The sequence below is a fragment of the Eleutherodactylus coqui genome, chromosome 5, assembly GCF_035609145.1.
Source record: "Eleutherodactylus coqui strain aEleCoq1 chromosome 5, aEleCoq1.hap1, whole genome shotgun sequence".
Taxonomy (NCBI): Eukaryota; Metazoa; Chordata; class Amphibia; order Anura; family Eleutherodactylidae; genus Eleutherodactylus; species Eleutherodactylus coqui.
The window spans coordinates 129,253,370-129,314,317 of NC_089841.1; the positions used below are offsets into that span (position 1 = coordinate 129,253,370).

Below are 60,948 nucleotides of genomic sequence, written 5' to 3' on the forward strand. Positions count from 1 at the left end.
TTTACTGCTGCCCCTGTACTAGTACAGCCTGACGCGCGGCGACTGTTCTTCATTGAGGTCGATGCGTCTGACTGTACTGTCTCAGGAAATCATCGGGAGATCTGGGTATAGCCCATGTGCATTCTCGTGGAAGTTCAGTTCGGTGAAATGTAACTACAATGTGGGTAATCGTGAGTTATTGGTGATTAAGTGGGCTCTAGAAGAGTGGCTTCACCATCTTGAGGGGGCAAGACATCCCATTACCGTATATACTGATCATAAAAACTTGGTATATCTCACCAATGCTAAGAGACTCACGGCTCGTCAAGCCAGGTGAGCGTTGTTTTTGGCCACGTTTAACTTCGTCGTTACATATATTCCAGGAGAGAAGAACGTGAAGGCGGACGCCCTCTCACGGAGTTTCGGTTCGCCGGAATGTGAGACAGTGGCTCCCGAGAATATCTTGTCACCTGGGGTGGTGGTGGCAGCTGTAAAATCTGATCTCATTCCTCGTCTACGGAGTTGTCAGCAGGACGCTCCCTTGGGGGTGACAAGAGGGCAAAAGGTTCGTGCCAGAGACCTTGCGTCTCAGGGTGATTGAAGAGTCTCACTCATCTGTTCTTGCAGGTCATCCGGGGGTTCAGGGGACCCTGGATCTTTGTTCTAGACACTACTGGTGGCCAGGCATGTCTTGGGAGATCCACGACTTTGTTAAGGGATGCTATGTCTGTGTACGCAGTAAAAGTCGCCATCGGCATCCGGAGGGCCCCTGAGACTGTTACCGGTGCTGTCTCTTTCGTGGTTGCAATTATCTGTAGATTTTATCACTGATCTGCCTGAGTTTCAGAAATTCACCACGATCCTGGTTGTTGTGGACCGCTTCTCAAAAATGGCGCATTTCGTGGCGCTAAAGAAGCTTCCTACTGCAATAGAATTTGCCAAGATTTTTGTAAAAGAAATCATTAGTCTACATGGGGTTCCCGAGAACATTGTTTCTGATCGCGAGGTTCAATTTGTTGTGCAATTCTGGTGAGCCTTCTGTAGGAACCTGGGAACGTCGCTTTCCTTCTCGTCAGCATTCCACCCGCAAACTAATGGTCAGACTTAGCGGAAGAACCAGGATTTAGTGCAATATTTATGGTTGTTTGCTAGCGAAAAGGCTCATCAGTGGGCAGAATTCCTGACGCTGGCAGAGTTTGCGCTAAACAACCGTACTGGGGTGTCTCCATTCTGTTGCGTATATGGTCAGTGTCCTTGCTTCCTTACAGCTATTTCTACTCCGTCTGCCTGTCCTGCAGCTGATGCCGCCACAGATGCGCTGCAGGGGGTATGGAAAGTAGTACAGAAGAATCTGGAAGCAACGGGGGCTTGTATGCAGTTGCGTAGTGGGAGGAGTCTGTCAGTATCTGAACCATACAGGGTGGGATAGAAGGTATATTTGTCTTCTAGAAATCTGAAATCAAAGGTTCCGTTGTTGACACTGGCACCACGTTACATGGGTCCCTTTGTCATCACGCGAGTAGTAAATCCGCTTGCTTATAAACTTGATTTGCCAGCTACATGGAGGTTTCATAGGGCCTTTCACAAGTCATTATTGAAACCTTTTGTCCCTTCGGTCTAATCAAAGGAATGGGGTGGAGCCTAAAAGGGAAACAGGAACTGAATAGCAGAGGCAAGGAACACAGAGCCAGGTTTATGCAGGGGAGCTATCCAAAGGGCTGGATAGCTCAACAGAAAGAGCTGCTACCTGGAGTACATGAGCTCCTGGGTTCGAGCCCTGACAGCATTCAATCAGATGAAAGTGGACTAGTTGACATCTAGCACTGCTATCACATGAGCCCAGCTAATGTCATGATGCCAGCCTGGACCTACTTCTGTGTTGTGAATGTTTTGCTTTCTCTTCTTTTGCTCTATCATTGGAACAGAAATCGACAGAATTGAATGATGCCCAGCCCCATTGACTATAATGTGGTTCATTTGGCTTCAGTCAGGCTCTCTGGCATTGTCCTAGACAATAGCACACAGTGCTACTTCATCTAAGATTTTAGGATGCATCAGGACCAGAGGCCCTGAACGAGCTTCTGCCTCAGATGTGAACGAGCCCTCGCTCACACCAAAATGTAGTGAATCTCCTCTTGACTGTCAATATATTGACATGTGGCTAAACATGAATATTAAATGTGTTCCTGTTACTGAGTATGTAGGAATGTCAGCTATTTGTTACTAGCATTCCACTTCACAGGGCACTACTGGGTTCTCCTTCAGCATGGACGCACATCCTGTACTCATGCTGCACATGGTTTTACAATGCTTTATTATTTATTTATTTAATGAATTAACTTTTTTATTTATTCTATTTTCTGGCCACCCATTGTGGAAGTGGCATAAATCTTCAAATTTTTACTAAAAAACAGCACATGTGCCAAAATTGCATCTTTTTGGCACCCAATTCTGATAAACATGACTTAATAAGTATCCCCCAAAACCTTTTTGTGATGATGGGTAATTGTGTTTGTTAGTGTAGTTTAATATCTGTCTATTTCAGACCCAATTGTCAGCCAGATCAGTGTGTCAGAAAAAATACTTAAAGGATAAGGTGCTTTCACAAACGGTGTGCCAAAAATCCGTACGTCTAACATGGATTTTGACACGGATTTACAGCAGAATCCCTGCAGATTTCACCACTGCTAATCTACATAATAGAAATACAAATTCAGGTTGGATTCTCGCTCACAGAATCTTCTGCTGGGTCTGAAAGCCCTCTAACTAAACTTTCAAAAACTTCTTGTGGCACATTCAGATCCACTGAATTGCTGTAATCCTGCCCTCATGAATCTAATGGATTTGAGTTCTTATACTGCATGTTTGTTCTGTAAATGAGCTGCCCATACAGATCAACAATTTACAAGGAATGCTTCTCAGAACTTTCTTTCAGTATTACTACAGAGGAACTGATCTAATTAAACATGTATGAATCACTGCCTACAAGTTATGTTGCGCCATACTTGCTATTGCTTTGAATAATAAGTGTTCTCAGTATCGTGTTTGTTTTAGCACATAGCGAACACTTTACATTGTGAACTAAATGCAAGTGAATCATCATGTGATCAAGCAAATGGCGAAAGTATGGAATCTCATTAGGGACCTTTCACACGGGATGGAATTGTCCGCAGGACACAGTGCAGATGCAGATTTTTTTCAATAAGTGCGACTTTTGTTGCGTTTTTAACTGCAGAATGTTTTACAGAATTTCAGATGTTTTATGCCGCAGACTTATTAGAGCAATTACCATCACCTCTATATTAGAAATCCACAACAACAATTCCGCAAGATGTCTTTAGTTCCACAGCAGAAAGCTTTCCTGCTGTAGAAATTAATCTCGAGGTTTTGAAATAAAGAAACACAGATTTTAACAGGTGTGGAATTCAATTCTGCATTATCCATAGGGATAACATTGTGACACTGAAATGTCCACATGGACTAATTCCATCCCGTGAGAAACGTCCCTTAATCACCATGGTGCAGTCACTGAACTTTTACATAGCTAGGCCCATTATACTAAAGCTAACCATGCATTTCTGATAATAGTTATCCGAAGGGGCGTTCCTACTGACTTACCTCCTATACATCTGCATATGTTCTGAATGTGGAGAGTGCAGTACGCCGCTGCCAGGCAGCTCTGGTAGTGACTTATTTCCACTGAGAACAAATGGATTACATGTTGAAATTCAACATGCCTGACCTTTCTTTCCCCTGACATCTGCCATCATAGGAGAGTCCGGACATCCGCATACACATTAGATGGTTGACCGGTCTTGCCAAAATCAGCAGGTTTGGCCAAGATTCATCCAAAGTGTATGGCAGCCTTAAATTCCAACTCAGTTCCCAAAAACAGATTCCAGGGACCATGTCTCTAAATTAGCTCCTCTAAAAAGAGCTTTAACCCTCTAGTGATAATGAGAGCAATACAACAAAGCTGACAAATGAGTTACAGAAAACAGGAAACCTCAGGATGATACATTCCCTGCAAAACTGACATGCAGCCAGGCTGCCCACATACCCATTAGATCACTGGCACTTCCTGTTACAAGTATCAGGATCCACTGATCTGTATGGTTTAAGCACTTATACTTTCTTTACTCAGCTCTCTTCTGGTAGTAAACATAGTAGCCTAATATATATTTATTTTTCAGCTCATACGGCGTTTCCTTAGCTGCCTCTCCGTAGTGGGACACATTGTGTTATTCTATTGGAATGTACTCTGCAATCTTGCAGAATATTATAATCCCTTTATTGTACACACCCTGTTGGTTGATAGCTGAAAGGTCCACCTACTAGACCATAAAGACTCCCACAGCTCTTCCTATCTTGGCAGGCTTAGGTAGATTCCTTGGCTTGTTTGATATAAAAGGAATATTTTTCTAGGTGCTTGCCAAATTCCTAGTAGTTATTGAGAAAGCTTGCCTAATATTCAAACTCTAAGACTTCTTTCACACTGTACTTTGCTGTGTCTGCTTGCCCTATGCTGGGGAAGGCTCCTGGGGCATTCGTCAAACTTATTCATAGGTTCTCATTCACTAGACCAAGGTTAAAAAGATTGTCTTTTTGGCCTCCTTGGGACCAGTTTACGTCAATATACTTTATTTTTTGCTGTATGGAATAGTTCAGCATAATGTGTTAATCCATACAGAGGCATTCAGTAAAGTAACGTGTACCACGTGGTGTGTATTTTTTACAATGAAGCCAATGGGTGAAAAATGCACTCAAAATATATGACTAGTTTCATTATTTTTCTAATATAAAGGAATCTGTCACCAGTTTTGAGGCTACTAAAGTAGCAGTATATTAGTAAATTGTTATGTGTGCCCATACCTAACATTTTATTTTCTTCTCGAAATGCTGACGTTCCACATCATAAGTAGCGGTAAACAGGTCCTCCAGTATTTGGGGCTATGCTTCTTTAAACCAAAGACCATTTTTAGTGTATTTGTGGGCCTAAAATACAGCTTAAGGCCTTATTTACAAGAGCGTTGTCATGTGACTATTTAGCCATGATAAAACATCGGCCGAAAATTGCAACCAAGTGAAGCTTTGGATTCCAATTCATTCACATGAGCGATTTTCGGTCATGTGAAAAAAATCACAGCTTCAAAAAGAGAACATTGGCAACCTATCTTTTGACGAAAAACACTGGAAGCTCTCATAGACTCATATGGGAGCTGAAAAAAAGGGAGGGGTCCGGCGCCCGGAAAAGAAGATAGCTGCCACTATTTAAGCTATCAGAAGTCATTCCAAGGATTTCTGCCGACCGACAGAATTCCTCACTGCAGTGTATTTTTTCCGGCGATACGCCCATGTGAATGGACAAGAAAACGCTAATTAAGTTGGGGACTCGAATGCGGCTATTCTTCATTAATGCGATTTTACAACGCATGCAGCTGGACGTAAAAACTCATACGCTCATGTGAATTAGGCCTGTAGACAGCAAGCTATAGAAGGCTCATATCATGTAAACTATTGATTTACAGGGAAGAGGTGATAATAGGCGGAAAACATGACCTGTTGGCGGTCCCTGAGGACTGGAGTTGAGGAACCCTGCCCTAACTGAACTGAGCATGAACCTTTAACTGTCTTTTAACTTTGGATAATATTGGTTAACATTGGTCAATGGCGATCAAGTGACCAGAAACCGCTCACCGCGGCCCTAGGTCACTGCTCCAGGCTCTTGGCTACCTTTAGTAGCCAGGAGCAAGGGGATTTTAAATTTTCCGGGCTCTCCCCAGCTTCTGTGCCTGCGTCTGCCATTTTGGCGACAGACGCATGTGCCAAAGCTAGGGAAAGGTCCACGGATCAGGATCCCACCAGGGGACATCGCCGTAGGCTTTAGGTAAGTAATTTCACCTCCCCTCACAGTTTGGATCCATGATGGGAGGTGAAACTTTTTTTAACTTTTACATGACGTCATTATCCATTGGATAACGGTGATCACGTGAACAAGGACCGCGTACTGCAGCCCCCTGTGAGATCTCCAGGCTCTCGGCTACATTTAGTAGCCAGGTGCAGGGAGATTTTAAATTACACTGGCAATCTGCGGCTTTTGCGCATGCGTCCGCCATGTTGGCAACGGCCCCCATGCGCAGAAGACAGGGTGTGGTCTGCAGATAAATCCGGGGGCCTTAGGTACCTAATTTCATCTCCCCTCATGGATATGATCCATGAGGGGAAATTAAACAAACTTTTTTTCTTTTACACTTTTTTTTTAACTTTTACATGATCGCTGTTATTCACAGGATAGTAGCGATCATGTGACCGGGAACCGCATACAGCAGCTCCCAGTGACAAATCCCTGCTCTCGGCTACTCATACTAGCCAGGAGCAGGGAGTTTTTAAATTTCCGAGGCCTCCCGGTGTGAGGGTATATATATATATTGCCATATGTTTTTTTTATGCTTTATACCTGTATGCAAGTTTTATTCAATTCCAAATAAGAAAAAAAACTTATATGTCGCCTTACATCAGATATTCCAAGGCTTTAGAAGGCTGAGAGAGATGTTCTAGAAATTCAGAGAAGATACGGAACCAGACACAAGGACGCATGTACTTGGCTGTTTTCCCAGAAGCGCTGGAACAAGATATCAAGATGTTCAAATGTACATAACTTTCACTGTCTTAGGCCAGAAATCCGGACTTCCCATATATGGAGAATGCATGTTTGGCCGTTTTCTTAGAATTGAGTGGGTGATTCTTTGTACTGGAGTTAATTGAATACGTGATTTTCTGTACATAAGCCAGAGGCGCCGTAGCAAGGCCGGAAATCCGGACTGCCCATATATGATTATAAGCCCATCACCCCTTGTTGGGGAGGGGACAAAGGGTATAAGATCTCATGTAATCTGTAATAAAGCACGTTGGCACAGGCGCAGCCATGCCCCGTGTGAGGTATGATACCAGATCCCTGTGTGGTGTCTCTTCTTACCGCCGGCAACGGGGCAAGTGGGGTGGGCCCGATTGGTGCTGTACTTAGAATTTAATTACCCTGACACCGGCTCTCTCTCTGTGCGTGTGACATAATGACATTTGCGCGCATGCACAGACGCCGGCGTCGGGTCCTGCAGGACCAGAACGCCGGGGGACATCGCGAATGACGGGGGTGAGTATCTTCAGCTCCCTTTACAGATCCGATCCGTAAGGGGGGCTAAAACTTTAACTTTTATTTACCTTGTATTTACTGTAATGCGAACACCGGTATCCGGTGCATACCGGCGATCGCATGACTGGTGGTGGGGGTGGAGAGGGCCGGGATGACACCTCTAGGATGTCAGCTACTTCTGGTAACCGGCGGCATGGAGCTGTCACGTCCAGAGCCTGCAGGCTTTTGATCCCAAGAAGAAGCATATTTTTACGTCCTCGGGAACTAAAGACAAGCAGGCCAGGACGTAAAAACACTAGGGGGTGGTCACTAAGGGGTTAAGTAAGAAGAGAGGATTGCTCACATACTGTATCCTGGTTTCTTACAGAGGTTGCAACACTGACATTTCTGTTTTAGTAAATACTTACATTGCCTATGAAATAACAATTCTGGAGCATCTCTGTAATATATCATTCTAGGCGTTACCAATCCCCTTGTCAATTTGTTGGAACTGGACAAAATGAATGTTAATGCATAGTTGTCAATTTATACATACATTTCCAACTAGAGGTGCGGCACAATATAGAGGACATAGAAAAGATTTTCCAGAATTCTTATATTATGCAGAATATAACAATACTAAAACAGACATATCAGAAGAGCTATATGGAACTAATGCTTCATCTCTGTATGAACAAAAAGTTATATAACTCTGTAATATACTTTGTGGAAAATGTAAAAGTGTATCTGTGCCAAAAATTGCAGACATAGATTTGCTTCCTTTTCATACAGACCAGGGAGTGGAGTTCCAGGAAGATAATTTGCATATTACTGATGCATTCTGGGAAGAGTCAGCTGCTCGGAGGACAATTTTTTACACTTAGTAAAATCTTATAGGTTAAATATCATTACGAGAATTCTTGACTATTAGAAGGTTGGAAGTGAACATCAATTGACAACATTGAGGGGGTGAGTAGCCATATGATGAGCTGCAACATACGCTATAGGTTTACAGACCTACCAGAGGAAAAGCCAAACTTCACCTGCCAGAAAAGCAAGCTTGTGTCTCTGTTGGAGGAAAAGTTCCAAAGTCTTCATGAGAGAATAGCTACACTGAAACTCATTAAGAAAGACAAGGATTTTCTTGACAGAGCAGAGATAACTCTTCAGGATGTTAAAGGAGATGTCCCGAGGCAGCAAGTGGGTCTATACACTTCTGTATGGCCATAATAATGCACTTTGTAATGTACATTGTGCATTAATTATGAGCCATACAGAAGTTATAAAAAGTTTTATACTTACCTGCTCCGTTGCTGGCGTCCTCGTCTCCATGGTGCCGACTAATTTTCGCCCTCCGATGGCCAAATTAGCCGCGCTTGCGCAGTCCGGGTCTTCAGCAGTCTTCTATGGAGCCGCTCGTGCCAGAGAGCGGCTCCGTGTAGCTCCGCCCCGTCACGTGCCGATTCCAGCCAATCAGGAGGCTGGAATCGGCAGTGGACCGCACAGAAGAGCTGCGGTCCACGAAGACAGAGGATCCCGGCGGCCATCTTCAGCAGGTGAGTATGAAGACGCCGGACCGCCGGGATTCAGGTAAGCGCTGTGCTGTTTGTTTTTTTAACCCCTGCATCGGGGTTGTCTCGCGCCGAACGGGGGGGGGGGTTTAAAAAAAAAAAACCCGTTTCGGCGCGGGACATCTCCTTTAAAGGAAAAGAACTGTCCAGTGTATCTGCAGAAGCAGAAGAATGAAAGCATGTGACCCATAGAAGCAGGAGGATCAGGAGTGAGCCAGCACCCATACTGCTCAGGAATCTATACTAAGCTCTCAAGCAGGAGAACAGCGAAGAGGTACAGCAAAAAATGACTTTGCCTTACTAACATTCTAGTAAGCACTCTTGGATTCTCTTGGATTGAGAAAGAGAAGTGTTGTGAAGAAGAAAAGGAGAGTGGTGGTTGTAGGGGATTCCCTGTTGAAAGGAACAGAGGCCGCTGTCTGTAGACCTGACATAACCTCATGAGAAGTGTGCTGTCTTCCAGGTGAACAAATCAAAGATGTGTTTGTGTTATCAAGACTCTTCAGTTCTACAGATGACTGCCCATTCCTCCTATATGTAGGGACTGTCATGTCTTGTCTCCTGAGACCTGTGGTTCTACAGGTGCTCTGGAGTTTTCCTGCTCAGGTATGCTGGCTGGGTGTGTGTGTCTCCAGTCAGCCAATCACTCTAGCTCAGTACACATAAAGCTGTCTTCCCAGATGTGGGTGTGGTCAGCTTTCTGTTACGATCGTGTGGGCAAACTAAGCCCGGGGCCCACACGATCGTGACCGGAAGTGGGACGGAACACACAGGGCTTCAGGCAAACTTGCCCTACTGCTACCAGGACATTGACCTGGCCCTACCTAAGCAGGGACATTGCCCCTATAAGGGCAGCCCAACGGTCTTCGGATCTCGGCCCTAGCTAATCCTAGGAGCCACGCCACAGAACAGGAGACATACACATGCCACATGACAGGGACTGAACAACAGGACACACAGCATACAGCAGCCAAAATACAACCACTAGTAACAGATGATAAGCTGAATATAAATACCAGGTATTAGTTGACGTTTTGTACAAGACGTGGAAGCTAGCAGGCCACTCCATGGCTCCTGGTTATACTGCTAGTTCCTACACTAACCAGGAGTCCAGCAGTTCACACAGCATGCTACAAATAGGACAGGACACAGGTAGCAGGTCACACAGCAAACTGACAGAATATAAATGTACAAACGGACATGAACCAGCAAGACACAGATCACACAGCAAGCTTGCAACAGACAAGGATTCATGACTGCTTACCCTGAACACCAGACCCAGACTGACCAGGAGCTGGGTTTATATGTGAGCACCGACCCAGGAGATTGGCTAGCAGGAAGTACCACACCCAGCTAGCTCAATTAACCCTCAACCACCTGTAGCTGTGGTGGTAGGAAGCCTAGAACTACAGATCCCAGCAGCACACGTAAGACTTTCACTGTTCTCATTCTCTCTGTGTGTTCTGTGAGCAGGTTCTTTGTGTGGTGGCTGCAAGAAAGGTTTGTCTTGTGGTTTTGTTTGGTTATGTTGCTGGACTCCTGGTTAGTGTAGGGACTAGCAGTATAGCCGGGAGCTGTGACGTCGTCCGCTAGCTTCCAGATTTTGATCAAAATGTCAACTATTACCTGGAATTTATAGCTTTTACATCTGCTACTAATGGTTGCATGTTTGCTGCTGTAGCTTATTAATGTCCCTTAGAATACAATATGTAAGGGTATGTAACAAATAAGGCCACTCTCGCAAACATCCGCTCGAACGCGGCACTTTCTAGTGCCACGATTTTCGAATGTTGTCTGATCTATTTTGCTGCATATAGCGCACCCATCAGAACGATGGGGTGCGCTAAAACCCGCTGTCGAAGGCAGTAATGTGCACCCAAAAACGGCTGTAAAATCACAGCAAAACGCCACAATCAAAATCGCGGCGTTTTGCCGACGGCATATGTGAGAGTGGCCTAAGTCAGTTCTTTAAGGGATAAAGTAAAAAAAGGCATTCATTGTTTTTTGATTTATACACTGTGTAATAATAAAGGATAAATCAAGTAATTTTGAAACCATAACAAATCAAAAAGACAAAGACACATTTATCTATTAAAAAAAAGTATATTTTATTCCAACAATTTGCAGTTTGTGCAGCTGCACCATGAAAAGATGATGTATCATTAATTAAAAGCACATACCCAATTCAAGGGTGGGGATAGAAGACAGCACAGGGCCCCTGCGCAAGCACAGTATGAGGGCCACATGTTATGTAACAGTCAGTTGGTTAAGAGTAAAGTGCTTCACATAGTGATCCATTCTAGTAGGTTTTTAAAGGGGTTTTCTGAGCTTTTTTTTAATACAGCTGATTATGCCCTAAAATCATAAATGATCATATAGTCACCCATCCTGGCTTGCTGCTGCTCCAGCGCTGACTTTCCATTCATCCTTCCAGGTCTGTTTACAAGCTGCAGAGTCAGCCTGGGAACGAAACATCACAGGCTGCTTCAGCCAATTAGGGACCTCAGCAGTCAAATACTGAAGTCTGCGAAAGGGGCGGCCCAAGATGCCCTGTTAATAGGCTGACTCTGCAGCCTGTAAGCTCAGAGTGCTGGTGGAGAGAATGTTGGTGCAGTCCTGGAGCTGTGGGGAACCAGGACAGATGAGTATAGGATCTTTTATTGTTTTAGGACATAAGCAGCTCAAAAAACAAATTGCACTGATTTCATCGTATTTACTTGTGCAACCTGTAATACAATATCTTACAAAACATAAGAGATCATTCATAACAAGCATCTTAACATGGTGACGCAAAAATATCCGCATGGGCCAATTCCGTTCCAGGTTAAAAGGTCTCCTACGGACCTTTTACATGTGCAGAATAATTCTGTAAGACGCACCTAAAAACATAGCTTAATCTGCTGCTGCAACTTTCTGCTCTATAACATAATTTTCTGTGTCTTTAGGTGCGTCTTGCAGAAATATTCCGCACGTGTAGAAGGTCCCTTAGCCAACAGGAAAACACCTTTTTTAAATGCGGAACGAACAGCCATCAGTTGACAATAGCAGATCCATCAGTTAAAAACCCTGAAAACAAAAATCAAATTCCTGGACATGCTGTAGGTGACCAAACACTTTTTCCATTATACACTCATCGGCAAGCATGAGCAGCTTGAACTGTTTTGTTGTACATCCTCGTGTTGGTGGCACCATCGTTACAGGCCCCTGCACATTGGAGCAATTTAGAGGCACTTGGCTGAAGGACATTTGGCCTCACAACACCCATTACGTGTACTGCCTTTGATACCCACCGTCGCCTCTGTTTGAAAATGGACTGATACAGATTACTACCGGACTGTCTTCAGCAACTAACCCAGGTCCAGTTGGGACACTGAAGACAGCCGTGTTCATGTATGGAGACCTAAGGGTGAGGGCCTCAGTCCTGCCATTGAGTGCTGCATTGATTGGCTAGCACGCTCGAGAACCAATCAGAGCCATCGCTTCCTGGAGGCGGGATTTATGAATATCGGAACCACGAAACGATCTTCTATCTGCAGCTGAGGACTGCAAGCAAGCACGTCGGAGCTCCGGAGATCAGATGGGAGGACACGGACCGCAGCTGCTAGGTAAGTATAATAAGACATCCCCAAAAAATAAGACCAAGTGCCTCATTTGGGGTAAAAATTAATATAAGAGTCTTATCTTCAGGGAAACAAGGTGTATATATGTGTATGTGTATATATATATATATATATATATATATATATTCACAGAAAGTCTTTTGGAACAAGCTAAGTTTTTTTCTAGCAGCTTCTTTTTCCCTAAGGCTGGTGTCAGATGAGCATATTGTATCACATTTGTAATAATCTTACAGATAACATTACAACTATATGTTATCAGTATTTGATCTATTTTTAACTCCATTTATTTTTATTTTCTACTTGGCAAATAATGATCCATATTAGCCCAATAGAAAATAATACCAGATAGAGGCACTAATGCAAAAAATAGGTCATTTTTAAAATATATATGAAAAATATGGCTATGTGAATAGATTTACATTAACTACGTATTAAGGTCCACAAAGCACAGACCAAATACAGAGCTAAAATAAACTTGTATGAAAGTGACCTAAAAGAGGGGGATTGCTGAGCGGCAACCCTCCCTATGACCTCCATATGCCCCAATAGAGCATTTACTAATGACACCTCGCACCCCTATAAAGATATATTATTGAATTAATCAGTAGAGAGTACTGAACCTATTTAAGATTCAAAAGTCCTAGCTGATATACAGCAGACATTGTCCTAATGCCAGTGCTCAACCCTAAATAACCAGAACTTGGCCTCCGTTATCACCCTTCCCTGACTGCTTTAAGGCAGAACTTTGAAAAATATGTGGTCCATAAGTGCACTTATCCGTTTCCAATGTTCGTTATTACTGACAACAAGCAGAGATCTTGGAAAATGGTAAGGAATTTAAGCACACTATTTTAGAAAGTTGCAAAACATTACACTAAACTGGGAATAATCTCAGCCTTCCTCTGGATCAACAAGGGTGTGAAAACAGGCTGAACTAGATGGACATCCTCTTCTTTCAGCCCATCATACTATGTTACTATGTGTATTCACATCTGTTAAACATGCTTAATATTTCAGAATGACATAAGCATTACATATTTTTTTACATAGACTTAGAGCCTCTTGGATCAATGTCAAATATTCCTTCCATGTGAAGTAGACTTTAATATGAAGATGCTCAGTAGATGGTTCTTTGTGCTTTTATTGTTTTGTGTTTTTATTAACCACATCGCATGCACACACAATGAAACATGCTGATTGCTACACAGCGTAAAGACAAAAGGATTGCAAAGGTTACAGTGTTGAGCGGTGGTTGGGGCCTCCGGTCATTCAAAGGAGACGAGATAATAATGCTTCTATTCGTAACATGCTAGCATTCTAGTTTTCTGGTTAATCATGTAACTCTGGTATCTTGACAAATGAGAGTGCAACGGGAAATCTGTCATCTGATGTAGTGATGGGATTTTCAGCTTTTTCGTGATGATGTGACGTTCTTCTCCGTGACATAGCCTCTCTTTGTTCTGCAAAAACAGGCTGTCCTCCTGCGGGCCTCTGTACAGCCCAGCGAGATCTGCGTGCTAGAGGAAATCGCTTATTCATTTCAGAGAACTAATACAGAGTAGTAGCACCTCTTATAATTTACTGGTTGGCATGGCAACATTACCATATTATGGTCATTGTGTTGGGAATCCCCGGGATCAGATGATAATGCAATTTTAATGAGTCTTGAAAGAATGAAACTGTGAAACGTAATTACTATGCCTGAAAGATTAATAGCCGCTCTGCCACAGGACTTGGTCGATAAATAGCCAATGTGTGTTACACAGGGACCCATTCAATGTTAACCACATTCATTGTCTCCTCAGCACATCAGGAACTGCATAATTATTACAGCATGAATTGTTTCTTTTATTATTATACAGACATGTAATCAACCCATTGAAAAAAACTACAAATGCAAATTAGATAAAATAACCAGTCTGGCATTTTCTTCCAAAAGGATTCAGTAGGTGGCTGAATTGAAGGGGTATTCCCATCTCAAACATTATGGCATATGCACAGGATATGTCATAAATATCTGATAGATGCAAGTCCCACATCTAGAAAAACTGCATCCCCCACCTTATCTCTGTGGTCTGAGGTGGCTGAGACTACAGAAACAGTCCATCTGGCTGCCTATGCCATTTCTGTAACTCCCATTCACTACTATAGGCATTACAGTTATGGTGGCGGATGCATTCAGATGGCTATTCCTTCGCCATTTTATAAATACTATATATATATATATATATATATATATATATATATATATATATATATACACACACACTCATTGTCAAAAAGAGTCAAGCCCCTAGAAGAAGTTGTCGTTTCGCTGCAAAACTTGGCATGCAGTTACATCTCAGGCAGATATACAAATGATTAGAGTTGTGGTGTAATTAGATGAACAGTCTTGCCACCTGACAACCTAAAAGTGGCTCTCAGAGGCTACTTCTATGTAGTGGACCTCTTTTTCCGCTTGTGTAGAGCTTATTGATCAATAGACATACCTCTACAGCACAATTGTGGGATTTCACCCAGTTAGCAAAATTTGAGAGGAGGCGCATTATTGGAATGCAAGAAGCTGGATGGACGTATCGATGAACTGCCCACCACCTGGGCCGTTCTGACCAGACTGTTAGGAGGTGTTGGGTCCAGTGGATGTGTGAGAGCATGCATACAAGGCTACCAGGCTTGTATGCCCTCGATAGACCACCAATGGAGAGCAATGAACAATGAAACTTGACTGCTACAAAGTGGAACTGGGTTGCTTCATTGACGAATCCAGGTTTAGTTTGGGCACTGATGATAGCCGTGTTTGTGTCTGGAGACCTAGGAGTGAACCCCTCAATCCCGCCTTTGCTGTGGTGCAGCACACTGCCCCCACTGCTGGTGTGATGGTCTGGGGGGCCATCACCTACGACAGTCGGTCACCTGTAGTAGTGGTACGAGGGACAATGACCGCTCAATATCAGGACACCCTGTTCCTCTCATGGCAAGGTTTCCAAAAGGTATTTTCTAACAGAATACTAAGCCTCACACAACAAAGGTGTCACAGGAATGTCTCCACAACATTGTCACACTTCCGTGGCTGCCCGGTCAACAGATTTATCACCAATAGAACATGTATGGGATCATCTGGGACACCAACTTCAACAGCCTATGGGTTTGCACTATCTAGAGGCTCAGTTACAGCAAATGTAGAACGATATGCCACAGGATACCATACGGAACCTGTATGCTTCCATGCCCGTCCGTATCACATCTTACATCCAAGCTAGAGGTGGCCCAACAGCGTTCTAGAACATCCCTTCTAGTGATCAGTTTTCTGCAATAAATGATCCTTTTGCTCTGATATTGTAATCACGTATATCAACATTACAATCACACAGAGAAAGTTTCATTCGATTTTGACAACTTCTTCTTGGTGCTTGATTTTTTTTTACAATGAGTGTATATAATATATACAGTGTTCAGCCATAACATACCACCTGCCTATTATTGTCTAGGACCTCTTGTGCTACCAACACAACTCTAACCCATCGGGATATGAGTATTGTCTGCATGTTTTTCAGAAAAAGTACTTTATTCTTCTATTTAGTAACGTGTCAGCCCTCCCTTTGCTTGTATTACAGCGGTAACACGTCAAGGCATACTTTCCACAAGTTTGTGTACATCCGGGCAGGAATAGCTCGCCATTACTCGTACAAGGCTGTGAGAAGAGATTGTTGTGAGGATGGACGTGGGTGGCGGTGTCGTACCTGTCGTTCCAGTTCATCCCACAAGTGCTCGATCGGATGAACGAATAGTTATTACAAAATCAGCAGGTTTTTGTTATACCCATGCCCTTCCCAGCATACTGTTCGGCAAACTCAGTATTTGCCTATTTGCTGATTTTCTGCAGTGCCCAAATACTTTTGTCCATATAGTGTACAAGGCCTCTGAGGGTGTCCTGTGGCATTTGGCAGTAAAACATTCAGTATTTAGAAGATCCTTTAAGGAGGATGTCTGCAATATTAAATGTGTGTTAGGGCCCATTCAGACGGGTAGACCCGCAACATTTTACACATTGGCATCCATACATGCTGCCAGCAGGAGCTGGCAGAGACCACGTATGGGCTGCAAGTGCACTGTGAATGGACATGCCCAGTGTGACTCTTCTTTTTTTGTTTTAAATTCTCCACTCCGTTCAGAGTGGGGATGTGTATGAAAAGGCGGTTCATAGGCAATGCAATGCGTATGGACAGCGTATCATATGCAACCTCTACAAGGGTATAGGGCTCACACTGCGTACGTATGCAGAGAGATAGAGCATGCTGCGACTTATTTCTCTTGCGTATCGATACGCAGTGTTTTAATGTTATGGCTGATCATTGTGTGAATGTTTTATCGAGAACTTACTTACTCACCCCTGTAATTAGTTTCCTGTTCACCATGTCTTGTTTCCAGGGCATGACATACCGTTTAGGGATAATTGGATGCCTTCGGGAGAACTCTGAAATATGTGATTGAACAAGTCTGTAGAAAAATGCAGTAATATGAATTAAAGACTTGGATTTTATAGCAGGCTTGTACAACTCGGCTCATACAAATCAGCACCAGCCATCTTTACAGCATCATTTCTTTAGGCTGGTTTCACACACAGCATTTTGCAATGTCTGCCTTTCTTGCAACCAGGTATTACTTTAGAGCAGGTGTGTCCAAGCCACGGTCTGTGGTCTAGATGGCGATGAATGCGGCCCACAGGGGTGGATTGGCCGTTTACTGCACAGAGAAAATTCCGTGAGGGCCGACTGCTCTGTAGGCCGGCTGCTGAGCTTCATTATACACAGACTAGCTGCTGTCTGTGACAACTTAACTACATGCAGCTGGTCCTGTGTGTAAGAACCACAGCGGCCTGCCTGCCCAACTACTACTGTGTATGACTGTGGAGTACCGAGACACTGGCGAGCGAGGAGAAGGAATCCAGGGGTCGGCACTTACCGTTCAGCCACTGCTCTTGCTACTCCAAGTTGTAGGAGAGTCACTGTGGAAAGGAGAGCCAATAGGGAGCCATGCTGGTCGAGTCTATGCCAAAAAGCCCCCTCGTTGGTCCAGCACCTAGTAGTCCTGCCTCCAGGCCTTGCTGATCACACGACAAGCTGCCGGCCTGGAGGCATTGGGACATACTAAGAGGAGCAAAGGCAAGCAGACCAGTGCCATTGTTAGCTGTGCCTCTTCCTGCACCCTCTCTAGACCAGCTAGACCAGTGCCCGGTAGCAGAACTATGAGTCTGTGTTAGTAAATGAGCGGACGGCCCAGTGCAGACACTGATTAGTAGACTAGCCAGGTCAGCCTCCCCAGCTGCATTAAAGGGGTTGTCTCGCGCCGAAACGTTTTTTTTTTTTTCCATAGGCCCCCCGTTCGGCGCAGGACAACCCCAAAGGATGTGTTAAAAAAAAAAAAAATTATTACTTACCCGAATCCCCGCTCTACGACGTCTTCCTTCTTCTTCCTTCACCAAGATGGCCGCCGGGATATTCACCCACGATGCACCGCGGGTCTTCTCCCATAGTGCACCGTGGGCTCTGTGCGGTCCATTGCCGATTGCAGCCTCCTGATTGGCTGGAATCGGCACACGTGACGGGGCGGAGCTACGAGGACCAGCTCTCCGGCACGAGCGCCCCCCCCCCTTCACCAGGAAGAAGACCGCACAGCGCAAGCGCGTCTAAAAAAGCAAGAAGACATCAGAATTAGACGGATCCATGGCGACGGGGACGCTAGCAACGGAGCAGGTAAGTGAATAACTTCTGTATGGCTCATATTTAATGCACGATGTACATTACAAAGTGCATTAATATGGCCATACAGAAGTGTATAACCCCACTTGCTGCCGCGAGACAACCCCTTTAATTTAGAAGTCATTAGTTCAGTGCTGCCTGCCTCTGTCTCTCAGGTGGGTAATAATTGATTATTTGAACCCTAAGAGTACGTTCACATGGTGGAATTTTCACATGTATAAATTCCACCTCTAAAAACAGTGGCGAAATTCATGGCTTTCTGACGGGGTTTTTGCCATGAATCCGCACGCAGGTTTAGTCCGGTCAGTAGGCAAGATTCACTTGTGGATCGCAATGCATTTTTTTAGCGTTTATGCATTTTTAATGTGTGGCCCATGACAACTCTTGTTCTTCTTCCAGTGTGGCCCAGAGACACCAAAAAGTTGGCCACCCCTGCTTCGAAAATGCAGCATGCTCTAGGTATCGTGTTTTTTTTTTTTAAGTTTTCCCCAAAAGCACTTAAAAAAATGCATATTCTAAGTGATGCAAATAAAAAAAAAACATGTATATTGAGGCCGGCTTTACACTGGCAATAGCCTATCGTGCGTTGCGTGAGTGAGTGAAAACACATAAAAAATTAAACCAATGATTTTCAATGGTTTCATTCTCATTTGTGATGCCTTTACTGCACACTCGCAGCGCTAAGAAAAATCTGCGCTATTGCCCATTGTTTTCAATGGGGCCAGCACCAGCAGCGCTGGGCCCATTGAAAGCATAGGGAGTACATTGCGCTCCCCTGAGACAACTGTGACAGCTATGGCAGAGGTGCACGATGCTATTCCATTGCTTTCAATGGGGCCAGAGCTGCTGCCGCCCCATTGAAAGCAATGAGTTGCAGGCAACCCCCGCAGGGGATAAAGGAATCCCCTACCATAGCTGTCACAGCTGTGTCAGGGGAGCTCGATGTTCTCCCTACGCTTCCAATGGGGCTGGCGTCGATCACATTAAAAAAAAATGGGCAATAGTGCAGATTTTTCTTAGCACTGTGAGTGTGCAGTGAAGGCATCGCAAATGAGAATGAAACCACTGAAAATCATGACGCAATGATGAAGGACTGTATGGAGCCAGCCTGACATGTGTATCTTATTCCTAGATGTGTTTCTGAATGGTTTTTAAATCCTATTTAGATAAAACTTGCAGTTTTAAGGATATTCCAATCCTAGATCATTTCATAGTTTTTTTCCACAAAATACAAAAATGCCATCAAAACTGCTTGCAAAAAAACGTTAAAAAAAACAAACACAAAAGACAACAATGCTAGAAACGCATAGTGATGGAGCCAGTCAGCTATAGATTGGGCAATGTGCCCCGTTCCCATGTTTTTCACCTCAGGGGCAATGCATTACAGTGAATATTACAGCTGTGGGCCAATCATTCCTATTCATCATTACTGTACATGCATTTTCTAGCTGCATTAATTTTAAAGGTTAGCCAGCCTTTAAAAATGGATGGCCTAACCACAGGATAGACCATCAATATCTGATTGCTGGGGGTCCACCGCTCAGGATTGACGATTATCAGCTAATTGAAGGGTCTGCAGCAGTCAATCGGACAAACCTGTAGTACTCAGAACGGATGCTATAAATAATATGTAATTCTGAGTAAGTACAGAATTGTGCTCAGATGTAAACACTGAAGAGGCTATGGCACTTACAGGTGTGCTGCAGGCCCTTCAATCAGCTGATTGGTAGGGATCCTGAGCAGTCAACCCCACCAATCAGATATTGTCGGCCTATACAGAAGATAGGACATCAATATAAACTCTTCAAGTGCTTATCCAATGCCAGAACAATTATTTGCAACAATTTTCTTTTCCAGTTTTTCAACAAATATAATTATTATGAACACATTGACATCATCATCAGTCATCACACTCACTTAACCCCTTCAGTGGCAGGTTTATTATTATCATGTCAGTGCAACAAGCCTCTGAGATTTTCCTGAAGTAATTCGAAGTGGAAAACGTGTACAGTGGCACAATAACTGTGTGTCCTGGCTAGCATTTCAGCACTAGAGCTGTCCACGGAAATCTTCCGGAGTTTAACTGCATAGTCAGTGCAGCAAGCCCCAAAGATTTTCTGGGCGTGCCACTAAAGGGGTTAAATGTCACACAATATTCAGGCTATAATATTTATATAGCACATGCATATTACATATAACTCAAAATTAGGCTCTGTCCTGACTGGGGCTGTATATTTTGGGAGGAAACCAGAGTACTCAAAGGAAACTCAAACATACAAACTCCATACAGATGTTGTCCTATTGGATTTGAACCTAGGACCCCAGCACGGCAAAGTGGCACTCACCAGGCTCCCTCCCAGAGGGACACACGTAGCCTCAGCCAGAGCAGCCAGAGCAGCGCTGGGCCTCTTCCGGACATCCCTAGGAGATAATATTGTCATGTGTGACACCACCATTCCGTTACCCGCTGGAATGACCCTCGACGGTAAATAAAGGAGCCACAGACTGTGTAATGTATCTCAGGTCCCTGGGAACGGTCAGGGCCTGGCAAAATGTTACTTGGAACATTATACACGCAAGAATACACTGCTGCAGGTAAACAGAAGATTAGAGGTCAGGGAGGAAACTCGGGATGACACCGGTCCCTCAGTCACAGTTATCTGCTAAGAACCGCTCCTGGAAGGGGAACTCTCCACAGGAGAATAGGGGTAGGGTCACTCCACAGATACTCTCACAGAACAGTACCTCTACACGGTGGTCTTGGCCGTCTCTTCTCGCTCACTTGCAATCTCACTCTTACTTGTTGAAGGTACCCCCATGTGGCTGGCAACCCAGAAGAATAGAAGACCAGCAGAACTCTCTTCCTGCTCTCAGACACTCATACTTATCATCTCTCATGATGACAGGACATAAATTGATACATTTGCAAGCATCTCCCAGTCTCATGCAAGCATTAACCTCTCATTTGCTGCAGCTGTGCAATACACATAACAAGATGACTAGACAACTTTGCACAGCGCATCTACAAAAGACATGACATGTATGACATTTGTGGAGGGGCCAGGAATATACATTCTGGGCCACTACAATTACGCTTTATGCATCCAGTGTATTGATAATGAAATTATTTCCAACCATTGGTCTACACTGCCAATTTTAGCCATGATGGGCATAACTAATGTGTGATGTTGGATCATAAAGGACTAGGGAGCATCTATGTAGAATTTGCCATGCATTTATTTAGTTCTAGAAAAGAATCTTAAATTGGTTAATTAGCAAACAAAATACAAAGAAAAGGAAAAAAGAAGCAATGTAAAACATGTTATTACCCTCTAATGTCAGTGATGGTTGCTACAGAGACCAGGGTTCCAGGATTCTGTATGACTTCAATTGGTTCCTTTAAATTACTGCTGTTTTCTTCTTTTGGTCGCTTGTTCATTAAACTGTTCTGATTTGGGTTTCTGTGTTCCTGTTGTCTGACTGTGCTACATGTACTGCCAGAATCTGACATCCTGTATCGTAAGTGATGGTGACCCTTCCAGCCTGTTCTCTTGTTACAGTACAATACGTAGCTGGACAATCTGATGCTCGCCTGGATATTGATAGTTTCTACAATTCTCCTCACCTTTGCTCAGAATTGTGGTAACTGCTCCTTCCCTATTAATGTCAATCTATGTGTACTTCATCTAACAATAAAAGTGTTTTCTTCTTCTTGCAGCTTTGGTCTCACTCCCTGAGTTCTCTGATCCTGCCTCTACTTAGCTACTGTTGCTGTGATCAACAAGATTGTTTTCTGTGTACATGCAGTTACCTGCACGGCGGCCTGAGTGTTTCAGAGGTATAACATTTCCATTCTTTCTCCTGCTCATCAGCTCTTTGTCACTTTTCTAGACCGTATGGAGTTACCACACACATAGGGGGTGCAGGCTGTAGATAGACTGTATACTACTGTATGTAGGGTTAAGTGGTAGCATTTGTAAATATTGCTTAAGCTACTACAGCCTAAGGTTTCTGACTTTCTGGAGAAACAAGAGAATTGGAAAATGTTTCTAGATGTCCTGGATGTAATAAACTTACTCTGACAACTTTTGTTTCATTATGCAAATTAAGTAAAACCTTATTCAACAGTTAATGCCCTTTTACACACAACGGTTACCACTCAAAATTTGACCAAAAGCCATCTTTTGAGCGATAATCGTTGTGTGTAAATGTGTGCCCATCGTGCATTTACCATGCACTTTTCGTCCATTGCTGACTTCAGGTCAGCATGAAATCCGTTGTCCCTGATAAGAGGGACCGCACGCTGATAACATTCTTTAACAGCTGCTGTCCCGCTGGAGAACAATAGCAATGTATTTAGAGAACAGACCACCCGCTGCTCTCTAAATGCAGGCAAATGAAGCTGGTTAGCTACTAAAGGCCTGATTAACCCATTAGTACCTAATGCAAAATGATCGATCAAAACTGTCAGTTTCTGATGAATTTTGAGCGATCATCTGTGTGTAAATGCACCTTTACCTAATGAGGTATAATGCTCTCAGCAAACCATATATACTATCAGCAATCCAATATACTTCCTGTATTGATTCCTTATTGTTTTAAAAATCTCTGCTGCCAGTCATTCAGTAAGAAACTTTAAGCCACGTTCAGACATGGTAGATTTATCGCAGATTTCTGATGCAGATTCAGTTGATTTTTACGCTGATGGTTTGTGGGCAATATTTATTTACCAATGGTTATCTACTGCCAACAAAATCTACAGTATCATCCATAGATTGTCCTAACATTTGTCCCTGTCTCCAGTGGGGCTCACAATTGAATTTCCCTGTCTTAGACATACTCACAAAGTTCAGTTTCATGAGCCTATGAAACTGTAGCACCCAGAGCCATGCAAGCACTGGAAGAAAATATAAACTATACCCATATGTTGCCCTTGCTCAGTATTAGAAGCCAGGACATCAGTGTTGCAAAGGCAACAGAGCTGATCACTGAGCCGCCATGATACTGTAGATTTTCAGATCCAATGCATGCCTGTTATGTTGCACATTTCCCTTGGGTTCTCTCCACAAATTTCACTTTTTGTACTTTCTCCTTTTGGTTCATTCTAGTACAGCCATCAAGTAGATGACTTTAAAATGTTTGTCACCTAAAAATAATTCAGAACATATTGGTCCTCTCCTCTTACTATCTAGTACCCTCTGCAACCTTTCAGTTTGTTCTTTCCTGGCTCCCTCTCCACAGCACCGTGAATATCTAATTAACATAGCAAAATTATTATGGTCTATATACAATATGGAGCCTTGTGTGGTGCAGAGTGTTAGGGCAGCAGAAATGCAGTCCTAAGCTCTCACTCACAACCTGAAGGTTTGCGGGTTCAATCCCCGCTTGGTTGAAGGTTTACTTAGCTTTCCATCCTTTTGAGGTTGGTAAAATGAGTACCAAGTAAAGATGACTGGGGAAGGCAATGGCAAACCACCCCGCAAAAACAGTCTGCCAAGAAAACATCACGATGTGACATCACCCTAAGAGTCAGTCATGACTCAGTGCTTGCACCAGGGGACTTTACCTTACATACGATATGAAGACTCCACTATTCCATATACTTCGATGTAAATTTTATGTTTATCAGATGCCCTCAGAGACAGGTATACTATATTGTCATTTTTTGCATATTTGATTTTGTCTTTTCTTGTTGGTTTTCTATTGCTATGCCAGTAATATCACCAAGAAGATTTAATTAAAGGTGTTGTCCAGAACTTTTACTATTCATGACATACCTTCAGCATAGGTCATCAATAGTTGATTGGTGGGCCTATAAACAATGCAGGCCTATAAACAATGCAGACAGTGCTGGAAACAGATACTGCTGTCAATATCACAGTGGACCGGTTTGGTACTGCAGGCAGAGCTCACATTGAACTCAATGGGAGTTGTGCATACACTACCAAACCAGGCCACTGGTTTACAGAAAGCGCTATTTGCTTCCAGTGCTGTCCACACTGAAAGCACGGCTGACGATCTGCTTATCAACAGGGATCCTGACCCCTGCTAATTAGTTATTGATGACTTATCCTGAGGATATGTCGTCAGTAGTAAAAGTTGCAGTCAACACCTTTAAACATAAAAAACAAGCATTTTTAATGGAAGGGGAAAAAAGCCCGTTCCAGGGTTAAAACATATTGCCTGCTTTTACGTATAAAAGTTGATTTTATTTACAGCTGGCCTGGCACTTTACAAATGTCAGCCCTAAGCGAGCAGCATAATGTGACGCTAAAAGTATACAATATAGGTTAATTTTACGCTTTTTCCAGCAGGAGAAAATCCCACTAATACATACCACATGACTACATGCATTATGTAACAACATATCCGTAGGCACAGAAACATTTCCAAAACAAAACTAATAGAAGCAGATGTCCCCACATAAGCATGATGTTTTATATCTAGTGTCTTTGAAGATATATTAACTTTCTTTGATAGCTACAGAAAGTTAGATGCCTCACTAAAGTCTGTTTATATGCAATATAGAAATCAGAGAATTTAATAGAAGAATTCCTTCATTCTAGCAATGGCTACATACATGTTCCTCCTTACGGCTAAAGTAAACATGGACCCCTAAGACCCTTTTACACGTAACGATTATAGGCTCATAATTCGTTCAAATGACTGAAAATGAGCTATAATCGTTGCATGTAAACGTGGGCATTGTGCACTTTTCGCTTGAACGATGATTTTAAGGTGAACTTGAAATCCATAAATCAGCTAGTGAGAGATAAAGTATTTCTCACTAGACTGCATGCTGTTATCTCCACAGGAGGCCTGCCATAATATTGTATTCTGATAGGAGCCGCCAGCAGAACAATGCAGCTGTGTGCACAGCTGGGTGTGTGATTAAACACATGTTGGGCTCTGCAAACAGCTCCTGGAGGCCCTTTTACATGCAAAAGAAGATGATAAAGTGTTAATGGTCATTAACACTTCATGCAAATAGATCGCAAAATCTTTCAGTCGTTTGAAAGATTGTCTTTGCGTGTAAATGGGCCTTTAGATGCACCCTACACAAATATGTCTCTACCTTATCAGCAAATATCACCGTGCCTCCACATTGCTGTCCCATAAAAAGACCCATTAATACGCAATGATTATGAACGATTATCGTTAAAATGGGGAGGGAAAATGAAAATGGAAAAAAACCCGCATTCTTAAAGGCTTAAAGGGGTTGTCCCGCGCCGAAACAGGTTTTTTTTTTTCACCCCCCCCCCCCCCGTTCGGCGCGAGACAACCCCGATGCAGGGACTTAAAAAAAAAAACGCACAGCGCTTACCTGAATCCCCGCGCTCCGGTGACTTCTTACTTACCGGTTGAAGATGGCCGCCGGGATCTTCTCCCTCGGTGGACCGCAGGGCTTCTGTGCGGTCCATTGCCGATTCCAGCCTCCTGATTGGCTGGAATCGGCACGTGACGGGGCGGAGCTACACGGAGCCGGCATCCTGCACGAGTGGATCCATTGAGAAAAGAAGAAGACCCGGACTGCGCAAGCGCGGCTAATTTGGCCATTAGACGCCGAAAATTAGTCGGCTCCATGGAAACGAGGACGCTAGCAACGGAGCAGGTAAGTGAAAAACTTCTTATAACTTCTGTATGGCTCATAATTAATGCACAATGTACATTACAAAGTGCATTAATATGGCCATACAGAAGTGTATAGACCCACTTGCTGCCGCGGGACAACCCCTTTAATAGCCAAATCGCAGGTCTGAAACAGTCACATGATAGCAAGTTGCAGAATAGTCACATTACTTTTTTTGTTGTGCAGTTTTTCTGTAACTTGCTGTTACACAACATGTGCTGTCCTGTAGCCCTAGCCTTATTATATACTTGTCAGATGGTGTCAAATCTTCACCATTTGAAGATAAAGTAATGTAAGTGTTTTGGAGGAGCCAGTATTAACACACAATCTTATGCAGACCTTGGAGATAAACTGCAACGGGTGTCAAAAACTGCAATATAGATTAAAATTACCCTTTCAAATTCTGTTCTATTTCTCTGCTGGATCCACCATTGCCTCTTGTCGATGCAGCAGTGTCTATGGCCACACATTACTGCGGCTGGCAAATGCTATAACAGTGGTGACTAGATTATGGATTATCATTATGGATTAGCAGTAGATCTCTCAAAAATTGGCAGGATCCGAAAACAATATCTGACATTAAGAAGGTAATCATCTATCATTAGCACTTCAGACACTGGAGATCAAAAAGTCCTATGGACAAAACCCCGGCATACTGGTATTCCTTTCCATAATTTTGTGCATACAATAACATAATTCCAAACTGATTGATAGGCAAGAAACTATGTGAACTTTCATCTAATTTTTAGAAATGAAGCCCAACATATCAAATAATATGATACTGTGGGCACTGCTGAGCTAAGTCCTGGTGGCTGCTGCCCAGCACATGTGTCCTATGACCACATGTCCCGGTCAGCAACAACCAGGAAGGACAAAGTGGTTGTGAGATCATTTTAAGTCATGGGAAACCCCTTTAATGTGAGGCATCTACGTGGCTCTTGATCTGATCACAATATAGTCTTGGTAAAATGTGATTTTATTGGGAAGAGCTCAACCCCATTTAAATGGCATCTTAACGAGTCCTTGCTTATTAATTCAGCTATAAAACACCAATTGTCTTAAGACCTGTTTTCCTACTCTAGAGACAATACAATGCCAGTCGGCAATCTAAGTTGCAATTGGGCTACACATAAGGCTTTTATTAGAGGCAAAATAATAGATATTATTTCCCATATGAAGGAGAGGTCAAGAATGCATGCTATGCTTGAAATAAAAGTTACTAGACTATTTGTTGCCACCAACTTATACTTTATTTACATCATTATGAAGCAACATACAAAAAGGCACCAAATTCTAGCTAGACTCAATTTTATCTCCACATACAGAAAGGGCCACATGCTGGACTAAGGCAGCTTACTATTAGTGAGCCAAGAAAGCCATTAAACTTTTAGACTAGCTCCAATGTTATGGGATAAAAAAATCCACCTTGTGAATAATATTCCGATAAAACCAGGTCACATCTCGCACATATTTATGTCATTTTCTATACATTTATTCTGCGCTATACATGGAGTTTACTGCAAAACAACCTCAACATATTGCAGAATGTTTGAGTAACATTTCCCTTCTCACTCTTACTCAAGATGTCCTGTTAGTGACAGAGGTTGAGCATGCTGTAAAAGACCTTAAATCAGGTAAAGCTGCAGGACCCTACGGGTTTACACTGGTATATTAAAAAAATGTATGTCTATCATATCCACACACATTGTGGGATTTTATCATTTTCTTCTCCAGTCAATGCCACCGGATGTTTGCAGGGATCTCCAAGTTGATCCAAGTCCCTTCCCAACCTGGAAATTATAGGTCCATATTCCCCATTAACATAAAGATATTTACATCTATATTAGATAGAAATCTTAAAACGATGCTGCCTAAATTAATACAGAATAATCAAGTTAAATTGATATCCTGGTTCCAAGCAGCTGACAGTATACGGTACGTAAGTCTTTTTAAAAAATTTTTAAGAGAAATCCCACAACTCGGAATGCAAAAGGTTGACACAGTGCCAAAAGCATAACAAAAACGGGAGGTGAGATAAAACGTTGTGTAGTAAACTGCGCTGTGTGATCCTGTCTGTCAGTTACATGTAAGAGCGCCTTCACATGTGCATTACAGGTTCCGTTCAGAACAACCAGCGCAGATCTAGCAGAAAATCTCAGACAAAATAGCGTAGCATGCTGCATTATTAGTTCGGTAAAATGCCAGAAGCCGGGCAGACCGCATCATAGTCAGTGGTACCCGTTTGAGATGGCATTTGCCATATCCAACAGAGCCGAAGAAGTGAAATCAGACAGAGCCCAGGGCACAGATGCCTAAGGCCGTAAACGCTGAAGAATTTCTGCAGTGGAATTTGCTGTGGAAATTCGGCAGCATTTACAGTACAAGTCATGTGGAGGAGATTTCTAAAATCTACTACATATGGAGTGGAAAATTTCTCCACCGAATATGCTGATTTTTGAAAACTGCTGCGAATTCTAAATCCACAGCATGTGGCTTCATGTACGGATTAATGCTGCGAATTTCAACCCTTCAAATACAAGGGTTAAAAGCTGCAGCCTCTCCACTTCTAAAACTGTGGTCAAATCCGTACAATTTAGGCGCGTAATTTGCCACTGTGGCTTCGTGGCATCATTGATGTGGGTTTTCTGCTGTGGAAAGCCAACAGTGAATTCTCCTTGTGTGAAGGTACCCTTAGGCTGTGTTCACATGGGGCGGATTTGACAAGGATTTTCCCTCTGCACGGTGGCGATTACAGTAGCAGCAAAGTGGATGAGATTTTTAAAATTTTGGCCACATGCAGCAGAAAAATTTTGGCAAAAAAGCTGTGTGGAAAATGACATGAGGTGTAGATTTTAAATCCGCAGTACATCAGTTACAGTACTGGGTTTTTGGTGCGGACTGTATCACCTCAGATGAGGGGTTGAGTTCCACACTAAAATCCCTGTTTCCTGCGGATATTCTGCAGCAAATCCATCCTGTGTGAACATGCCCTCGCTGTTTATGATGCATACAGAGTCCTCTCTCCACAGACAGCCAGGATGAAAACTGAGGTTCCGTCAGAAGACACCCACTAATTAATGGAAGCTGTTAGGGTGCATTCACACGGGCGAGCGCAAGTTGGGCCTGACATTCTCAGGCGTGTCTCGCAATGCATGGGATACAGACACTCCGTTCGTGTTCTGTGCAGGAGACCGCTCATCTTCATGTTCTATTCCCATGTGAGACTCGCACAAAAATAGAGCATCCTGTGATTTTTCTGTCTTGCAGCATCACTACGAGAGAAAAATTGCCCATATAAATAGACCCATTGAAATGAACAACGCACAAGACTCGCTCGATTTTATCGCCTGTTTGAATGCAGCCCAAGTAAAGAATGACTACAAATTCAATCAAAGTCTGATAATAATCAGCTCATCATCCTGAGGCCTCCTTCACATGACTGTATGCGTTTATACGTTCACCCGTACGCACCGCATAATCGCATGAATGAAGATTTCACTCGATTGAGTCCCCATCTTTATTCACATATTTCATGCCATTCACAGGCGGCAATGCTGCGTGTATGTTAAATAACACGCAGAAGTGCTGGCAATCAACGATCGCTATAGAATGCTTGGAATGACCAATAATGCTTAAATAGGGTCAGTTGTCTTCTTTTCCCACCATTGTACGCAGGGTGACTCCCTCCCTCACTTTTTTCCCACTGCCATAGAAGTCTATGAGAGCTTGCTGTGTATCACATCAAAAGATAGTGCAAGACCTATCTTTTCACGCGCCGTGTAAAACAGGAGACCGAAAACCTTCACGTTGGTGCTATTTTTCCAGGCGTGATTATTTTATGCAACAAAAAAATCAGTCGTCTGAATGAACCCATTGAAATCCAATGCTTCACATGGGCGCGTTTTATGGGCGATTTTTTTACACGCCAAAATACCTGCTTAAATATAGTCATCTGAATAAGCCCTGAATAGCAGAGAGCTAGATCTTCACCTTCTGATCTGTAACATGCCAATACTAGGGCAGATTTACCAATGAAAATGCACCAAAGAACTGTCTGAGGCTGCATTCACACGAACGTATATCGGCTCGGTTTTCACGCCGAGCCGATATACGTTGTCCTCGTGTGCAGGGGGAGGAGGCTGGAAGAGCCCAGGAGCAGGAACTGAGCTCCCGCCCCCTCTCTGCCTCCTCTCCGCCCCTCTGCACTATTTGCAATGAGAGGAGGCGGAACGGGGCGGGGCTAAGTTCTGGGAATTAGCCCCGCCCCCGTTTCGCCTCTCCCCATTGCAAATAGTGCAGAGGGGTGGAGAGGAGGCAGAGAGGGGGCGGGAGCTGAGTTTCTGCTCCTGGGCTCTTCCAGCCTCCCCCCTCTGCACACGAGGACAACGTATATAGGCTCGGCGTTAAAACCGAGCCGATATACGTTCGTGTGAATGCACCCTCAGGGCGCATTCAGAAGACCGTATATAGGCCGGGTATTCACGCCAGCCGATATACGGCGTCTCTCTCTGCAGGGGGAGGAGGCTGGAAGCGCCGGGAGCAGTGCTCTGAGCTCTCGCCCCCTCTCTGCCTCCTCTCCACCCACTCTCCACCCCTCTGCACTATTTGCAATGAGAGGAGGTGGGACAGGGGCAGGGCTAAGTTCTGGGAATTAGCTCCACCCCCGTCCCGCCTCTCCCCATTGAAAATAGTGCAGGGGGGCGGAGAGGAGGCAGAGAAGGGGCGGGAGCTCAGAGCACTGCTCCAGGTCTTCCAGCCTCCTCCCCCTGCAGAGAGGGACGCCGTATATCGGCCGGTGTGAATACCCGGCCGATATACGGTCGTCTGAATGCGCCCTTAGGGATCTTGCACAGGTGATGGAATTATGCACAAACTGCAGTAAATTCTGCACTAAAATCTGCAGGCTACCTGCAGATTTTGAGGGGGAATTGAAAATGGCTTAAAACCTGCCTGCAATTCTGCTTCAAAATCCACAGAAATACTTACACACAATTTCATCCTGTGAGAAAGCCCCCCCCCCCCCCCCCCACACACACACATTACATGCTTTGTACCTCAAGCTTGCTGGCGTTTTTGTGATCATTGGATTGTAGCAACAATGTGACCACATTCACTTACAGGACTGTCAGCACAAATGAACAAATACTACATTTAAAGACCCTCAGACTGTATTGTATTTTATATTTCAGCATTGGTTTTCAGTTGCAATAACCTCGGGCTGCATTGTTTTTTTTAAGAAAAAAAATCAAATGAATGGAAAAAAAACATCAGAAAATGCCACAAAATAATGCCCAGTTTTCCCTAAAAATGCTACATGTGAAGCCCACCCTAATAGGGCATGAGATGGAGCATAAAATCAGAGGCACATAGTACAGTACAGGCTCATAGCAGTCTCCAGCCACTAATCCGTATTACAGCAGTGTGCACGAGGTCTTAATCAAAGGAATTTACTAATTAGATATCTACTCAGTCTTCCAGTCTGCTGAAATTTTACATTATATTTCAGTTCTGTGCTGGAAACAAGCGCCGGGTTATCTGTGGTTGGCACTGTTGGCAGGCAGAACTGGAGACCATACAGTCTCATCGGATTTAAATGTAGGACTATCCTAGGTTCATGTCTGACCAGGAACAACATCTGCATGGAGTTATTATGTTCTCTCGTTTTTGTGTAAATTTCCTTCTACACTTCAAATCAGTCCTATCACATTGCGCTGATATGAGTGATAGAGAAATCACTGGGGGCTGTGACTGATGTCAGTCATTTATACAGGGCGGTTTGCTTAACTAAGGCGGGATTCACACAGATGAACGCAATATCGCACTTGCCAATGAGCGTTTTACACTCATTCAAAAACGCCTCGTATCACTTCTGTGAAATTGCGATCCTCATGTGCGTTTTCATGTGCACTATTTGCAATGAGAGGAGGCGGAATGGGGCGGGGCAAAGATCCGGGAATTAGCCCCGCCTCCATCCCACCTCTCCTCATTGAAAATAGTGCAGGGGGGTGGAAAGGAGGCAGAGAGGGGGTGGGAGCTCAGAGCACTGCTCCCGGCTCTTCCAGCCTCCTCCCCCTGCAGAGAGAGACGCCATGTATCAGCTGGGCGTGAAAACCCAGCCGATATACGGTCGTCTGAATGCACCCTCAAGCTGTGTTGTGGCTGAATCGGTATAACCACAGGGGGCAGTTGGTTACAGCTAGCAGAGATTGCAGTCGGTAGGACAGGGAGCATGTTATCAGGTAGAGTACAGAGGGGTTTAGTTTAGGAGATGTAGTATGCCTCCCTGAAGAGGTGCGTTTGTAGAGCACGCCTAAAGTTTTCCGAGTCATGGATTCCACTGAATTCTTATTGGTGGTGCGTTCAGGTGCTGCTCTGGAGAAGTCTTGGAGGTGGGAATGAGAGGTTTGAATTAAAGGGATACTCAGTCTGATTTTGTTAGCGGAGCAGAGGGACCGGGCTGGTTGGTGGACTGAAATGAGGGAGGCAATGTAGGCCGAGCAGTGCTGGGGAGAGCTTTATGGATGAAGGTAGTGAGTTTAAAGGAGATGTCCCGAGGCAGCAAGTGGGGTTATACACTTCTGTATGGCCATAATAATGCACTTTGTAATATACATTGTGCATTAATTATGAGCCATACAGAAGTTATAAAAAGTTTTTTACTTACCTGCTCCGTTGCTAGCGTCCTGGTCTCCATGGTGCCGACTAATTTTTGGCCTCCGATGGCCAAATTAGCCGCGCTTGCGCAGTCCGGGTCTTCTGCTGTTCTCTATGGGGCTCCGTGTAGCTCCGTGTAGCTCCGCCCCGTCACGTGCCGATTCCAGCCAATCAGGAGGCTGGAATCGGCAGTGGACCGCACAGAAGAGCTGCGGTCCACGAAGATAGAGGATCCCGGCGGCCATCTTCAGCGGTAAGTATTGAAGTCACCGGACCGCCGGGATTCAGGTAAGCGCTGTGCGGGTGGTTTTTTTAACCCCTGCATCGGGGTTGTCTCGCGCCGAACGGGGGGGGGGGTTTAAAAAAAAAAAAACCCGTTTCGGCGCGGGACATCTCCTTTAAATTGTATTCTGTATTTAAAGGGGTTGTCTCGCAAAATCAAGTGGGGTTATGCACTTCTGTATGGCCATATTAATGCACTTTGTAATATACATTGTGCATTAAATATTGGCCATACAGAAGTTATTCACTTACCTGCTCCATTGCTAGCGTCCTCGTCTCCATGGTTCCGTCTAAATTCGCCGGCGGCTTGCTTTTTTAGACGCGCTTGCGCAGTCCGTTCTTCTGCTCTGAGCACGAGCCGCTTCAGTGTGCTCGCCGCTACAGCTCTTCTGCGCATGCGCAGACGAGCTGTATCTTCTCGGGAGCGCGCTGGAGCGGCCATTCTGCTACCATCCTCTCTTAGAGGAAGGTGCAGAAACTTGAGCCGCCCAGCTGTGCCGCCCAGCCGCCCAGGTAAGTGATGGGTGACGGACTGACGGGGGTGACGAGTGACGGACTGCCGCTGTGGCCCCGGAGTCTGCCGCTGTGGCCCCGGAGCCTACCGCTGTGGCCCCGGGGCCTACCGCCGGCGGCCATCTTGGGGAAACTTTTTATAAGTTGCTGAAACGCTGGAACTGTAAGTAGAAACCGGCTAGAAAAGTCATTTACACGGGTGCTTAGTAATGTATGCTTAATAAGGGGGACTGGGCAAAAAAAAAATGTCACTGCTTCCTCGAGACAACCCCTTTAACGGCTGTTAGGTGATGTATTGTTTTTTTTTGTTTTTTTTTTAATTTTCATGCAGCTAGAGCTTATTTTCAGGGTAGGGCTTATATTTCAAGAACCCTCTTGAAAATCCCGGCAAAAGAGCATAACAAGGTCATGCAACTTTGTAGCGAAATAATCGCAATATTGCCACAAGAAAATGCAATATTGCACAATCGACCGATCTGATATGGCGTCACCTGTGTGAAAGAGGCCATAAGCAGAAAATATTACACCTGCCCAATTAATAAGAGGTTCACTGCGGGCCCTGACCCACACTGCCTGGACTTGCCGTCTTTTATCTACCAGTAACCTGCACCGGACTTACATCTCACCCAGATTCTGTGTGATTTTCATACGCTTACAATGTGCTTTTCCATTTTCACAAGAGATTTGGTACGGCTGTGGGCCAGTTGTTCGTCAGCGGCCAGGTGTCACTCTGCCGGCAGGGCAGTGATGAAGTACTGATGACATATGGTTGTAATGTCATCTGCAACACATCCATCATACAGATCTGTGTTACAATATGCTCGCCTGAAGCCGGCCTAAGGCTGCCGCCTTCACACTAGTCATACAATCGTGGGATTTTTGTGCGATGCCAGAGTGAGTGAAAATGCTGAATTATGACACCCATGCTTTTCACTGGTTTCATTCCCATTTGTGATGTTTTCACTCCTGCAATGTTGTGATAGAAAAAAAAAATCGCAGCATGCTTATCTTTCTGCATGTTGCCATTTTTATCGCCCATGCTTCCCTATGGAGCCCCCTTTTAATCGCATCACACGAACTTGCGATTTTTGTCTGATGCATTTTTAACATTAGAAACTCCTATTGATTTTCGCGCAAAAAAAACAAACTCACACGATTTTATCGCAGGCGGCAGCGATGCACAATGTTTCTCAAGAAAAAGCATCGCTGAAGCTCAAAAGTCACCAAAACACATTGGGATTTTCTCGTGGTAAAGTGTGAAGGAGCCTTTAGAGTGCTTCTCATGCGCATCCATTTTTCACGCAGGTTTTTCACTTCTCCGCACTTCCTGTTTTTCCATGTGGTCCCTGAAGTAACGTGTGAGCCGTGAATCAGCCCGATATCGCCCTCGCCATCCTTCTGAAAACCCCTGGATGCGAGCCGTTTTCACATGGAAACAGCCTCACATGCCAGTGGGGCTGTCACAGCTGCAGCAGGGGAGCGCCATCTTCTCCCATTGCTTCCAATGGGGCGGGCGCGGAAAACAATGGACAAGATCGCAAAGAGAAAAGGCATGCTGTGATTTTTTTCACGCATCGCAGTAAAGAAAACATCGCTAATGAGAATAGAACCATTGAAATCCACCGGTTCATAATCATGCGTTCTCACTCATCCTCACCAGTGAAGGAGCCCATACAACCACATCGCTCCACCCTGTAAACAGCAGTGAGCCTTACCGCCCGCTGCCTTATGGCTCCCGCAGAGAACAATGGGCGTTTCTTGAACAAGACTCACACAGACACGGGGCAGGCAGGGTTTTTTATTTCAAACTCAGACTATGGCCTCCTTCCCACGAGCGTGACGGGGTCCGCCGCGTAATATTACGCAGTGAAGCCCGTCACGGCGCCCCCCAGAGCCCCTATACTTACCTGCGGGAGATAGCGTGAAATCGCTTCCCCGCCCACCACCGCCCGTCACCGCCCACCACCGCCGCGTCACCGAGCGTGTCACGTGACGCGGCCGGCCGCGTCATTTGGCGTCAGATGACGCGCGGCGGTGGGCGGGAAAGCGTTTTTTCACGCTATCTCCCGCTGGTTACAGCGGGAGATAGCGTGAACGGACGGCTTCCATTGACTGCAATGGAAGCCGTCAGTGCGTACAGCCCGTCCTCACCCGCAGAAAATAGAGCATGCTGCGGGTGAGGACGGGAGAAATCGCGGTGCGTAATTCCGCGCTGGAATTACGCATCGTGAGCATTGTGCTATTAGGTTCAATAGAACCTAATAGCTGCGGGCAACGCAGCGGATTTTCGCCGCGAATTACGCGGCGGAAATCCGTTCGTGGGAAGGAGGCCTATCAGTCCTATAAATAAAATGGCCTGTGTGAATTAAACCGCTCAAATTGGTGCTTTTTCCATGGGAGTTTTCCATCTTGGAATCGGAGCGGCGATATGACCGATGTGTGGCGGCGCTCCGGTCAGCGGATATCAGCCCCGTATCTGCAGGCGGTAATACGGCGCTGATGTACATCTACGTATCTGGTCACATGGCTGTACTTTCCACACATATTACAGTACGGCGGTCTGCAGCCGGAGGGGGTCTCACACACAGCAGTGGCAGAAGCCCCTCAGGAGCAGCTCATCCCCTCCTGTATGACCATGGCCACAGTGGGCAAGGCGCCTTCTGTTTGCTCACGAGGTGATAGAGCCGCTGTGTGTGACCGTCCCCCAACCGCCGGGTCCCTCCTCCCGTGAGGTGATAGAACCGCTGTGTGTGACCGCCGGGTCCCTCCTCCCGTGAGGCGATGGAGCCGCTGTGTGACCGTCCCTCTCCCCGGTGACCGCCGGTTCCCCTCCTCCCGTGAGGTGATGGAGCCGCTGTGTGTGCCCGCCGGCTCCCCTCCTCCCGTGAGGTGATGGAGCCGCTGTGTGTGACCGCCGGCTCCCCTCCTCCCGTGAGGTGATGGAGCTGCTGTGTGTGACCGCCGGCTCCCCTCCTCCCGTGAGGTGATGGAGCTGCTGTGTGTGACCGCCGGCTCCCTCCTCCCGTGAGGTGATGGAGCCGCTGTGTGTGACCTCCGGTTCCCCTCCTCCCGTGAGGTGATGGAGCCGCTGTGTGTGACCGCCGGCTCCCTCCTCCCGTGAGGTGATGGAGCCGCTGTGTGTGCCCGCCGGCTCCCCTCCTCCCGTGAGGTGATGGAGCCGCTGTGTGTGACCGCCGGCTCCCCTCCTCCCGTGAGGTGATGGAGCCGCTGTGTGTGACCGCCGGCTCCCCTCCTCCCGTGAGGTGATGGAGCCGCTGTGTGTGACCGCCGGCTCCCCTCCTCCCGTGAGGTGATGGAGCTGCTGTGTGTGACCGCCGGCTCCCCTCCTCCCGTGAGGTGATGGAGCTGCTGTGTGTGACCGCCGGCTCCCCTCCTCCCGTGAGGTGATGGAGCCGCTGTGTGTGACCGCCGGCTCCCCTCCTCCCGTGAGGTGATGGAGCCGCTGTGTGTGACCGCCGGCTCCCCTCCTCCCGTGAGGTGATAGAGCCGCTGTGTGTGCCCGCCGGCTCCCCTCCTCCCCCTCTCATTCTCCCGCCTCCCCCGTCAGTCGCATCTAAAGCTTCAATTTGAATTTAGTCTCCGGCTGGCTGTGTGGGCGCGTCCTCGCTTCCCATTGGCCGCGGGGCAGCACGTGACCATTCTGGCGCCATATTGAGGCCAAGCCTCTCGCTCGGCGCTGTTCCTGGCGGGGAGATTGCGCGCCGCTCATTGTGCTCCGTCCAGGCTGCAGCCGCGGTACCGGAGCCTCCTCGGACTACTTGTTCTCCGCCGCCTCTCCGGCCGACGTGACGCGCTCGCTGCTGCCGCCCATTGTAACGCCGGTGTAAAGTTGGTGTGGAGCCGGGCCCGGTCACGTGTGCGGACAGGTTGAACTACGGCGGCTTTCATTGTATCGTAGCGCATGGCGACCTCCACCCCCAGCGCCCCGCGGCAGTCCAGCCGGCGCAGCAGCATGAGCACCCCACTGAGCCCGACGCGCATCTCCCGCCTGCAGGAGAAGGAGGAACTGCGGCAGCTGAACGACCGGCTGGCCGTCTACATCGACAAGGTGCGGAGCCTGGAGTCGGAGAACAGCGTGCTGCAGCTGCAGGTGACCGAGCGGGAGGAGGTGCGCAGCCGGGAGGTCACCGGCCTCAAGGAGCTCTACGAGACGGAGCTAGCGGACGCCCGGAGGACGCTGGACGACACGGCCCGGGACAGAGCCAAGCTGCAGATAGAGCTGGGGAAGCTGCGCGGGGACTACGACCAGCTGCAGCTCAGGTAAGCGCCCCCTGCCGGTCACCGGGAGCATCCCTAGTGCCGCCCCTCCCCCACAGCCCATTCATAGGAGCGCGGCCGGTGTGATTGGTGCTCGGCGGAGTGTCACTGGCTTTGTGTGCGGGGGACAATGGAGGAGACCCCAAATGTGTGACCATAGCAGCCCTGTGCTGCACATGGATTGGGGTCTGCAAGGAGTCTTCATGCTACTGTAGTAATCCCATTGACTAGTCCTGGCTGCTTCCAGAGAACAATAGATTGTGTTAAACTTTGCAGCAAATGTGTAGAACAGGTTGTGGGGTAGATGTCATGTATTAATAGCCCAGTGTGGTGGCAGCTGTGCCCCTGCTCCATCATATGCCCTGCCAATCACTTGATAGAAAAGGGCTTATTATTTGGGGTCAGGGGCATCCTGTGGGGGCAGTAGGCGTTGTTGGTGTCTCCCCCTCCCCTCCCCCCTTCATTCAGTGTCATACCGCTCACACCCTCCGGACTTCCTCCTGGCCTGCCTAATGTAAGTGCCGCTCTGTCACTACACCGCCCGCCGGTTGTCAGATGTGGCCAGCTGACCGCTCTGTTACACTTCACTCAGGATGGGGCGAGATAATGGGAGCGTGTGCAGGGTGCCAATCACTAGTTATCAGTTACTAGTGTGCAGTTATGGGCTGTCGCCACAAGGGCATGTGGGGTCATCCGCTGGGATCAGTGTAGTAGCAGATGGCGGTCGCTGACCCGAGTCCACCTCATCACTCCACGGCTTACGTAAAACGAAGGAGATGCCTAATATCCCTTTAAATAAAGGGACCTCTAAGCTAAAATTAGAGGTCTGGAGGGGCTCTGCTGGTCTAACACTGGTGCTAGGAATTGGGGGGGGAGAGTCGGCACTGTTAGACTTCAGTTTTGTACTTTGTGACTTCTCTTACTGAGAACAAGTCAAGTAATCTTGCAGATGATACATTGTAACAACTTTGAATCTACTGGGGCTCTTCCTCAGTCATAATCAAAACCAGAGGAAGAACCCTGAGTAGGTTGGATAGAGAGCGCGCTACATCGTAGCTCTTTGTTAGCCGTTACAATGTATCATATCTACAAGGTTAGTTGGCCTCTTACTGAGAACACATTACCGGCTAACACCGGACCAAACTTCATTCAGTTTTGCACTTTATCTATTGAATGAGTACTTCAGGCTCTCCAATATATACCATCTGTAACTGAGTTTTCACATATATCAGTGGCTGATATTGAAGGACTTATTTCCAAAATGTTGCTTCATGAGGCAGTTGTGTCCCCTGTCAGACCTGTCACGGCAGTTGGGAATCAGCACCAGCCTTGTAATGATCCTGTAGAGGAGTGACCAGAGTATTGGCACTGATTATGGGCACCTGGTGGTGACAGTTGGTTTAGGGGTGTTCTTTAATACATATAGAACAACCAGAATGTGGCGTTATGCATGAGATGTAAGTCATGCCTGTATGCCATCAAGTGAAACGCTGTAAGGTGCACTCAAACGACAATTGATTTTGGCACAGATCCGCATCAAAATCTGTACTAGTGACGAGGATTTGGGTGCAGAATTTTCGCTGTAGTCAGCATTAATTTGGCAATGTGTGAGTACACAATACAGCTGCTGCCAACTCATGATTTACTGCTAATTACTGGGTTGTACTTGGACTAAGTCATAAGATTCCATAGAGATGTGGTATATGCTACTGCTGTTCTGTACATACCGGTAGTAGTAAACTGGTGACTTGTGCATAAGGTGCAGTGGGTTACAAGATATTGCTGACAGCCAAGTGAAGTCCTCTCCCACTTCTGAAGGTGTACCTGTGATCTGGACATATAAATGTTGAGGCGTTAGCAGGAATTCCTGCACTAAGTTATGGCTTGGTAAACTTGTGTGTAAATGCAGGAGACTTGGAGGGCTGGGGTCTGGCTCGACCTCACATGGCAGCAAGCGCTGGTTGGGGTATGACATGCGCACATAGAATGGTTTGCTAATTTGTAATGGTTATGTAACCTGTCATCTGCACTTCATATTGTGTTGGTGTGTAATGTACAATGGCAATCTTGTTGGATCCCCCTCCTGTGGTGGGCACAAGACATAACTGGTGCCTGTATTCTGTGCTGTCCTGTGGGATAAAGTGACTAGTACAGACCTCTTAAAACGTGGTTTGCCGGTGTGTTGTGAGATCACTTAGTATGGAGTCTGGTGTCTTACTTTCTGCTGCTTAAGACATTCTTAAGTGGTCTCAGGTGTTCCTGACATCTTGCCCTGCGGCCAGCCTGTGCTGTGGCAGCTGCCTCTGGAATGGGGCCCGCTCTGTAATGTGAGCCGGCACAGCTGACAGGCACTTGCTCTGCTTTAAGACGTATATCACTGAATGCACAAAGGGCTGCTTCACCAACGCTGGCAGCCTATGCATTTGCTTTATATGGCTAGGTTTGCACCAAGCGTCTGCCTGTAAGATGACTATTACATATCTGTTCTTACAAGCGTTATTTGCATGGTGCCAGCCGCCCGTGCTTATAAGTGTGCATGCAGTGTCTGAAGTGGGGGGGGGGGGGGTGTCTTTGCTTATTACTGACGTTTGGTTATGTCACGTGGGAAGGAGTATTTTCTTTCTTTGTTCAATGCTGCCGCTGTGAGGGCAAATGCTGACGTTGCATCCGGAAACCGAATCTCTGGGTGCTCAGATCTGCCGTAAGCCAACGCCAGCAATAGGGTGAGACTTCATGTTATCACAAGTGCCCGGTGTCAGTACTCCACTAATGAAGCACTTGCCGGCTCTTTATAGTCTTCCCAGATACTTTGCAGCTTCTTTAACTTCGGGACGACACAAATATAACCATATCTATTACTTGAACACATTGGAAATGAATTGGGCCATGATTTCCTTCAGCTCGTTTCTCCTGAATGTATCCACCATTGTTGGTCATCATATTTGCCTAAATCCGTATTCATCAGCCTGGCTTAAATTTTTTTTCTGAAAAATGAATTTGTGTGGTGCATTGAAACTAATGAGATGCAGGGGTACCTAATTAGACTGGTCTTGCATGTTTGAGTTCACTGCTTTTATTATCCATGAAGCCTGGCTTAAACCAAAAGGGCTTGTTAAGACCAGAATCTTGTACACCAGTCTTGGGCTGCCTGTCCACGGGCGTCTTTGCATTGCGTTCCCCGCGGCGATAATCTGGCCGCGGGGAACGCTATGCACAGTTTCCATAGCTTTGCTATTGATAGCGCAGCCCTCCTGTCCACGAGTGGAGAATCATAACGATTCTCCGCTTGTGGCCGGCAAATCACAGCATGCTGCGATTTTCTGCGATTCTCCGCTGTGAGCCTTTCTGTCAGATAGGCTCACAGCAGAGATCCGTCCTCTGGCTTCTGCTCCCCGGTGGCGAAGATCCACCGTGAGATACCACAACGCCCGTTGACAGGCAGCCTTAGGCCTCATGCCCATGGCCGGGTCGGATTCCAACTGCAAAATCGGACCTGGTGCCCCCCAGAGACACATACCTGCCTGAATCCGCTGCAAGTGTCTTGGCCAGTGCTCACAGCAGAAGTATCGCGGGACCGACGGCTTCCATTGACTGCAATGGAAGCCGTCCGTACAAATTTTCATCTGTTCTCTGCACTAGAACATGCTGCGATTCTCCCCCCACAAGTATAAAAACGTAGTTTATTTCCACTTGTGGGCATGGGAGAATTGTTTAACACAGCATGTCTATGGACAGATGTTGCTGCAAAATTCGCAGCGGGCGTCTGACTGCAAATTCTGCGATAATCTGTCCGTTGGCCTTAGGCCTCCTTCCCACGAACGGATTTACGCCGCGTAATTCGCGGCGAAAATCCGCTGCGTTGCCCGCAGCTATTAGGTTCTATTGAACCTAATAGCACAATGCTCACGATGCGGAATTCCACCACGGAATTCCGCACCGTGAAATCTCCCGTCCTCACCCGCGGCATGCTCTATTTGCCGCGGGTGTACGCGCTGACGGCTTCCATTGCAGTCAATGGAAGCCGTCCGTTCACGCTATCTCCCGCTGTAACACAGCGGAAGATAGCGTGAAAACGCTTTCCCGCCTGCCTCGTCATGACGCAACCGGCGTGTCACGTGACGCGGTGGGCGTGTCACATGGCGCGGTGTGCGGGGAAGTATGGGGTGTCTGGGGGGCGCCGTGACGGGCTTCGCCGCGGAATATTCCGCGGCGGAGCCCGTCACGCTCGTGTGAAGCCGGCCTTAGTGCTGCAATGCTGGATGAAAAAGCCGCACGTACTAAGAGTTGCACACCCTAATAAATCTGTTACATTTCTGGCTGTCCCTGCACCAGGGTGTTATGGCTGGAGTAGTATTTTTAGTATGTTTTACTCTAGCTTCTGGTGTAAATTGCACACTTATTTGGTGCAGTGGCCAGCTTCTTCAGTTAAGGCTCATCCACATCTTAAAGTTGGGGGAAAAAAGTTGGTTCTTTTCTGCACAAGTGCACCTTGCATATGTTTTGTCTCTTTGCACTAGACTGGCACAAGTACCCTCACAAGCTCCCCACTTGTACAAGTTGTCAGTGTATTTTGTAATGTAAGGACTAGTTAGGCTTCCACTCCTAACCAGTGGCCTGAAGATGTCCAAGCTGCTACTAGAAAAGGCAAATGACCAAATTACTCATTTGGGTAAATAGTGGACTACTTAAGGGAGTGTTTCTGGACAACTACTGCTGATGCCCTATCCCCCATGCTCAGGAAATCCCATCACCAGTCAGCTGGTCCTCCGACCTGCTGGGAGTGCTGCATGGCCAAACATCTGCATTGGTAGTCAAGGCCAAAAGTAGAATGGACCGCTTCACTCCTATTGAAATCGATGGGAGAGATGTCGTCTTACACTTCTGGAACTGCTGCTCTGACAGTAGCTTGGAGGAATAGTGGGGGCTCTGAGTGGCAGACCCCTGCTAGTCAACTATTGACCTATCCATCATTGCTCTATCCTCAATGTCTGCAATACCCCTTAACGCTATATGACATAAGTTTACGGCTGCAGGGTACTTAACGCACCAGGACGTAAACTAGTGTCATGTGGATGGTGCTGGATAGCCTTTTGTTTCAACATCAAAGATCAATGAGAACATCTTTCCACATGTTAACCCCCTACATGCCATGATCTATGTAGTTCACAGCATGTAAAGGGTTCACAGAAGGAGTGCGCTCCCTCTGAGGTCGTCTGCCCTCCGAGATAACCTTGCAGAAGTCCGATGGGTTGCATGGCAAAAATAGCGATGTCCTGCAATTCATCTCAACAGTGATCATGGCTATTATGGTTCAAGTCCCCTACAGGGACTTAAAAAAAAAAAATCCTTGTTCCACACTTTCCCTTATGCCTCACGCACATGGGTGGATTTGCATTGTGAAATCTAGAGTGGATGTCTGCCTATGGATTCTACAGCGATAACCCTCCATAGCATGCTATGGAAAAATGATTCTTCATGCACACGAGTAGAAACAAATTGCTGTTTCCACGTGCAGAGCAGCAAATTGCAGTATGTTCTATTTTTGGCATGAATTCGGCGTGGAAGGCCTCCATTGAAGTCAATGGAAGCAGTCCGATCCACGGCCCTTCCACAGTTGACATTGTGGAAATTACTTGGAAAAAGCAGGTGTTTGAAAAGAGAAGAAAAATCTGTATAAGGCCGCCGGCAGATAGCCGGGTCGGAACCCGCTGCAAGAATTCTCGCAGCAGAACCAGACCCGAGCTCCTGCAGGGACTAGCACGGCTCTCACCTCTCCAGCTGCTCCGGCTCGTTGATCTGCCGGCCAGACGGCGCATGCGCAGAGTGGAGCCGGCGGCCAGGGAGTGACATTTCTGTGCGGGGCTCTGTGACCCCCGCACAGAAATAGAGCATGCTGCAATTTGTTTTCCGTGCATGATTTCACGTGGACAAATCGCAGCCGTCTGCATAGGATTGCATTATGTAACGCAATCCTATGGCAGCTTTCACGGGTGGAAATTCTGCAGGAAATCCCGCTGTGGAATTTCTGGCCATGTGTGAGGGGCCTCAATCATGCAGACCATCTGCAGTACAGATAAAGAAAATCAGGTACACGCGAATGCTGCTAGGGCCAGATTCCGCATGCAGAATCGTGTGTGTGTTCCATAGCGACTTGTGCAATAGATTAAACACTTGCATGGCAGAGTGAGAACACAGCCTTACTGACCTGCAGAAAAAATGCATCGCCATTTATACTCCATGTCAACGCTGTAAAAAAGGAAACTAACATCATTTCTGCCTTTTTTTTTTTAATTTATTTTTCCATTGACATACAAAGTTATTGAAAATTAAGGTAGCTTGTCATCCACTATAGGCACCAAAAACTAAGTTATGATGCTTCTAGTTTAGATGTGGAGCCTCTTCATACTCGCCTGGTTCTCTGTTCCTGCAGTGTCCCACAGTCGGCACACATGCAGCCAGCTCGACACTTCAGAAGGCTGTATGTGCTGACTTTGCTGGGGTACACCATAGAACAGATTCCTTGACGCATAAACTAGAAGTACTAAAATTTAAGGTGCATTTAGACGTAACTACAATCGTTAAAAAAAAAAAAAAAAAAAAAATTCATTAAAATGAGCAAAAGTGAACCATAAGGCCGTCTATAGGCCAGTTGTTGCATTAATTGTGGCGATAATCCGGACATGGGTAATGCAGTAAATGCTTTTCATAGGCTAACTATGGAAAGCACAGCTGGACGTCCATGCATGGAGAATCATAGTAATTCTCCGCTCGTGGGATTCAAATCACGGCATGCTGTGATTTTCCATGGGGAGCCTATCTATTAGATGGGCTCATTGCGGAGACTTGTCTGTGCTCCCCCGCAGTGGAATATCGCTAGCAATATTCTGCCTCCGCCGTGGACAGGCAGCCTAATAGTTTGGCTTAAACTGTAACGACTGAACAAGAATTCAGTCTTCGTTCAACACTGTTCCAGCAGGACTGACAATCATTGCTAATTCCTTCAAAACACTGAAGAACTGAATGGTTCTCAACAATAATCTGCCTGTCTAAACAGACCACACATCAGCAGTGACATCACTCGCTCGTCTAAAGGAGGTGTATATGTTTATGGTGCCAAGTTGAAGATGGTTCTTTAACACCTTCCTGCAGAGTGTGCTAACTCTACAGGAATCTAAACTTTGGCTCTTAATCCCCTAGATGTCTTGGTCAATTGGGACTACAGCATTCAGGAAATATGCTTCCTTTATAAATTCTTGGCACCTTGGGAGGCCCAATAAAAGCCCCCTGGTCTGTCATCTGTATTGGTGTATCTGGATGTTCCAAAGGTAGCACTGCCAGGCAATAATGCTTTGAAATACTAAATATTGAAGAGGATGATGCCAGTGATCAGACCCCTATAGTGGGACAAAGTATGTTAATATTAGAAAATGGCTTAGATGGAATTACAACTGTAACGCCATGTAAGATAAAGAGCTTATTTGTTCTGAACTACACAAGTTGAGCAGCGGAATTGACCCACAGCAAAGAAAGTCAACCAATAAAATCAAAATGATGGCAATTACTAAACTGGCAAAAAACAAGCCCTCATACACTTGCCTCAATGGAGACGTTGTGCCAAGAGACATAACATCTATCCTTTCCAGACCTCGCTGCTCGGCAAAAGGATCATGTGGTTCCCCAAGCAGGATGTGACTTTTTTTATTTTTCTTGGTAACTTCAAAAGCAATACATTGCTTAGAGGGGGTTATCAGAATTAAGGAAACTCCTATCTCTGTGCAGTGAAATCAGTGGTTACTCACCTTTTCACACATTAGTGTCTGTAAACAGTGGAGATTGGAGATGAGTGGAGAGGTTGGTAGCTGCTGATCTTAGTTTAACAAATTGGGGATCTGGTGACTGGTTTCCTTATCTGGGACGACGCCTTTAAGGCATGTAGCCATAACTGTGGATTTTGGCCAACACTCTGCTACAGCCAATAGACCCCTGCCTGATGTAAGGTCATAGTGCATTCATAGACATTGCATGTCCTAATTCTTGTCCATGAAACTGACAGGGATTTTCCACACTGGCCAGGGGTCGGTATGACTAACTCCATGTATAGCCTCAGACTGATGGAGCAGTGGTGTGAAAATGCTGCCATGTGCATCTAGTGTAATTTAGTTTCTCTAACGAACCACTACAATATGAATATTAGACATATTCTACTCTGTACAATATGTAGTTGATGAATCTGGAGATCATCTAATAGTTGATGTCGTCAGTGAAACAAGTATCGCCTGAATTAGTTTAATATCTAATAAGTGTAAATTGTGAAGTGATGCGTGTGTGGTTAATATGTATAAGGTTGCGTGTGTGTGGTTAATATGTATGAAGTTGCTAAATTCAATGTTTCCTTGCAGTTTCTCAAAGAAAGAATCAGACTTTAACGCCCTCCAAGCCAAGTTTCGAGACAATGAGGCTCTTCTCCACACTGCAGATGCTGCGCTGGTCACTGCAAAGAGTGAGAGGAAGGCGCTGGAGCAGGAGGTGGATAACCTCAGAGCTGAGATCGGCCAGGTATTTGTCATGGGAATAAGCAGTTTGCTACGGAGTTAAATCTTAATGTGTTTTTCCTCAAAACACCTTAAGATGGACCGTTAGACTGAAGGAGCTCAAAGGGTCAGCCTGTATTTCAAAGTGAAAAATTTTGCACAAAGATGCTAAAAAGCAGGAGGGAGGAGAATTTAAAGCAACTTCAAACTCATGTGTCTGCCTAGTAATGGCTGTGTGAAGATACCGTAGAGTGCTCATGCATCTTTGGCATCCCATTCAATAAATGCCATATGGCCCTCTGCATGAAGCCTTTGGTTGTAGTAATAAATTTAGTAAAGTTCGATGTGATATATTTTTCTGACTAGTTCTCCAAACATTAAAAGCCTTTTCTAGCTTAACGCAACAAAATCCATTGTAAAGCAACTGAAAGGGTAGACAAACTGGGTCATAAGCCTCAAGTTAAAGGGGGGTTGTCCCACTTCTACCTGTTTTGCTGCAGGAAGCGGAACACTCCATGCTTTGGCCTAGGCTGATACTGCTGTCCTATTAAAATGAATGGGATTCGACTTGCAGCACCAACCTGGGTCCCTGGACAGTAGAAAAGAGCTGCTTGCAATGAAACTGCAAGAATTGGGACAACCCCTTTAAACCCCTTCCAATATCCAGTTTGGGATTGAGGCTTTCCTAGGGAGCTTGCTTTTTCTGGCGTTATACAACAGCGCCATCTGGTAGCTGAAGGTAGTAACTACTTGGTGGGATGTGTCAGGGTGGCCAACAAAATGTTGTAAGTATACCCTGTCTAACGTCTTCTGACATCAGAGCTGTACAGGCTTCAGTGATTGTCGGGAGACATGCGATAGTGGATTGGAAAGGGTTAAACCTTGCTGCATCTGTATGTAGGGATCATTGAGTAAACCCATATTTGTGCACAGACCAAGTTTGGGGGGGAATTGTAATACAGAATTGTTTTTATAGTGAGATTTGTCCACTTTTCTTTCAGTTTGAAGCTGCACTGGCGAAGTTAAAGTCACAGCTTGGTGAAGAAACTCTATTGAAAGTGGATCTTGAGAATAGATTTCAGTCTCTGCATGAAGAGCTTGAATTCAGGAAAAATATATATGAGGAGGTAAGATTTGAGTGCTAAACTGCCTGCTGTTCCCAATGTATAACCGTGGGCTGGAGGCTTACTGTGTGTATGTATTATGCTACGGCTAAACATTGCAGCAAATCTACTGACTGTCTTGGTGTGGAATTGCATCAGTAATGTGTGCAGATTTCGGTGCATATATACCACCGATTACACCGGTCTGATTTTAAAGAGCTGGAACTCCACAGCCCAAATTGACTTTCTGCAGATTTAAAACTCTGCACCATACATGCATTTGTGGTCAATATTTTTTGTGTGATAGGACTACTTTAAAGGGTTATAATACATTTATAGTTGCATCCTGCCCATCATATTTTTTTTATAGAAAAATATGCAAGTGCAATCTCCAGATATTCCAAATCTAATGTTAGTATAGCGCCACCTGCTGTTTCTATTGAACAACTTTTTTGTTTGGTTCCAATGTGGTCACACCGACTTGAGCTTCTATGCAGTGGAATAGAGAACCTTTACTGAAGACGGAATAGACAGCAGGTGGCGCTATTCTAACAGGCACACAAATGTTTAACTGAACAATGTTCTTGGAGGGATTACTTCATTAGGCTCATCACACTGCTTGCACTCTAAAACAGTGTAGAAATTCAGCAGAATCTAGACTACATGTCGAAGCACCCTTAGAAAGTGAACACTATTGCCAAGATCTTAAAAGGTATTAAGCTGAATTCACACAGCCGAGAAAATCGTGTGAGATTTGTGCATTGGGAGATGCGCCTCACACTAATCTTCTCTTGAATGGGGTTATATGAGCGATTTTTCTTCCCCCCCCCCCCCCCCCTTTTTTTTTTTTTTTTTTACAACACACCGCGGTGCAGGAAAAAACTGCAGTATGTCCTAACCCTGGGTGTTCCCTCGGAATGCCTCGCCTATTGTTTTGGGGATGGGAAAAAAATTGCATGACGTGCAAGGTGCACGCGATTGTGAGGATTCCCATTAAGAGTAAAAAACACCTGACAACCAGCCATGCTGGAGGATTGCTATTTACCTGAAGCGATGGGAGGCTTTTTTGACAAACTCCTTGCATCCTCAGGAATATCGCACGTTCCCAAGTGTGATGCTCCTTTTAGTCCAAGACTTCTATATTACAAATTTCTACTGTATTCTATTTAACAAACTCATTTAGATTTTTACAACTTGTGAATGTTCTTGCACAGATCTGTAGTAGCTAAAGCTATTCAGTACAACCTTTTGATGCATGAAACTTTTCTTTATGTTCAACATCTGAAAACAAGATTATATATTTCAGGAGATCAAAGAGACTAGAAAACGTCACGAGACCCGCTTGGTGGAAGTGGATTCTGGACGTTTCATTGATTATGAACACAAACTTGCTCAGGCGCTTGCAGACATGAGAGCACAGCAGGAAGAACAAGTTAAGATCTACAAAGATGAACTGGAGCAGACTTATCAAGCAAAGGTATATCTAGCTGTTGAAGTTGCATGATTTATGATGCCGTGTCCTTGGATTCCCCCCCCCCCCCCCCATAAAGTTATGCATTTTAGAAAGCATATCAAGTCTTAACAGCTACATTCAAATGACTGACCAAGTATTGCTGCTCAGTATCAAATGTGACATGCCTAAGCCCCACATGAGCAAACTACTTGTCTGCATATATCATGGGTGTTAACCTGTTTTTTTTTTTTTTATCGGGGGCCACATCAGCAGTGTGGTTGTCTTCAAAGGGCCATTTGCAATTATAAAACTATTAAGGATGAGAAGACTAGATGAACCAGAGCATGGTTCTAGGCCAGGAAAAATGCTGCACAAGTCGTCCCCCCCCCCCCCCCCAACACAGACACTTGGGTCTAGACTGCCGTGTAGTCAGAGAAAAGAGAAAGTTAGCAGAACCTAGTGAACCAGGCCTTGAGTTTGACACATGGCATATATGGTCATTTAAAGCTTGCTGAGCAGTTTAGGAGGACTGTAGAAAACAAAAATTTCAAGTCACTAAACTCTAAAATTTAGCTAGGGTAGCCTGGATCTTATCCTATGTCTGGATGTAGTAGTGATGGGGGCTGCTTTATGCATTATTGCATGTAAGATTACAAATATCACTTTTTTGTATTTGCCTTTTAAAAGCAGAGTAAAGTGAGGCAGATCTAAAGTGTAGCGTACTGCCGCCCAGCTTAAACCTCTAGATTTTTTTTTGAACAGAAGTGAAATGGTTTCACAATCTGCTACGTATGAAAGTTACCGTAATGACTGCATTTCCTTAAGACCTACTGTCTTCCTGTTTACGGGTGATGCACAGTGATGTCCAAATTAGGTGTGCTTCCCTTTTTTTCTCTTCAGCATATAACTTTTCTTTTTTTGTCCTTTGATTTTCAGCTGGATAATGCAAGGTTGTCTTCTGAGATGAACAGCACTACTGCTCAGAGTACTCGTGAGGAGCTAATGGAAAGCCGCCTGCGTATTGACAGCCTCACTACTCAGCTGTCAGACTTGCAGAAAGAGGTAAGCACTTGAAGAAAATGCTTCATCCTAAGTTAAGGTGCTATATGTTGTAAGCATAAATTTCTCTACGCCACGTATATAAAGCCGCTTTCCTTCAGTCTAGGGCATGGTATGACCGCATGCAAGAGTTGGAAGAATTACTTGCTAAAGAAAGGGATTCTTGTCGTAGAATGCTTGCAGAGAGGGAGCGGGAAATGGCTGACATAAGGGATCAAATGCAGCAACAACTTTCAGACTATGAACAGCTTTTAGATGTCAAACTAGCCTTGGACATGGAAATAAGTGCCTATCGTAAACTGCTGGAAGGTGAAGAGGAGAGGTAAGGCAGGCAATGCATGCTCAATCTGTTGCTACCCGCCTCACCCCGATTCAGTGCTATGTAGTCACTAATGACCTTTCTTCCTTTCACTTCCATCTTTAAGGCTAAAGCTTTCTCCCAGTCCTTCATCCCGTGTGACTGTATCTCGAGCTTCTTCAAGCCGTAGCGTGAGAACTACCAGAGGCAAAAGAAAGAGGGTTGATGTAGAAGAATCGGAGGCAAGCAGTAGTGTTAGCATTGCTCACTCTGCTTCTGCCACCGGCAATGTGACCATTGAAGAATTGGACGTGGATGGCAAATTTATCAGACTAAAGAACACCTCTGACCAGGTACACCTTACAGGTCTACACGGTAGACAAATCCTGTGTGGTGTAAATGTAATGCTGTTAGTAGCTTTATAGGGGTATTAACCCCTTCATGACACATCCCCTTTTCCATTTTTGGTCTGTTAAAAAAAAAAAAAAAAATCATAACTCCTTCATTTATCCATCAACGTCCCTGTATGAGGGCTTGTTTTTTGCGGGACGAGTTGTATTTTTCAATGGTGCTATTTAATGTACCATATAATGTACTGAAAAACGTTTAAAAAAAAAAATCTAACTGGAGTAAAAAGACATTCCGCCATCTTTCAGTGCATCTTGTTTCTACGGCGCACAAACCAACAAAAACGACATAACTTTATTCTATCGGTCAGTGCGACTGCTGCGATACCAAACTTGTATAAGTGTTTTTTTTTTTTTTTTTACTATATTTTTTTCAAAGACATTTAATTTTTTCAATTTTCTGCAATCTTGTTGACCTAATTCAGCAATGGCTCATTTTTTGCGGGATGTCCTGTAGTTTCCGATGGTACTAATTCAGAATACGTACGACTTTTGATCGCTTTCTACTGCGTTTTTTTTCTTTTCTGGGAGACAGGGTGACAAAGTGCATTTCTGGCGTTCTTTTTTTTTTGGACAATGTTCACCGTGCAGGGAAAAATAATGCGCAACTTTGATCGGACTTTTATGGACACGTCGATACCAAATACCGTATATACCGGCGTATAAGACTACTTTTGAACCCCGAAAAATCTGCTCTGAAGTCGGGGGTCGTCTTATACGCCGGTAATACAAAAAAAAGTGTAAAAAAAAAAATCATTGCTCACCTCCCCCGGCGTTCTGTCGCGCTCCGGCAGCATGTCGCTCGCTCCTCGTCCCCGGCGCAGCATTGCTTTCTGAATGCGGGGCTTGAAATCCCCGCCTCCAGAAAGCTAATACACACGCCGTCAGCCAGTTACAGCCATTCAATGACATCATTGAATGGCTGTGATTGGCTGAAGGAGCACGTGTGTTAGCAATCACACCCATTCAATGATGTCATTGAATAGTGTGATTGGCTGAAGCCACGTGTGTTTTAGCCAATCACAGCCATTCAATGATGTCATTGAATGGCTGTAACTGGCTGACGGCGTGTGTATTAGCTTTCTGGAGGCGGGGATTTCAAGCCCCGCATTCAGAAAGCAATGCTGCGCCGGGGACGAGGAGCAAGCGACATCCTGCCGGAGCGCGACAGAACGCTGGGGGAGGTGAGTACTGATTTTTTTTTTTTTTCCTCCACTGTATTACCGACGTATAAGGTGACAGTTGGGGGGTCGTCTTATACACCCCGTCGCCTTATACGCCGGTATATACGGTATGTATTTTTATTTTATTTAGACTTTTAAATTCTAGATATGGCAAAAGGGGGGTGACTTAAACTTTTTTTTTTTACCATTAAAAAGACTATTGCGCTTTTTTTCTTTCACTTTTAAGTCCCCCTGGGGGACTACAATATGCAAAACTTTGATCGCTCCTGCAGTATGACGGAATGCTATACTATTACGTCATACTGCATTCTGACAAGCAGCCTATCAAGCCACCCCACGGGGATGGCTTGATAGGCAGTCTCAAGGCAGCCCTGGGGCCTTTCAGAAGGCCCCCGGCAGCCATGACACCTGCACGGCTCCCCCGACCTCACCGCCGGGGGGCTGTACGGGACCCCTGAACAGCATTCAGGGGGCTTTAAATGCCACTGTCAGAATTGACAGTGGCATCTATAGGGTTAATAGCCGTGATCGGACGAACACTGTAGTAAACAGCTGACGCCCGCGCTGTATGCAGAGGTCTCCCCGCGACCTCTCTGCATACATACCCCAACGCTCCAGGACTTGTACATAAGGGGTTAAATGTGTGAAAATCTTCTGTATGCGCCTTGTTTGGTTCCCCAAAGTCTGTAAATCAAACTTGTCAGTGTCTATTATGGCCAACCTGTTTGGCTTTGTGGAAAGAGTTTTGTGTAGGGGAAGGGGTTGTCTTGTACATTTGTACTTTCAAAGCATAAATAAAACCTTTTTAAAACTGTTAAAATTTGACTTCAGGATCAACCATTAGGAGGCTGGGAGATTACCAGAACAATTGGAGAGACATCTGCAAACTACAAGTTTACCTCAAGATATGTACTTAAAGCAGGCCTGACTGTTACTGTAAGTATTTTTATATGTAACTTGGCTTGCTCTGATCAATTTCCTAGAACACTTACATTCGTAACATAATAAAATGTATCTAATTGGGATGAGAACTGTTTGCTGTTGCCTGGCTTACTTCATCTGCAGTGGAAAACTTGCCATTTTAACACTGCAAAATATGCACTTCAAAACCAGAACCAAAACATGGTAAAGATTCCAGTCCTTCAGTTATCTTTTCAGTTGGCATTCTACTATTGGATTACACACTACTAAACAGTGTTGTGTGAAACTGAGTTACATATTTACAATCTTGTTTTGGCTATGCAATAGAATTGTGAACCTGGCCCTTTAAAAGGGATTCTTACCATGACCTCAAATTGCAGGAAGGCTGTATTTGAGCATTGCTAAATGGGCACTGCTGTAGTAAATTCTCCTTCTGAAGGCTGCATCCATCATACACTTGCAGCATAGCTCTGGTGTGAAACTGTTTGGCCTGTTTGCCAGCTGTCTGTTAATTGTATTATGTCTTGAATCCTTCTAGATTTGGGCTTCTAATGCTGGAGTCCCTGCAAATCCTCCTTCTGACCTTATCTGGAAGAACCAGAGTTCTTGGGGCACTGGTCAAGATGTCAAGGTTTTGCTGAGAAACTCTCAGGGAGAGGTGAGTCTGTGCCTATAGTAAACTCTAAGATGTTAAGCACGGTATTGGGAGGTTGCAGCACTCAGCTACAGTGCACATATAGAGCAGGTCTTGCAACAGATTCCCTGTTCCCCATGTTACTTAATGATGGGTCATTAGGGTATGATAGATTTTTATCACAACATGCTTTAGAGTTTCTTGAAAAATAACAGGCTTGGATACATCTGTGGGGTTAGTGTAGTTTCCAGTGTTGGACCACACTTGTGAATGCATTTGTTTTAGTTTTTAAAATGAAACAATGGTTGCACCCATAATCTGTGTTTTATAGAATGTCTGTCAACTACAAGCGGCTTCTTAAGGGCAGACCCTATCAGTCTTAAATGGTGTGGTGATCATGGGTCATAGTTGTCACTTACCTCACAACATGTATCATTACCTGTTGTGCAATAGCAAAAAGTCTCTGCTACTTGGCAGTGAAGTATGAACATTTGTATACCAGTGACCATTCAGAATGACTAAGATGTATTCCTTTTTTTAAATAGGACGTAGCCCAAAGGATGACTGTATTTACAACCTCTATACCTGAGGAAGAAGTCGACGAGGAGGCAGAAGAGCTAGTAGAAGAGATTGAGACAGAGATCCGGCCACGTCGGCAGGTATGGAGTTAAGAGTGTAACCTTTAGTTCACTTTTTTATATGGGATAATCTGCTGTGGTAGAAAGACTGCTGTTTTTAAGAACTGGAGCTAATTGATCTGGTGTTTAGAAGTTTATAAACTGTTTTTATAATCAACCTTTGCTTTATGTAACGTCTAAGACCACTTTAGACCTTGACATTGCCTACAGCAGAGGCTGGAACACTTCCTGATATACAGCTGATACCAGTGCAGAGCTCTTATAAAAGTTGGGTTGTCTATACTTCTAGCAGTATTGTGCTGCAATGGTGAAAGCCGCAAACCTTTTTATAGGTGAAAAATGTTCTTTTTAAAGTGACTAATTCTTTTCATAAAGTTATGACATATCAGACATTTTGATCAGTGGTGGTCCTGGTGTGGAGATCAGCACCCACCAACTGCTAAAGTGAATGGCCAGAAGCGCTCAGATGAGCACTGTGCCTATTTTGACTTTATCACTGCTCGGAGTGCTGCATGGGGTCCACTGAAAAATCTGTGCACTCCTTGCAATGACAGCCAAATGTGTGGAGTGCTTCTGCCTATTCACTTTAATTTGGGGGTCTCTGCACAAAGACCCCGCTAGTCAATACTTCTGACATGTTAAAAGCTTTTTAAAAGGTGAAATACTTTAAAACTTCACCTGTTAAGTAAACTCTGCAGCCAGAATCATGGTCGCTTGCACTACAACAAAACTGCATTGACAGTATCCATAATCTGTGCACTTTCTAGTTGGACTGGATACATTTTACACCTATGGATGTAGACAGTTTCAATTCATTGACAGCAAGCAACGAGTTTGTACATGGTGAGAAACAAAGTGTAACTTTTTATATAGAATATTGTATGACAAAAACTAAGTGGGATCGTTGTTGGAAACTGAATGCTTTGAACTCTAATTTGAAGAAAATGTACCTGCAAATGAGTGACTCTTATGCTGAAGCTGCTTATTTGATCTATATTTTTTCTCTCCTAGGCTGCTGCCAACAGAAACTGTGCTATAATGTAAAGCTGTCACTAGTCTGACGTCGGCCTACAGATCTGAGCCTCTTGGAGTAGGACACTTCATTGTTGGTATACAGCATAAAATGCCCAAGTTAATGGCCTTACCTTTTTATAATTACAGTGATGGGCACTTGGCCATTTTAGAAATTGAAAGATGTAAAATGTGAATTGACTGGTTGTACACTGTTAGACCCTGGATGATTCAGGAAAAATGTTAACTGTGAAGGCCATGTATTCTCATCACCTGCCAGTCTTAAAAGGGTTGTCAAGGGTTAGAAAACATGGGTGCTTTCTTACACACTGCCACCCTTGTCCATTGGGTTGTGTCTGGTATTGCAGCTCAGCTCGCATTCACATAATCCATGGGCAATGGTGGCACTGTTTGGAAGAAAGCAGCCCTGGTTCTTGAACATGGACAACCCCTTTAAGTGTGGGGGCACACAACACTTCTGCTTCCAACACCTTTTTTTGTACTGAATTTTATTTTCTATCACAATCAGAATTTTAAACCATTTTAACTCCTCAGCTTTATTGCAAATGTGTTATTTGTATCTTGTGGAAAAAAAGCAGCTGTTTTATTGGGATTTTTTTAGACTAGTTTGGTGGGAGGGTAATGTTGTAGCTATTTTAAATTACATCATGGTTTAAAAATAAAAAAGCCTTTCTAATACGGTTGTCTTGTATTTGTTAGTTTGTAGAACAGTTTGTGTTAACTGACCCTGTAAGGTGCTAGAATTGGATCAATGGCCTTGTAAGGGCTCATGCCCACAGACTGAGCGGGATATGCCCACAGGAGTTCAGTGTTTAAAACCACTAGTTGCCCAAGTGATTGTGGATTTCCATGGTCTCCATTAATTAATGGAGAACTCCTGAGATAGATAGATATATACATCTATCTCTCTATATCTATCTTATCTCTATCCCTACCCCCACAGTGGAAATCCATGGCAGAATTCCACATGTGATCACTGATGGGCAGAAAGTTATTCGGTTCAATAGATCCTAATGGTTGCAGATTTCCGCCATAGGAAACAGCAGAAATCAGTCTGTGGGCATAAGCCTTAAACTGTCTTCAGCACTGCTCGATCATCCTGCACATCAATTCTCTCGCAAAGGGATCAGTCTGTAGATTCCACAGAAGGAATATGCTGGACCTCTAGAACTATCTGAGTACCCATAATGCACAAAAGCCAGACAAAACCATGAAATCGGCTTAAAGCCATGCTGAGCTTGTTCATACAACTGCTGCTTTGAAGAACGCTGTAGATACTTTCTCCCATATGGCTCCACAGGCCTAAATTGGGATCACCATGGGATTCTGTTGCAATCTAGCAGGGCTTAGTAAAACAACATGAGTTGTGTGTGGTGTTTTTTTTTTTTTCTCTTTTCTCTCCATCCATTATACAGGTGTAATACACTAGTTGAGTTGCTGTAGCGCTTGTATACAATTAAAACCCAGTTGGTTCACCATGCTACTTGTTTATAGGGAGGAACTTTACTGTGAGGATTCAAAAGAAACCCAGAAATGCCTCTTATCAAAACTTAATTTTCACAGGAAGTGACCATGTTTTTCTACTTGCATACTGAAATACACAATGCCTGTTTTTCTTGCTGCAAGCAGCATAAAAACCCTGGCTGGAGATTATTGAAAATGATCCTTCAGCTTTCTCCCTGATAATAAAGTGGTTTTGCACTTTTCCCTAACTGTGAGGCACTTGCGTGTCTTCAAAGTTTGACAAGGCTGAAGTTCTGTTAGCAGCTGCATTAGTAGGAACAATTGGTGCTCTTGAGCGCTCCCACCTGCTTCTGGAGCAGTTGCTGCTTCCATCATCTGACTTCTGTGATACAGAATACAGTTAGTGCCGCATGCAGAATGACCGCAGACAAACACTTGTTGAATGAACACAGTACTGTGAATGCTGCTTTGTGAACTGAACAACTTGATTGCCTACACGGCAATAAACAATGAATTGTGTCCTGCCTCACATGCTCAACTTGATTACAGTGTGAAGCGTGCTCCCTGGGTGTACATTAATGACTAGGGTTGAGTATTCCTCATGCTTCTGATATCTTTACATTTTGCCAAGTAGTCAGACCTACAATGGACTGAGAAGATAGTTGTGTTTAGTCACCTTTTTAAATGAAATCTTGACAATGCCTTTTAATGATATTGTGGATGTATTGTGCAGCTGGATCTGGCTTCACATGTAAGAAAATACAACTCAGACTGATCTTTTTGCTATCCACTACAGGATGTATTGGAGCCAGAAAAGCTCTTGAGTAATTTTAGTAATGCCCATCCAGTGAATTACTGAATTGCTGTTTAGGGAATGCCAATGGTGCTATTTGTCTGCCCTTTATTAGATGATTAAAAGTTACCAATAAAACAGATTATGTAATTGGTTCCTGTTTCACATTACACACTTGCATCCAGCTGACCACAACGCTGCAAGAACCAGAATATTGTGCGTCATCACAATTTCCAGCAACATAAATTCACAATACAGTGCCTGGCAATGGCTTTGTAGTTTGCCCTGAACAATGCTTGAAGATTTCCCCAGTGGACAATTTTTTTTTCTTTCCTGTATTGGCGCTTTTACTGCATTTTGGTCCCGCAGGGCCTGTTGCACATGGGACACAATTGTTCCCTGATTTTAACTTGCTATTTAGCCTTATGAGTTCATAAGTGCTTTATTTTCCCATAGTCCCGCACAGTGTATTGCACATCTTCTTGCATGTGCATTTGTGCACCCACTGCAGATTTCTACAGGGATTTGCATGTGAACAAACTCATTGAAATAGTGTTCTGTTATCCGTGGAATATTCTCTCAAAATACAAATCTCTTACCATTTGGTTTTACACAAGGGTAAGCAATATCCAGCCAGAGGAAATGCTTAGACCAGTGTTTCCCAACTTCAGTCCTCAGGGCACCCCTAACAGGTCATGGTTTCAAAATATCCTCACTACTACACAGGTAATTATCAGGGTGCCAGATTGCCACAAGTGGTGGTACTATAGGATATCCTGAAAAACATGACCTGTTGGGAGATGCTGCCTAAGGCTAATTTCACATGATATCTCGCTTGCCAATTTGCAAGATGTCCACAGATGCGAGATGTTTGTGTCAACCTCCTATTTGGTACAGTTGTGTTTGGCAAGTGTTCCCATAAGAACCTCTCATTCAATGTGTTTTCCAGCCCCATTGGAAATGGTGGGCAAGGTGTTCAGAGTGAACGCCCAAAGATGACATTCTGCGATTTCTAGTGTAAAAACATGTTCTGTCTTTAGTGAGGTAGCACATATTGGGATAATGCTTTTAAAGGAAAATCTGAAATGGCCCTAATAGTTCCCCAAGTAAACACTCAAGAGCAATTACATGCGACTGTCGTTTTGTGTAAACACCACCGAACCGAAGGAGAGTGCAGGTGAGCAAGAATCACTCACTTTGCAGAGTCACTTGATTCGAAGTTCACCTAAAAACCAAACTACCTGTTTACATGGGCCAATAGTCATTTATCTAATGCCATCTGTTAACTCTGTATGGAGGTGGGTGGCCAGAAAAGATCTCTGGCACCCTCCACCTATGTTTACTATGGCTCCTGTGCTTTCAGAGGATCACTAGTCTTTCAGTAATCACTTGCACAGCTGGCTGGCACTTAACCCCTTAGTGATAGCCCAATAGTGTTTTTGCATCCTGCCATTGCAGAACGCATATGGGGAGATAGCTGTAATAAACAGCTGACAGTGGCGCTGTCTGATTGCAACTATTAACCCTTTAAATGCTGCTGTCAAATTTAACAGCGGTATTTAAATCCCCCGAACTATGTTTGGGGGTCCCGTATGCTCCCCCCCCCCCCCCCCCCGGTAGGCTGCCTGTCAGAATGCAGTATGATGTAATGCTATGGCCTTACATCATACTGCAGGAGCGATCAAAGCATCACATGTTGACTAGAAAGTGTAAATAAAAGTTTTACTAATTGTTTAAAAAAAAGTTCAAAAATCAAAATAAAGCAAAAATATGTATTTGGTATCACTGCATCCGTGAAAGTCCGATCTAGAAAAGTAATGCATTTACACCGCACAGTGAACGTCGACAAAAAAAAGTGCCAGAAATGTGCTTTTTTGGGTCACTCTATTCAATTTTTTCTTGAAGACAATCAAAAAGTCGTTTGTATACAAAGATGGTACCAACGGAAACGTCAGGACATACCGCACTAAATGAGCCTTCACACAACTATGTCGCTGAAAAAATAGTTATTGTGTGCATGCTGCTTGGTGAGTACACAGTTGAGAAGACTTCCTACTTGATCGAGCATCAGCCTTAAACGAGTGTGCTTGCCCATCTCTAGTTAATATGCCTCGCTCACACAGGCATTTGTAGTAAGGCAGTGTTTGTTTGCGGTTTCAGCGCTGGCATGATTTAAAAAAAAATATATATATCAGTACTCACTTAGCAGGTGCTGTCAAGCTCTGCAGGGGTTCTGGGATGGCTACTGGGCACTTGCAAAAAGAACCTGTCAGGATGACTAGTGATGGGGTTTGGAGAGACCCCCCTCCCCCCTCCCAACAAGATTGCTATGAGTGGCAGCTGGCTCAGCCAATTGCAGCCAGCGATGGATGCACCAATGACAGCCATTCAGTGGCTGCGATAGGTGCATCTAGCGCTGGCTGTGATTGCTCTGATTGGCTGAGTGACAGCCAGCACAGACACTTTCACTGGGAGGCGAGGATTGCAGTCTCCGTCACTAGCAATACAGCTTTGACAAGTGCCCGGTGGTTTGCTAGGAGCTCCGGAGAACACCAGTGGGGACCCCGACAGCACCTGCAAAGCCAGTATAGATTTCTCCGGTAGTGTAGCTAAAGTGTTTAGCGCTGCCAAAAACGCAGTACCGAGTTGTGTTGCGTTTCCGACAGCGGTGAAACCGCTGCACACATTTCAATGGGCGAAACAGACGAAAACTGCCAAAGGTAGAGCATGCATCGCAGTCAAAGCGCAGTGTTGGAAGATGCTTGTGCAAGCAGCCTCATTGAAATATATGGGAGCGTTGTTTGGCGCTGTACTGAAAAAGTAGCGCTACCCTCTGTACAAAAACATCTGTGTGAGGTGTTATGCGGTTTTCAATGATTTCCTGGTTTTGACTTACAAGTTCTGCTATTTACCATTGTCCACTGCATAAGACAACTAAGCAGAACATAAGCATCAGAGGGCATTTGCTAGCATTACTGGATTCTACCTCATTTCTGTTATGCTTTTAGTTTGATTGCTAACACAGCTCCCCCTTCAGGAAGTGTCATTATGACGTAGATAGCTAAACTCTCTATGATATCAGCTATATCTGCAGCCTTAGAAACAATGACAAGTTCTCCCACCAGTAACAGTCTGTGGTTTCCTGTAGTCTCATACAGCTTTCATATTACACTGGTAGAAGCAGAAAATACAGTATAAATCAGTCCAATATGAGTCATTTAAAACTGAATGGTTACTTATCACTGGGCCCCAGATTAAACCTTACTGTTAAAGTGGTTTTCCAGGCAAAGGTTATTGATGGCCTATTCTCAACATAGGTCATTAAAAGGCGATCAGCTGGGGTCTGCTACTCGGCACCCCGACTAACCCGCTGTTCTGGCTCCCCCTGTCAGTGCCACAACACAGAGGGTATTGAGCGGAAGCAGATCACTCCGACCCCTGTGCAGGGGCCAGGGCTGGTAATTTATAATGGTAACTGTGCCTGCAATTACCAGCCCTAGCCACTGCACAGGGGTCGGAGTGATCTGCTTCCGCTCAATACCCTCTGTGATGTGGTGCTGACAGCGAGCACCTGAACATATTTGTAACCCAGGGTCCTGAGCAGTGGACCCCAGCTGATCAACTATTGATGACCTATGCCCAGGGTAGGCCATCAATAACATTTGCCTGGAAAACCCCTTTAATTGATGAACAGCTGCTTTCATCAAAGATGGGGTACGAGTGGTGTGCTCTGCTTTACTGTCATTTGTTCCTCATATACTTGAATACAGATATTTTCCTTATTACAGTAGATCAAAGATAATGTACTAGCTGATATACCCTGCTTCGTCCACGTTAACTTGGTACAGGTGTTTAATGTAACCACAACGTCATAAAATTTTCTGTGCGAACAGGTAGAGGAACCGAAGAATAAAATATGTATACACATAGAGGAGCATTAGATTCTCCTCAGGCTGCATGTACTGATGTCCCTGTGATGAGAATGGGAGGGGGTGGCACATTCTGCCCTTTTTACC

General features: G+C 45.0%; 2 protein-coding genes across 2 annotated transcripts; one reads left to right on the plus strand and one right to left on the minus strand.

The window, feature by feature from the left end:
• Window positions 1-10,770: 10,770 nt before the first annotated feature.
• On the minus strand, window positions 10,771-21,826 carry SPMIP10 (sperm microtubule inner protein 10). The gene is made up of 3 exons (XM_066603135.1): window positions 21,388-21,826; window positions 16,688-16,796; window positions 10,771-13,816 (listed from the first exon to the last, which is right to left on the minus strand). Exons 1-3 carry the CDS (start codon window positions 21,567-21,569, stop codon window positions 13,595-13,597), a joined length of 513 nt encoding a protein of 170 aa, XP_066459232.1. The 5' UTR covers window positions 21,570-21,826; the 3' UTR covers window positions 10,771-13,594.
• A 14,977-nt stretch (window positions 21,827-36,803) lies between these two features.
• Window positions 36,804-55,353, plus strand: LMNB1 (lamin B1). The gene is made up of 11 exons (XM_066603136.1): window positions 36,804-37,418; window positions 45,815-45,971; window positions 46,948-47,073; window positions 48,356-48,526; window positions 49,439-49,564; window positions 49,663-49,883; window positions 49,987-50,212; window positions 52,282-52,386; window positions 52,910-53,029; window positions 53,551-53,664; window positions 54,655-55,353. Exons 1-11 carry the CDS (start codon window positions 37,060-37,062, stop codon window positions 54,685-54,687), a joined length of 1,758 nt encoding a protein of 585 aa, XP_066459233.1. The 5' UTR covers window positions 36,804-37,059; the 3' UTR covers window positions 54,688-55,353.
• The last annotated feature ends 5,595 nt before the right edge of the window (window positions 55,354-60,948 follow it).

What these genes read in the sequence shown, in the direction of transcription:
- SPMIP10 (XM_066603135.1), bottom strand. Translation starts at nt 21,569, where the DNA reads ATGTCAGATTCTGGCAGTACATGTAGCACAGTCAGACAACAGGAACAC. An exon ending in ACCATCACTGACATTAGAGG is followed by an intron (nt 16,797 to 21,387) that starts GTAATAACATGT and finishes ATTTTTCTACAG; the next exon opens with ACTTGTTCAATCACATATTT. An exon ending in ACAGGAAACTAATTACAGGG is followed by an intron (nt 13,817 to 16,687) that starts GTGAGTAAGTAA and finishes GATTTCCTCTAG; the next exon opens with CACGCAGATCTCGCTGGGCT.
- LMNB1 (XM_066603136.1), top strand. Translation starts at nt 37,060, where the DNA reads ATGGCGACCTCCACCCCCAGCGCCCCGCGGCAGTCCAGCCGGCGCAGC. An exon ending in GGAAAAATATATATGAGGAG is followed by an intron (nt 47,074 to 48,355) that starts GTAAGATTTGAG and finishes TATATATTTCAG; the next exon opens with GAGATCAAAGAGACTAGAAA. An exon ending in AAGCAGGCCTGACTGTTACT is followed by an intron (nt 52,387 to 52,909) that starts GTAAGTATTTTT and finishes GAATCCTTCTAG; the next exon opens with ATTTGGGCTTCTAATGCTGG.